This window comes from Dendropsophus ebraccatus, chromosome 4 (genome assembly GCF_027789765.1).
Source record: "Dendropsophus ebraccatus isolate aDenEbr1 chromosome 4, aDenEbr1.pat, whole genome shotgun sequence".
In the NCBI taxonomy this organism is placed as follows: Eukaryota; Metazoa; Chordata; class Amphibia; order Anura; family Hylidae; genus Dendropsophus; species Dendropsophus ebraccatus.
The window spans coordinates 78036162-78108250 of NC_091457.1; the positions used below are offsets into that span (position 1 = coordinate 78036162).

At 43.8% G+C, this 72089-nt stretch overlaps 1 protein-coding gene across 1 annotated transcript; it reads left to right on the forward strand.

The window, feature by feature from the left end:
* Positions 1-8300: 8300 nt before the first annotated feature.
* On the forward strand, positions 8301-46414 carry LOC138788326 (EP-cadherin-like). The gene is made up of 16 exons (XM_069966085.1): positions 8301-8447; positions 9303-9408; positions 30358-30566; positions 30876-31019; positions 31555-31704; positions 32459-32603; positions 32684-32856; positions 32928-33056; positions 33780-33962; positions 36759-37003; positions 40320-40462; positions 40624-40848; positions 41430-41645; positions 44442-44572; positions 44851-44994; positions 45340-46414. Exons 1-16 carry the CDS (start codon positions 8385-8387, stop codon positions 45544-45546), a joined length of 2613 nt encoding a protein of 870 aa, XP_069822186.1. The 5' UTR covers positions 8301-8384; the 3' UTR covers positions 45547-46414.
* Positions 46415-72089: the final 25675 nt, after the last annotated feature.

A 72089-nucleotide genomic window follows, 5' to 3' on the forward strand; every position in this document is an offset into this window, starting at 1 on the left:
TGAACGGTGTAAACAAAACAAAAAGCAAAAAAAACACCAGAATTGATGGGTTTTTTTTATTACATTTTATATAAACTTTATAATTCAGACTGACCTATAGAATAATGTTATCATGCCGGTTTTACCGTAAAGTGCATTACGTAAACGCGGACACCCCCAAAAAAATTGGCTGAATTTTATTTTTTTCCCAATTTCATCCCAGAAATGATATTTTGGAGGTTTTAGTCACGCAATAATAGCGACAATCTAAGCGACATCAGGTGGCTTTTGGGGGAGACCTTGGGACATGGTTTCACAGTATTCAGATCGCATTCTGAACACATATATGGAAACACCTTATCCATATTTTCCAACTCCGAGCTGTATAAACTTGAATGCTTATTGGATTAAAGCTTATCAAGTAATACTAGCCAGCCATTGACCCACGAGACTGAGAAGCAGGTAGGAGTGCGGGCAGGTAAGTATGATCTGTTCAAGGCTAGGCAGCTAACTAGTTAAATAAGCCAGTGACGGGCAACCTTTTGAGCTTGGTGTGTCAACATTCGGTGAAAAAAAGTATAACTCGAATGGTGTGTCACTTCGAGAAAAAAACACCATAATTTTGCGTTATTTGTAGTTTAAATAACAAAAATACTTAGATGTAATATATAACTGTACTTAATATACAAAAAAAAAATTATTGTGTGAAGTAAGCTAAAAACCACATATACACACTACCCCACCTGACCCCCATCCCTCCCCATACACTACCCCACCTTACCCCCTCCCTCCCCATACACTACCCTACCTGACACTTCCACACACACACTACCCCAACTGACCCCCATCCCTCCCCATACACTACCCTACCTGACACTTCCACACACACACTACCCCACCTGACCCCCATCCCTCCCCATACACTACCCTACCTGACACTTCCACACACACACTACGCCACCTGACCCCCATCCCTCCCCATACACTACCCTACCTGACCCTTCCACACACACACTACCCCACCTGACCCCCATCCCTCCCCATACATTACCACACCTGATCCCCATCCCTCCCCATAAACTACCCTACCTGACCTTCATCCCTCCCCATACACATAATACCCCACCTGGCCCCATCCCTCCCCACTCATTTACACAATACCCCACCTGACCCATCCCCCGACCCCCATCCCTCTCCACACACACTTACAATCCTGCTGCGGTCCAGGAAGCGGGCTGTGGCACCAGGAGACGATGCTGGAGACAAGAGCAAGGCAGGGCTGGAACCAGGAAGAAGACGGGGCAGGAGCGTGGCAGTGCTCTGGACGGTCGTACGCAGCTATTGTGCCAGGTGACGTCACAGTAGCTGCGTCCGGGCGGTACGTGGGGCGGGGAATACTTGGGGTTCGGGCCGCACTGTAAGGACGCTGGACTGCCTTGGAGCTTGCATGTGGCCGCATACTCTTCTGTATGCGGCTGCATGGCGACTGTGGCTACGGGTGTCAGTGCTGACACGTGTGTCATAGGTTCGCCATCAGGGGAATAGGCAGTGGCTACATTCTCGCAGTGGAATGAAAATCTGCTGTGAGAATGCAGAGCCATAGGCCAAAACATTAGAGTGTTTTATGTTTGAATCTACCCTAAGGCAATGTTTATAATGGATCGCATCCTTGGGGGTACTCGGCTGGAGCAGCTCGTCGCATGGGGGTACTTGGTTTGAAAAGGTTGAAAAACACTGCTTTAGACTATTCTAGCCCTTAGTCATGACTAAAGTCAGTTGGTAACATTAAAGGGGTACTCCACTTAAGAAAGATTTAACTCTGTCCAATCTCCACCCATAATCATAAGCATCTTTGTAATAGGTTTCCATTACTTGAATTGGGACGTTTGTCTGTAGCACATCTTGACTTACATCCTGAAGTTGCTGAAAATCCTCACTTCCCTGTCCACTCTGTCTCCACTCCTCTTTCTTCCTCCTCCCTTCTGAGGCCAAAGTCACATGTTTTTTTGTCTCTTCTGTTACCAGGCAAGCTGTAACACCTCATCTGTAATCCCAACAACCACTGACATCCCACCAATCAGTGAGCACCAGGCCAAGAAGCGGGAAACAACAAAACAGTGACAGCCTCCAGAGCACTATAGGCAAAAGAATACATTTGTTTCATTTGTCTCAGCCAATCCCTGGCCGTAGTGCTGCCCTGTCTCAGTCAGTGATTGGCTGAGCAAGCTGTCACTCCCAAGATGAGTTCATCCTGGAAGTGGAGGCCCTGCAGTCAGCGTGGGAGTGCGGAACGGTAAGGATAAGCTCTTTATTGTTTTCTATATACCAGCAGCAATATATTAAAAGTTACCTAACGCCAGACAAATAGATGAATAAACATTTAATTTACCAGGGCAAACACTTTAACACATCCCATTAGGGAGGAAATGGGAGTGTGGTTTAGACCGTGTTCAGAATGCGTTCTGAATGTGAATGTGGAAGATAGAGATTCAGTAAATGTATATAAACCTCAGAAGGGCAACACAGAAAATTCTCGCTTCTAACATGTTAAATTATCATTTTAAACATGCTTCTTGCAACATTTTCTAACCTATTACATTATATACCTCACTTCCTTCTCTGGTCATATGTATTCATGTTTTCATTTGATTAGTTCTGGATGTGAAACTGTTGACTCACAAGTGTGTCATAAGTTATCTGAAAAAAAGAATATTTCTTGTTTAAGAGGACCTGTAGTTAATCCCCTATTAATGATATGTCACTACCATTAAAGTGTAATTTAACCAGTCCAGGTCTGAATGTTCAGACCTATACCAAACAGGAGAACTAGCGGGGAGAAGACCACACTGCATCGCAGTACGCTCAAGGCTCTGTCAATGAAAACAGTTGGGCTCCAAACTTACATTAGGAGCCTCAATCATCACGCGACGCAGAGACGGTAGAGGACTGTCTTAGCGAGGTCTTCTCCCAGCTTGTTCTCATGATCAGTACAGGTCTGAACACTCAAACCTGGACCGGTCAAAACTTTTGACATGTCTCTATGACATGGCAATTTTTTTTATGATGACAGGTACACTTTAAAGGGAATTTGTCTGCTGTAATTCACCTTCCAAACTGCTGACATCTATCTGTGTAAATAAAAGGCTTTTATTCTCCAGAAAAAAGCTGCAAGATGGAATGTCTCCTCTCTCCACCTCTCTGCTTGATTGACACCTGTAAGCTGAGTCACAACAGGTTCAGGTATGGGGGAGGATGTTACAGCTTGCTGCACTTTAGGAGCTCAGGAAAGCCTCTTTGACTATTTGTACTGTAGAATAAAATCATATATGAAAGACATATATGAAAGGTACTGTGTTTCTTGGCCTAACAGCTATCTAAGGCCGGGTTTACATATATCCTGCAGTGGCGTTTCCCTCCGGTGCAGAAGAAAACCACCGGAGGGAAACGCATCTTTAAACTGATCCCATTGTTTTCAATGGGACAGTTCGAAACATGCAGCGTGCAATTAGTGCCCGCCGCATCGCCGGTGCGGAAGAACTGATCTAGCAGCGTCCTGATACACTGCCGGTCCGGTGATGCGGCAGCCGCATTCATTGAAGTCTATGGAGCGCCGGAGGCCCTGTTGTGTACTGTCCGGCTTTTGCCTCCGGTGCTCCAAGTAAAGGTGTCCTCAGCCCCCCCCATTAACCCCTGTGACCCCAACCCTGAAGCACAGTGGCCCCTGACAGGAGGGGCACACTCTATAGGAGATGTTCCCCATGTCCTGTTGCCCTCATTAGAGGGCTCGGATCCGAGTTGTCACTCCCTACCCCACTATAGTAGTTCACCTGCTCTGATGCTGCCTGTAGCAGCTGACCCTAGAGTAGATGGCCCCCTGTCAGGTGTACCCCTAAAGTAGACCATCTACTTTAGGGGTACACCTCAAAGGGGGCCATCTACTCCTCTACTGCTGTCCCCTAAAAAATAGATAACCCCTGTATGTAGAGAAAAAACGGATCACAACTGATGTAATAAACTTATGGCAACTGATTGCATCTGATACCAACTGATGGTTTTTATCGAAAAAAAGGATAGAAAACCTGGTGACAACTGATGCCTTTTTGGAATCAGTTGTGGTCAGTTTTTTCCCAAAAATGGAAACGCATGTATCTGACATATGTCAGCAGTTTGGAACCTGAATTTGGAAGCTGACAGATCACCCAATCACCACAAAATCATGCCTGCAGCTATGAGTACAGTGCAATATAACCTTGGCACTGTTTCCAGCCATATAAGTAAACTCTATCAGCGTTACTGCTAACCCTGAAAACGCACTTTGTAAATCTTCTGCGCCATATGTAAATAATACCTATACAAATAGAAGAGATGCTTCATCAGCAGTAGTCCTTATTAGCAACTTGATTTTCTTTTTCAGGCCAATATCGTAGGTGACCGGTGTGGTGCTCTGCATCAACAGGATAGCCGTCCAAATATAGCAAGCAGAAAAAAATTTATATGCGGCACTCACCATATATCTTCACGGTCTTTATTCATATCAGACCCAGGTGCTTAGTAGGTTACATGGCAGGTGCGAGTGTGCTCCACTGCCATGACTTGTCTCTGAAGAATCTGCCAAACATTTTAGGTTCCTTGCTCCGGCATCATCCTTATCTGTATAGAAACTACTTCCCATGTGTGTTGCTTGACACAGTAACAATGCCCCCTCTGTGCACCCATATAAGCAGTTATGCCCAGTATGAGCCCCCCATATAGTAGACAAGCCCCTCTGTGTCCACATATATTATAGGAGGTCTTCTTTGTGCCTCCATATAGTATAGGAAACCTCTGTACATCTGGGGGAGAAAGTGGCCTGCTTCTCACTGTCAATGCACTGTATTTAAGTATAAGGGCTCCTTATGAATCCTTACAGTTAAATGTATAGGTGCAGCGCCCAGCAGCTGAGTAGGGGGGGGGGGGACCTTGCCTGCCCCTGGTAGTGTCCTGTTCTTTAACCCTTTCTGTGCTGCAGTGTGACTGTGCTTTTTCATACAGCAAAGATAACATAATGAGATAGAAATAGCAAAATGTAAACTATGGATCATTAGACCTATGGTTAGAGTATAAAATGGGTATTAAAATGCACCCACATTTCAATCATGCGGATCAAGACTTTTTCGGGGAATGTATAATTTGCAATGTATGTAATGCGAACCTTATCTATGTTTTGTTGTAGCGTGTGCATAATTAAAAAAAAAAAAATCACATGCGGCATAATAAAAAATTTGTGTGAACATAAAGGGGAGATTGATGAAGCCTGTGTCCCCGGCATACGCTAGGGAGAAGACATAGATTTGCCCCTTCTCTCTGGTGTCTGACGGGCGGGTAGGGGGGTGCAGCTAGGTGGGGACAGGGGCGTGGCCTCTTCCTGTGGCCTGATTTTTTAAAGGGGAAGACCAGTGTAAATTTTTACTAAAGTATTGTATTGCCCGCCAAAAAATTTACAAATCACCAATATACACTTATTATGGGAAATGCACATAAAGGGTTTTTTTTCCCTGCACTTACTACTGCATCAAGGCTTCACTTCCTGGATAAAATTGTGACATCACGACTCCCAGAGCTGTGCGGGCTGTGGCTGCTGGAGAGGATGACGGCAGGGGGACACTGAGGGACACAGGGCACTGGAGGGTCGTGATGTCACCATTTTATCCAGGAAGTAAAGTCTTGATGCAATAGTAATTGCAGGGAAAAAAGCACTTTCTGTGCATTTACCATAATAAGTGTATATTGGTAATTTGTATAACTTTTGGGAGCCAATGCAATACTTTAATAAACATTTTCGCGGGACTTCTCCTTTAACCCGTACCTCCTGGCGTAGCTAGGGGAGTTTAGAGGGCAGTCGTGCGGCGGCCCAGCTCTGAACCACCGCGATCCTGGGTGCTTTATGCAGCCCGCATTTGACAGCTGCATTTAAAAAGCAGCTTTTGCCCATCCCTGGTGTCTAGTGGGGGGCACCGCCCCCCCTTCGACGTGGTCGTGGAGGAGTGATCCCCGCATCTTATAACGGCCGGGGTCTGTGCCGTAATGGCGCTGATCCCGACTCGCCATTCTATCGTTTTCAGCTGCAGCAGCCGAAAATGAGTGCCTATCTCATCGATCTATGCAGTATTACTATACTGCATAGATCTCTATGACAGATCAATGCAGTTATACTAGAAGTCCCCCAAGGGGGCTTCTAGTATATGTGTAAAAAAAAATAAATAAATGTTTTATTATTAATAAACAACCCCCTCCCCTAATAAAAGTTTGAATCACCCCCCTTTTCCCATTTTATAAATAAAAATAAATAAACATGTTTTGTATCGCTACGTGCGTAATCGCCCAAACTATTAATTCCTAACCTCGCACGGTAAACGGCGTAAGTGCAAAACAATTCCAAAGTGCAAAATTGCTCATTTTTGCGCAAAATTGTAATAAAAAGCGATCAATAAATCGCATATGTGCAATCATGGTACCGATAGAAAGTACAGATCATGGTGCAAAAACTGACACCTCGCACAGCCCCTTAGACCAAAGGAAAAGCGCTATAAGCATGGGAATAGAGCAATTTTAAGGAACATATATTTCTTAAAAATGGTGTAAACTTTTTAAAAGTCATCAAATAAAATAAAAGTTATACAAGTTACATATTGTTGTAATCATACCGACTTGAGGAACATATATAACAAGACAGTTTTACCCCAGGGCGAACGGCATAAAAACAAAACCCCCCCAAATGAAAAAAAATGTGTATGTTTTTTTTTTCAATTTCACCACACATTTAATTTTTTTCTGGTTTCGAAGTGTACTTCATGAAATAATTCAGCCTGTCATTGCAAAGTACAATTAGTGGCGCAAAAAATAAGGGCTCATGTGGGTTTCTAGGTGAAAAAAATGCAAGTGCTATGGCCTTTTAAGCACAAGGAGGAAAAATTGAAAACGCAAAAAATTAAATTGGCCCCGTCCTCTAAGGGTTAAGGTTTACACCTGGAAATAGGCATAAATCAGGCAAAAATCTACATCTGTTCTCTGCAGGTGTACGTTATTTCACAATGCTTGCACAGGCTGCAGGGCCAGCCGGCTGTATGAAGTCATACGCATCTTAGTAAATCTGGCTAGGGAAGAGGGTGGGGCCTTAAAGGGAACCTGTCACCCCCCGTGTCGGGGTGAAGGCCGCCCAACCCACCACTAGAGCCCCAGATACTTACCCCATCTCACCAAGTCCCACTCCTGGAGCCGGTCCCAGGACGGAGATATCCTTGTCGGAAGCCCGGGGCGTGCGCTGCATAGATGAGTCCGATGCCCATAGAGAATGAATGGAGCCGACATTCTCTATGGGCGTCAGACTCATCTCTGCAGTGCGCGTCGGGCTTCTGACAAGGATATTTCCGTCCAGGGACCGGCTCCAGGAGCGGGACTTGGAGAGATGGGGTAAGTATCCGGGGCTCTAGTGGTGGGTTGGGCGGCCTTCACCCAGGCACGGGGGGTGACAGGTTCCCTTTAGGACTGCCAGTCTTGATAAATGCCCCCCAATGTCTTTACTTAGATATAGATGCTCACGGCTTGTGAAGATTTGTGCAAAAAGTTGCACATAATAACTGAACCTTACCTATACGACTAGCCATAAATGTAAGATATTCTGCTCCTGCAAACCTTTTTATTTGGAACATTTTGGAATCAATAATGAGCAAACTGAGCAAAATGTGTAAAAACCCAGGACTCCACCACCGAGAAATTCCCCTAATAATGTTCTTTTCCATAATGTGCCCTGATGTCACAGTCTGGCCAGCTTATCACCCACCCAGCTTTCCCAGACTCCTGAATACATTAATGCCCAGGATACACAGCCAGGTCTTACTGTACAGCCACAACCCACCTGGCTGCCTTATCTGTATCCACCCAATTTTCCTAAGAAACCAGGAAACCCCTCTAGCCAATGTTATCACGGTATCATATTTCTTCGCAGTAAAAATGATTAATGGTGCGTTCACACCTACAGGATCTGCAGCTGATTTTCTGCAGCAGATTTCATTTAAATAACTGAACACAGCATCAAATCTGCTGCAGATCCTGTAGGTGTGAACGCACCCTCAAGAAAGAAATGACTGAGGTTCGGGAGACAAGAAGTAACACATCTCCCCACAGGACTCCGGCACAGCCGCGCCATTCCAGCTCTCAGTAACATCCCCAGGTCACGTGGTCCTCACACCCAGGGGCGGGCTGAAGTTCCAGGGAGGTGACTGACGTGCATTCTACCCAATGGGACCTCTCACCTGCCTACGTCACCCTCGTCCGGGCTCACCTGGACTTGATTCAGAGTTAAAGCGAGCAAAAGCGGGGCGGGTGTGTTACACGCTGAGAGGGGCTGCGTGCGGGCTCGGACACACATGGGGGGCCACAAGTTACTCTTCCCGGCTTTTTGCCTATGGACTTTACTGTGCACTTTGCAGGTAGGTTCTCGCTTTTCTGTTTTTCATATGTGTTCGGGCGTGTGTGTGTTGAGCTGGGAGCCGGCAGATGTCTCACACGCGTTGTTGGGGGTTATTGTTCCTGTACAGTTTATGTTCTGTCCCGGCACACGGGCGGAGGGGCTTGCGGCTGTCCCGGCACACGGGCGGAGGGGCTTGCGGCTGTCCCGGCACACGGGCGGAGGGGCTTGCGGCTGTCCCGGCACACGGGCGGAGGGGCTTGCGGCTGTCCCGGCACACGGGCGGAGGGGCTTGCGGCTGTCCCGGCACACGGGCGGAGGGGCTTGCGGCTGTCCCGGCACACGGGCGGAGGGGCTTGCGGCTGTCCCGGCACACGGGCGGAGGGGCTTGCGGCTGTCCCGGCACACGGGCGGAGGGGCTTGCGGCTGTCCCGGCGGGTCTGACCTGTGTGTTTTCCCCATCCATGTCACCTTCTTGGTATATATTGTATGTAGCATGTTCTTATACTAATGTGTGAATGATGCCTTAATAAAGAAGGAATGGGATTGCTTTATTACTGCAGATGGGGGAATGCACACTGGGCAGATCTTGGGTGGACATTCAGAGTGGATCTGCTGCAGATAACAGGACCATCAAAGTGGATGGGATTTCTCTTCTCTCAACTGAAATGGACCTGCAGCTTGTCAATGTTATGGCTTTTCCCCATTGGAAAAATCTGTGGTTGTTATAGCTCCTGAGTTTTAGCGAGAATCTATCTAGTGTACATTAACTCCAAATGCCATCTAAAACTATAGGTCCTATTTATATTATGTCATAAACCAGTGGGTTTTTTTCTTCTGTTATATAATCTCAATCTTTCTTCCTGCCACTTTCTAGGTGCTGAGTGCCAGCTCTTCAGCATGTCAGTCTGGCTTTTCTTCACCCAAGTATACATTTTCTGTGGACCGCAGGGAAGTAAAGAAGGACAAGAAGCTCGGAACAGGTAAGCTACAGTGGCCTATGGCCAAGTTCTATTCTAGTGTAGCATCCCTGTTCTGTATAAGGGACACCCCACACTCTCACTGACCTTGCTCTGTCTGCTTGGTGCCCCCTCCCCCATTCTACTCCCTCCTTTGATTCTTTACTAAGTGTTAATTTTTAGCCAAGCCCTGGAAGCTAATACTACAAAGTACTGGGCCATGAAGCAGTTAATAATGGTTTTATGTTGGGGCTGGTTCTCTGATGTTGCAACATGTTAACTCCTTTCTTACCTTACAAGTTGTTTTGTACTCCCCTTTGAAATGCTGTCTTTTCCTTGTGATGTGCTACTATTAGTAGCATGGGCTCAAGTCTCCTTTGTAGCCTTTAATAATTCAGAGGTAAACCTTCAAGGTTTAGTACTTATTGCACTTCTGCTATTCAGTTGGATGGGTTTGGCTTATGTGCAGATCTTTGTGGCATTTTTTTTTATACTGGAAACCCTTCTAGCGATTTTTAGTGTGCCATACAAAGTATTTACTAATCTTCCTACTATGAGCCTTGGACGTAATTAGACATTGACCCGTGTCCAGCCTGTTGGAGTTTATGGCCTCCAACATGCAGATCCATGTGTTTTGTTTTCTCTATAGGTTTTTAGTAATTTCCTTCCATATTTCAAGTACAAGATATATTACTTGAGCGACTTAAGATTCAGCCCAAGGGGGTTATTGATGGTCTACTTGTAGTGTGCAAATTTCTTGTAGTACAGTACTGTTCTATAGTATGTGTTTGATATGGTCAATGCAGAATATTGTACCTTGACTTGTGTGAAATAAACGTTGAGAATGTTTGTTTGAAACATTGAACTGAAGCATTCTGGGTTGTCCCCCCCCCCCCCACCTCACCGGTGCCTGTAAGGCATCACAACCTGCATGGATCACACCCATCCCCCTCCGCATCTCCTTGCATACCAAGGCTCGGGTTACCTGTGAGGCCTTTCTTATGCTCTCCTTCCTTTATAAACAGATGTTTTGTCACCTAGTTTCTGTTGTGTCTTATTTCCCTGCCTGATACTCTATCCTCCTGCAGCTTACAGGTTGTGACATCCGGTATTGGCTTCTGGTGTGTTTAATATAAATAAAATGGAATTCCAAAGAGTCTTGGCTACATTCCTTTATTATGTGCTGAGGGGTCTCTGGCCTTGTGAGCTGTCTGCACAGGCCTTATCTTATCATTCTGTGAGAATGTAATATGTTTTATTATGGGTGGTGACCTTCTGTACATAGCACAGAATTGCCAATTGTATGCAAAAGCTAGTACTATGTTAGGTATTGCTGCAAATAATCAATGTTATCATATAGCAAATATAGTAATCGCACAAAGTATATTCAGCTGGTTTTATAGTAGTGCTGACTAAACTGTTTAGTTTTTAGATCTTTAATAGCTGCCTCCTATAAATCTGCCTACCCAGACTGTAAAGGCCCTATTCCACCAACAGATCTGACGACAGAATATCTGCCAAAGATTTGAAGCCAAACCCAGGAACAGACTATAATCAGAGAACCAATCATAAAGAAATGACTGGATTTCTCCTCTTTTCAAATCCACTCCTGGTTTTGGCTTTAAATCTTTGGCAGATAATCTGTCGTCAGATCTGTTGGTGGAATAGGGCCTTAACTGTCCACTTTAAAGGTGTTTACCAATTACTGGCCCTTTTGAGAGCCACCATGGAGTATGGCAACCTAGTGGTGTGGTACATAACTACTCGATACTCCAACCTGTGGCTCTGCATGTTTTGGCCAAATGCATCGGTTCAGTAAAATGCCTAGCTTGTCAATATTGATCTCGAAGATAATGTGTGCATGGTTACTTTAACAATAACGGGTGCTCTTTACTAGCTTATCCTATTGGGAAGACCATTTTAAGGCTATGTTCCCATACAGTATTTTGCTACCAAAACCAGAAATGGTGGCCATCCCCTCAATTTCAACAGTGTGTAAACATAGCCTTTCTGTGTTTTCTATCCACTCCTGGTTTTTGTTGCAAAATACTGTGTGGGAACATAGCCTTAGCGTGGCTTCACATGGCGAAGTCCGCTTTGGATCCCTTGTCAGATATTTTGAATGAGAAGACATGCTTACAGCGGGATGTAATTCCCGCTGCGAGTATGTATTCTCATAGAAAAGGGACAAGGGATCTGCAGTGTAAAATCTGATGCGGTACCTGTGAAGCCACCCTTAAGCTGCAAGAAGTGATTGTCTATAGAAAAATCCAAAAAAACTGCATTCCAGTTTAACACTTTAGGTTAGGACAGTGTTTATGCACTTCACAATCTATGAACTAAAGTAATGCAAATTTCACAAAAAACTATTGCTTGGAATTTTTACTTTTTTTTACTCTATGCTTTAGTATGCTCACACTTCAAAGGCTGCCATTTATCCGCCAACCTGAAAAAATCTTTGTAATTTTGTGTTTTAGTTCTGATAGTTGCGGGCCTTCACCAGGATGCTATTCTGTTAATTAATCCCAACCCCCCCAGACCGTCATCCTGTTGGTGTAAATAGCTCATGGTGGTGGTCATTAGCCTGGCCTGTAAGCTGTCTGTTTGTACAGGACTTGTTAATGCATCTGACTGTATCTGAAACTCAAGTGAAACTCCATTTATTTTTTTTTCTAGTCTTTAATCTTCTTGTGCTTTAACAAAAGGGTTATTGTTCATCTTGGCCAGGTGCATGAGCAGTTCAGTGTAACAAACACCTCCTGAACCCGTAGGCTGCACATCTTAAATTATATTGTTTGTCATATCACTTGGGGAGCAAGGCGAAAGCAGTCTTATTCTTAGTACTGGCTTCAAAGCCCAGAGGGTAACTTCCCACCGAAAATATGCGTGTTTAGCTATTTAATAACTCCTATGTAATCTCAGTAAGTTTAAAGAACTGAAATATTGTATGCAAAGTAAGAGCCTCATTCAAAATTGTTTTTTGCCTGTTCCTGTTTTCAAGGTCATTTATCAAGACATGTACACAGGAAAATCAGGTTGGATAGCTCCTATTTATGCCCTGTGGTGTCTGTGCTCACTGGCCAAATAAAGGTGATGAGAGTAAAACTTTCTTCCCCAAGCTGTATCAAATGGTCTGTATCAAGGTCAATTTGACTCTTGCAAGACTGACGGCCTTTCCTTTAGAAATCATTAAATTATAAGATGATTAATCTCTTGACCGTGCCTTGCATCCCTTTTTCTTTGCTCTAGATCTATGATAGCTGTTTTCACACTTTAACATGGTCTGAAATACTTCTATAGGTTGGTCATTCTCAGTGACAAATTTTAGCCCCGTACAGGGATGGTACCTGTAATTTCACAGTTCAAAGTTGCAGTTGTGACACACAAGCTTGTAGTGTTAATTTTTTTTGACTGTCCTATAGCTGACACATTACCCTCCTTTTGTCACAAAACCAGATAGTCAATTTCATTAAAGAGGTTATCCAGTGTCTTGATTTATTTTTTTTCCCCTATATGAAATCCTCTTAGGCCTCATTACCATGAACAGTAGTTTTTCAGGATAGAGAGATCTTTTTTTTTTTCTTTTACAAAACACTTGTGCATCCTTGATCTGTTAGTGTTTTTTTTTTTTTTTTCTCGTCTCATGGTGTCCCATTTGCAGTCAGTCACTTCTGAGACTAACGGCCATATTACACCAACAGATTATCTGATAGATTTTTTAAGCCAAAACTAGGAATGGATTTGAAAAGGAGAAATCTGTCTTTCCTTTATTACATGTTCTGTTTATAGTCTGTTCCTGGCTTTGGCTCAAAAAAATAAATAAAAATCTGTTGGTGTAATAGGGTCCTAACTCGTCTGCAATCATTGTCACTTACCAAAACATGAGAATGCAGTGACTGGCTGAGTGGGCTGTCACTCACAAGATGAGCTAGGGTCCTATTAGACTAAGCTATATTTAGTAATACTCTCTAGTTTGAGATTATTTATCATTAGCCTGAAATCGTTCACCATATTACACAGAACCATAATTACCATCAGTACTATGGTCATTTGCGCCATCTACTACCAGCAAATAAAGGGACGATGTGGAATTAGGGCCCATTTACACAGATTATCTGCCAAAGATTTGAAGCCAAAGCCAGAAATGGATTTGAAAAGAGGAAGAATCTCTGGCTTTCCTTTATGACCTGTTGCCTGTTTAGGGTACTATTACACCAACAGATCTGACGACAGATTATCTGCCAAAGATTTGAAGCCAAACCCCGGAACAGACTATAAACAGAGAACAGGTCATAAAGGAAAGGCTGAGATTTCTCCTCTTTTTAAATCCACTCCGGGGTTTGGCTTCAAATCTTTGGCAGATAATCTGTCAGATAATCTTACTGTGTAAATGGACTCTTAGGGTGGTATTACACGAAGCGATTATCGTTCGAATAATCGTTCAATCGGTCGTATTTGAACGATTATCTTTAAGTGTAATAGTAGACAACGATTAAACGACGAACGATTGGTCGCTGGTCGTTTAATAGGTTTTGAATCTATTTTTATCGTTTGTCTTTTACACATCGTTCGCACATCGTTCGTTTGAATAAGATGTCGTTAGCCGTTCCCTGTTCATTCGCAAATTGAAAGGGGAGTGTTCTTGAATTTTGTTGCTCCAATATAACCGATAATCTTTCCGTGTAGTAAAACGAACGATTATTAGGCAACCGCTATTGCGATCGTTGGAGATCGTTTATCGTTAATCGTTAATTGAAAAAAATCGCTTCGTGTAATACCACCCTTACACTGAACGATTAGTGAACTATTAGCGAATGAATGTGGAATCGCAGCAAATTAACTATGATTTTTAAATAAAAGATTAACTTTTTTTTTTTTTTTTTGCTGGTCGTTTTGCTTGTTGGCTACATTTTTATGAAAGAATTGTTTAAATTCCAACAGTGTAACAATAATAGGGCTCTTAGTCTCAATAGTGACAGCGGCTGCAGTCAAGGGGAACACCCGGGGAGCGCAGAGGTAATCATAAGATGTTTTTTTTATTCTAATAGAGCAGCATTATATTAAATATTTTCTATAAAATACAACCCCTTTAACTTCTATGATAGTGTTCTCGGCATGCTTTGTGACCTGTGCAGGACAGTGGAGGAGGTGGCTTGCTGTGACTATTGCCTATTGTTAGGCTATGTTCTCCAATTCATTTATTTATTAGCTGTAATTTACTTGGACCCCTAATCTGCACTCAGAATTGTAGTGGATCTCAGCAGTGAAGGCTGACTGTTAATTAACATATATCAAATGACAGTAACCATTTAAGGTTCAGAAAATGGTCCAAAGCCTGAATGGGCTTCCAGCTTTATAATAGCTGTTGCCTTTTCTACTGTTCATGGTAATTTGTGCTTTTTAAATGTAATTTTGTGATGCATTATACAGGTGAAACACTTTTGTTTAATTGAGAGAACTTGTTAAACAAGTTTGTTTAACCTGTAGATCATTTTTCTGCTGACACATTCCCTTTTAATGATCTCGTGAAAAAAGATGAGTTGACTTTTTACATTATTGGTGACCCGTTCCCCAGGACTTATCGAAACATCTCCCCTCTAGGTTATGTTCTGTATCTAAGGAGCTTTCTCCTTTTGCCTACTAGTATTTTATGTCTTTTAGATGTAGCTGGAGAGTTCTGCATCAGCTTTTTGTGCTATTTTTCTTGCTGCTGTCCTAAAGAGGCCAATTGATTATCTGCAGTTCTGATGCGTGGTTAATGTTATGTTGTGGTTGTGTGCTTGTTTGTCTGGCATCTAAGTGCTCTGCACAGGTCCGGAGGTATTGTAATGGACTGTAAACCCGGCTCCTAATCGAATTCAAACATATTTTTCCTTCATATGTTGATTTAAATGGCTTATTGCTGCTGTGTAAGTTGTTCTGAGGAATACCCTGTCTCTTTAATGTGCGTGCTTGTTAAAAATTGAGTGCATCACTTGCTTTGTCTTCTGTCCAGGCTTTTTTTTTTTTAAATTCCCTCTTCCCTGCTTGTTTTATGTTGCGTGCAATGTCTTTGTTGGCAGAGCATTGAAAACTGCACCCCGCCCCCATCCCTACGGCTTCACCTGTTCAAATACGCTCCTCCTCCTCCCCTCAAGGAAGCACTGTCAGGTATCAGCGTTGTTACTACTCCTACAACAGTCTCTTCTCCATGTCTGTCTTGTGTGCATCAATGGTGATGGTCTACACTTTACAACCATCTGTATTCATTTAGATCACAAATGATGGGGGAGTTTTTGATGGGTGTCCGTAATGGTCAGCTTGGCATAGTCAATAAGACCAGCCTCCTAAGATGACTTCATAAAGCTTAGAGGGTAAAGACAGTGGGTATACCTTTCTTGTGGCAGTATTTTAATTCCCACCTCCTAATATATCCTCTACAGAACAGGCTTGGACCCATCAGTCTTGCTGCTCAGTCCTCCTGCATTGATCAGTCATTGCATGTCCAATTGGTAATGGTAGAATACACTTTGGGGTGGTACACCTTTCTAAAGTTTGGTTTTATTTTGCATTGAACATCTGAAAGGTATCACTGCCTCTATGAGCTAATGTAGCATTGCAGTTGCTGGCAGATTCCCCATAACTTATAGTAACCGGTCACTGTATTGTATTGTCGTGGCTTGGGTGTCTTTAGGTAATCTCTTAGTTGTATAGGTAGGTTTACTCTTTGGGTCTCTTGGATAAAGTGGAGACTATATTGGGTACACCACAGCCTGTATTGTGTGTGTGTGTGTGTGTGTGGTGTTTTTTTTTTTTTTTTTTTTTTTTTTTTTTTTTTTTTTAGGGAAGGGTTTTACCATGTTTGTAGAAAGCTGGTGCAGGTAACCAGTGCTGGTCAGATGGCTCCAAGCTGTTGGATGTGCAGCTCATCAGGCCATAAATCTGATACGTCACTCTTCTTTTGGCCATTATTTTCTTTTGCACTGACTAATGTTGCTGTGTTAGGTCTAATTTGTTTTGACAGTTGGTATTTGTTCTCCATAAACAGTCATTTGGGTCTCATTACAGCTGGTAACCCTGTTCTGCCTCACCTAAGTGACGCTTGGGCCTGACAGCATCATTACTGCAGGCAAGATGATCTACACTTGGTCTTGGGAAGGTTTTACAGGATTACCATAGACTGCATTAGTGTCGCTGCCCCACCAAGGCATAAATAATGCAGCTCTATGTATTTCCATGTAACTGTGTCGATATACATAATAATTCTCTCTATGTATGTACACGTCAATGCAGATGTCAATAAGGCTGTTATTAATGGGCAGAATCCATTAAGTTATGTATAGCTCCAAGGACCACTTCACATACAGCATATTATAAAAAGATGTTTGTATGTTTAGGGTATAAACCCACACACCGTATACACAGCGTATTTACTGCTGCGATACGCAGCGAATACGCAGCAAAAACGCAACAAATACGCAGCAAAAACGCAGCAGATTAGATCTAAATAACTGAACTCAGCATTAAATCTTCACCATCAAACTGCTGCGTATTTGCTGCGTATTTGTTGCGTATTTGTTGCGTATTTGCTGCGTATACGGTGTGTGGGTTTGTACCCTGAAAAAGATAGTGTTTTTGGAGCTTCTTGGCCCAGAGTTCATGGAAAGGTTGGGGGGTGACTTCCTGTTCAGACTCCAACTAACCGAGGTTAGACAAATCCTTCAGCCTTTCATGACTAGTACCAGCAGTAGATTGTTTACTTTAAAACAGAGTGTTTTGGTATGTTGGCATTTTCTGCATTTATTTTTGCCAAAGCCTGTAGCTTGAGACATAACTCCCAGTGTGTACGCAGCCTAAGGGATCTGCATCATGTGCTAAAATGCAGTTTGCCATGAGTGGGCCTGTGGTAAGGAGTTTTTTTATTTATTTTTTAATCTGTGCAGTCATATGATGAGATGGAGTTTACAAACATATAATGGTCATGAGACTAATTTCAGAATAAATCATGTACTAAAAGAGAGGAACTACTAGTCATGTGAAATCTATACTCTCCCTGAAAATTGTTTTCCTGTTTTTTAGCATATAGAGAAGTATAGCAGCTGCATTCTGTCTAGAAGCTTTGAGTGCAATTATTGGGTTGTAGGATGAAACCTTCATATTCATTGTGTGACTTATTGCCATGGTGCATCACCCATAGTCCAGCCGCACCTTTCCACTGATCTGTGCTTGGATCGTCAGTGATCTAAGTTTGGTTTAATAAATCCCAGCTTGTGCGAGGTGTTGCTACCATAAATGCAACTGTAATATCCTCATGTCAAACCAGTAAGTTTGTCATGGATTGTAGCGATCTGTTTTATCGGCCTTGGGATGCCATCCTAACACCTGAAAGACTAACAGACTGAAAGAGGTCAGTCAGGCTTTTGGAAGTGCTTAAACTTGCTATGGTAGGCTACCATGCATCTTGCCGACTCACAGCCTCCATTGGTAGCCATATGGCCACACTGTTCAGCTATAAAATTGCACTTTCTTTTGAAATAATGGTTAGGCATTGGAGTAGTTTGCTGAAGGCTCCAGTGTTTTATTGATGGACCAAAAGACTAATTGCCAGAGGCTATGAGGTTCAAATGGTTGAGAAAAGCTTCCTGTGGAGACCTTCTGATCTGTAACCTGGGGAATGGTTGCACAGTTACCAGCAGTGTTTTAACCTTGACGTGCCCATTGAGTGTTACAGGAATTATCTACAGACCATGTCTAATTTTGGTTGCAGAAAGCACGATAATGTAATGAAATTGCACAATTCTAGACTACTGTTCTACTGTGGACTTCTATAGTTGATTCTGGAGAAGAAAACCACAAGGATCTGTTTGATCCGTGTAGGTTAATTTTTTCAGCCATTTATTGGTATTAAAGGAAACTCCAGCTTAAGTGTTAGCCTGGGTTATGCAAAGTGCACAGGTGGAGTATGACAAGAGATTCTCTCTGGTTCCTTAATCTTTGAATTGGGTGTCTTCCAGTTTCTGCATTTGTGCATGTACCCTCTCCCCCCTTTCTCTTCTGCTTTGGAATAGCTAACGGATGACCTGCAAGATGCGGCATTTTATAACCCTAACACATTCCGTTCCATGCAGGCAGAGCTTCATTGTTCTGTGTCTTGTGTTCTTATTCTACCATGCTCAAGTTCAGCTAAATGAGCTTCTTGCCACCTACTGAAGCGTGCAAGTTATGTCATCGGCTGACAATATGGAATTTTTCTGCCATCACTGGTTGTGTTAATTCAATCATTTTCTGAATGCTGGATTAATGGATAATCCAGGATCCATAACGTAAGGGTGGGAGGGGTTAAAGCTTAGTTTCTGTGATGTGTGATTCTCCTCTCTGAAGTTGGTCTCCTAACCACAGACTGTTATTTGTCAGACCAAAAGCTTATTTTAGTAGAAAATAAGCATCTGGTATGAACCTTTTTAAGATCTCTTATATTAAGACTTGATTGGGACAGAAATGTTGGTTTGCGTTATCTTTCCCGTAATTCTATTGCTGCAGAGACGCGACAGCTCTGCATAACCCCTCTTCTTTTCCATAGAACTAATTGAAAAGTTAAAAAGCTCTAGAGCCTGCATAGAAGCAGGTTTATGAATATTTAACACCATTTCTTTTCACCTTATCTGTAAGGTTTAAGTGGATGGAAAAAAAACCCCAGACCCCCAGGGCTGGTATCTAGAGACTACCTGTATGTTCATTTTGTAAGTAAGCCGCTCACGTCACCTTCTGCCACTGCCAAATATTATAATATTTATTTATTTTTACACGTTACTAACATAGGGTTATGTGATGGCAGATAAGGTTATTAATGTATAAGGGATTATTACTAAAGGGGAAATTGTTTACGTCTCAATAGGTTTGTTTGTTTGTTTGTTTGTTTGGGTTTTTTTTGTTTTTTTTTGTTTTGTTTTTTTGTTTCGTTCAATCAAGCAATCTTCCCTCTGTCTTGGGCCTGGGCCTGCAATGTAGGAATCTCAAAAGAAAAAAAGTTTAACTCCCATATATTGAGGGTTCACTCTTTTTAATGTTTATAGTAGTGGTGTATCTTTAGTATTTGTTCTTGCACTAAGCGGGCAATACACACATGGTCAGCTAATCCCAACTTTCAGTTCTGTTGGCCAGCCATCTAATTCGTATAGGACCTTCCCACTTGTGGCTGACTTAAAAATGATCATGGGGAGACAGCTCGCGATCTTAAGGACTCTGACCTGACTCTTCCCACTAAATGGAGCAGTAGTTCAGGAGCAGGTCCCCACTCATTCACTGTGGGGGCCAGTAGAAATGGCAGTGTTTTACTTCACACTTTGGCGGCTCCTATAGAGAATGAAGTGTGCATGTTTGATGACCGCTCTGTTCATGGAGAGAATTGTTTTTGATCAGTTATGCCCTATCCAGTTGATGGGTCATAACTTGATTTTGTGGGTTGAGTAATTGACATATCCTTATGGAAGTTCTACTAGATAAGGAACATAGCAGCTTCCAAGAACAGAACCCTGCCTGTCCACAGGTTGTTGTATTGCAGCTCAACTCTATCTATGTGAATGAGCCTGAGTTGCAATATAATGCCCAATTTGTGGTGGGGTGTTTTTTATTTAATTTTTTAGAGGCATGATCACAGTTTTTCTTTACTATACCCAGGGAGTAAAGAGCCAATAGTTTGGAGACAATGAATCATGTCCAGCAGAGGAAAGACCTCCCGCACCTTAATTAGGTGTCCTTTCCAGTTCTTGGTAGGGGTACATTGTTCGGACAACCTGCTCAGTTATTTACTCGGCTTACCTTTTTATGTTTCCTGGCGGCCATTTTTATCTGTGTGCTTAATCTAATGAAACAAGTCTGTCAGCAGGATGTGATCTTTTCACAATGATGTGTGATGTCAGTGGCTGTCTGCCCTGCTGATCTGCCCAGGACAGTGTGTAATTTGTTTTAACTGTTTGTAGGGCCTTGGTTCCCCCCCCCCCTCTTTCCTGGAAACAGTGGGGGAGGATCTCATTGATACCTGGCTTTTATTGACACCTAAAGCCTCTTGTGGTTGTAGTTTTAGGGGGAGATTTATCAAAGGGTGTAAAATTTAGACTGGTGCAAACTGCCCACAGCAACCAATCACAGCTCAGCTTTCCTTTCAGCACTGCCTAAATCTGAGCTGTGATTGGTTGCTGTGGCCAGTTTGCACCAGTTTAAATTTTACACCCTTGATAAATCTCCCCCTTAGTGTTTTTAGTGTAATCTCCCCCTTAGTGTTTTTAGTGTATCAGTCTACAAATATGCTGTGATTGCAGAGCACGGCTTTATTTTAAGCAGTGACCAAAATGTATAACAAGATTGTGCTGTGAACACATGTCCTATTTATTTGGTAGCTCCTGTTGACATTCTGGTACCATGAAGACAGGTTTAGTAGCCTTGGTGCTGTGAGAATGTTCATGGTGGTTTTTTTTTTTTGTGTGCTGTGATGCTGATGTGAACAGAGCCTTAATCTGCATTGTTTGTAATATACTGATAGGTTTTAACTGGAATTGTATCCTTAAAGGTGTAGTGCAGCGCTAAGAAATTATTATTCACAGAATAACACACATTACAAAGTTATAAAACTTTTGTAATGTATGTTGTCTGTTAATCACCCCTTCCCGTGTCATTACCTGATCAGTGTCGCGCATGTCTGCCATCTTGTGCCAATCTTCATCTTCGGACGGACGGACCACTTCGACAGTCCCTAGTGCCGGCCGCCTTCTGCAGAGTCATCAGATGCTCAGCCGCGATTGGCTGAGCAGATCTGTGCTCAGCCAATCGTGGCTGAGCAGCTATGACGCGTCAATCGCGGCTGAGCATCTGATGACTGCAGAAGGCGGCTGGCACTAGGGACGGTCGGAGCAGTTCGGCCGTCCATCCGATGACGTTTGGCACAAGATGGCGGACATGCGCGACACGGTTCAGGTAATGTATAATGCACCAACACTTGGGGTACACGGGGGGGGGGGGGTGGACACAGGGAAGGGGGCGTTTCACAGACATAACACATTACAAAGTTGTATAACTTTGTAATGTGTGTTATTCTGTGAATAATTTCTTAGCGCCGCACTGCCCCTTTATTAGAGTAGTATAATGGTCCTATAAATGGCAACTCCTGATTTGTTACGTAAACCTGACCTTGACTCTGTACTGGCTGTCTGCCTCTAAAACAGTGGTTCCGTTCATTGACTGCATGCAGTAAACTTTGGAAAAAGCTGAGATTTAAAAAAAAACAAGGGCCCAGATTTATCAAAGGGTGTCAAATATACACTGGTATAAACTGCCCACAGCAACCAATCAAAGCCCCACTTTCATTTTACAAGAGCTAAAAGCTAAGCTGTGGTTGGTTGCTGTGGCCAGTTTACACCAGTCTGTATTACACCATTTGATCTCCCCCCAAGGTATACTGCAACATTACATATTGTGCAATAGAAATTCTGCAAGACTAAACAGTGTAAGATTTCAAAGCAAAAAATATGTATAAATCAAAGCAATTTTCAGTATTTTTTTCCTGCTACTTATGGTGATAGGTTCTGTAACACTGGGCACTGGTGTTCCACCCACTCCCAGGGCTTCAGAGGGAAACTGTGGATAAAACCCTTCATTGTTGCCCTGTTTGTTCTGTACTTGGCCTCTGTCACATGTCTACCCTCCGGGAAGTGGTCAGCAGATCTTAGCTGGAAATCTGGATACACATCAAACATCTTACATTTGGTAGAGTGCAGCAGCATAAAAGGAAAAAAAACACCCATTCACACAGGGTAGTCTTGTGTGGCAGTAAATGACAGTCTAATGCATGGGTCTCCAAACTGCGGCCCTCCAGCTGTTGCGAACTACAACTCCCATCATGCCTGGACAGCTAAAGCTTTGGATTTGGCTGTCCAGGCATGATGGGAAATGTAGTTTAGCAACAGCTGGAGGGCCGCAGTTTGGAGACCCATGGGCTAATGTACTGAAAATTCAGAAGACTCCCTGCCATCTATGATCACCTTTTTATAAACTGTTTCATTACAAGCTCCAGACATATTCAAGGTTAGCGTGACTCTTCAGAGTCAGTGCTGCAGTCATTGATTTTATTTATTTTTTTCCCCCCTTCATGGGACAATATGGCTGCAAATGCTCAGACCAGATTTCTTCAGACTTCTCCAAATTAAATTTGTCAGGAGCATGTGGCCAGAGCATGGTAAGTTTCTGTGGTCAAATAAAACTAAAAGCACAGCGCTGCTTCACCACTTCTTCTAAAACTAAATTTCTCACTTGCAATTTAACCAAAAATACCACATCCCCCTTCCATCCATCTATATATATATATATATATATATATATATATATATATATATAATTTTTTTTTTTTTATTTATTTATTTATTTTTTTTTAATGTGGCCTTACTAGTTGTCCATGTGTGCCTGTGGCGGAATTCACTGGTACCCTGCCCCATTCTCCCCATGTCAGTCGACTATAGCAGCTCTTCAGTGTGAAGATCTTTGTGTGTAAGTGTATGCTTTTGCCCATAGCAGCCAATCATAGCTCAACTAAGTAGTTTCCCCCCCTCCTTTTTCTCTTCTGGTTTCAGTTTTTATCAGAGCTAGTGAAAAAATGAAAGGGGGAAAAAAAAAACTTTCAAGCAGGCAGGGGCAAGAAAACAATAAACAAGCCCTACTTCTCCCTGTACCTCCATAACACTGCTTTACACTGGAACCCCACTGGGCTCGCATCTCCTGCTGTAGCAATGTCATGATTCTGATTGCCTGCCCGCTCAGTCAATCGGTGACATGGGTGGGACGCCACTCAAGTCATTGACTTACTGAGCATGCAATCCACCAGCTAGGTCGGGCATTTTCCTGATTCATGACTACATCGGAACTTGGGGGGGGGGGGGGGGGGGGGGGGTGACGTGGACTGATGTGAAGTGAACAAGGAGGGCCTCTGTGCTGAGCCCACACTAATGGCCTTATGGTATGGACTTTCCCCTCCAGCAGATTCTGGTTATATATGTAGTACTTTAAATGTTGTAGGTGTAATGTATTAATACACTAATGGTCTGTTTACACAGAGACCAGGAACAGACTACAGAGAACAGATATAAAGGAAAGACTGATATTTCTTCTCTTCTCAAATCCATTCCTGGCTTTAGCTTCCAAAATCTGTCAGAAATCTGTGTAAATGCACCATTACACATACATAGTGTTACAGCTGATTCATTGTTGCGTAGAAAGGGATTGAACTTGCTCCTAATGGTTTATAAGAAAAAATATGCCCGCTTACTTACAGAAGAGGAACTCTTGGCCACAGGTGGTCTAAGGCTGCATTCACACGTCCCGTAAACTTGTCCATGATGCGCTCCTGTCATCTCTGCTGCTGGGGGGGATCCTTGCCGGGCAGTGCGCGGGGGGGGGGGGTAGGAGGGTTTTACTCTTGTCGCGACACAGATCCTCTGAGTAAGGCCTAATGGTGTTCTGCTGATCTGCGCTTCCATGCTTAACCAGGAAAGCATAGCAACTCCTTAGCTTGTGCCGGCACAAGCTAAGGAGTCGTGTGTGTGTGTGTGTGTGTGTTGGTTGTGAGGGATTGCTTTGGCTGGAACTGCTGAGTTTAGTCGCCTTGGAGGGAGTTGTGATCCCTGCTATTAAGATTCTTTTTCTTCTGATTCATTGGTGGTACTTAACCATATATATGGATGGTGGGAGTGGTCCGGCCTGGCCTAGGCAGGGGTGCAGGCCCTGCGTGGGTGGGGGAGGCGGTGCCCCTGCGTGCCTGGAGGTGGTAGATATTGAATAGTGAGAGGGGGGAGGAGGAGGGGATAGCAGAGACCTCTCAAGTATTGTATGAAGGAGGGGTTGGGTGCCCCGTGGAGTCAACTCCATGGGAGTAATAGGTCTTGTGTATTTCTATAGGGTTTTGGGGATGTTGGTTTTGTGGGGATTTTTCTATCAAGATTCATTGTTAGTGTTGGTTTGGAATTGTCTGACTCTTTATAAAATACAATAAATAAAAGTAAAAAAAAAAAACAGTGCAAGGGACCCAAAAACCTTTGACCTGTTCATTGTTTGTAGTGGTGGTACTGGGCTCCTGCAGATCAACTACACTTTAATGGAAACTGTAAGCCAGCAGCACCACTAAGTGTACAGAGCCAAGGCTCCCATGCACTGAGGGTAGACCAATAGATTTCAGCCATTTTACCCTTACCAGACTAAAGCCAGGAACGTGTAAACTCTTCATTGGCGTGTCCCTTTTTTATGTCTCTTCAAACACAGTCCTTATAGGGTGGAGACCAGTGTAACCAGAGTCTTACCTGCGTGTCCTCTGTCTGATCATCTTCAGTTATGATCTCCACCTTTTGTTTCTGCTGCTAAACTTTTGTGCTGCTTTTACTGTTGTAATTTATGCTGTTACTATGGAGCATTGTGAAGTGTTATAGCCTCCCCTAAGGGAATGCTCTGTAGGCCTGCTGCATGTTTAATATGCTTGGTGCGAATTCATGTCTATACTGGTCGAGAACATGTTCTTTGTACATCAGTTATTCTAGGAGTTTCTTCAGATCTGATGCTTCAGCAGAATTTTTCATTATTCCTTAAAATGGGACAGGCTTGTGCTACACCATGCTGGACAAAGTTCTTACCCAGCTCTGAATGCTTAGGAGACTCTGTTAAAAAAAATAATAAAATCTGACATTTGGGGTTCAACAAAAAGTTTCTCAACCATTGGTTATAGAACCTGTGCATTCCCAGTGGAATATACATTCATAGTATACAAACCTTTCAGTGTGCAGAGCTCTAGCTGTGAACAGCTTCCTCTTGCTTCATGACTTCTTAAACTGCAGAATGCTAGAAGCTGTAGGCTCAACGTAGTCTGTAACCTGTAGCATTGTTTTGATTATTAGTCTAAGCTGGACCAACATAGCTGCCCACTGTTGCACCATTTTAGTCAGATGTGAAAATTGTATTAAAGGGGTTATCCAGTGCTACAAATACATGGCCACTTTCTTTCAGAGACAACACGACTCTTCAGTTCAGGTGCGGTTTGAAATTAAACTCCATTCGCTTCAATGGAACTGAGCAGCAAAACCATGCCCAAACTGGAGACAAGAGTGGGGCTGTCTCTGGAAGAAAGTGGCCATGTTTTTGTAGCTCTGGATAACCCCTTTAACCCTTTGAGGACCAGGCCCAAAATGACCCAATGGGAACGCACAAATTTTGATCTTTGTGCTTTGGTTTTTTCCTCCTCCCCTTCTAAGAGCTCTAGCACTTTCAGTTTTCTATCTACAGGGCGATGTAATGGCTTGCTTGTTACTGGAATAGTTGTACTTTGTAATGGCTTCTTTCATTTTACCATAACATGTATGACGGAATCCCAAATATATTATTTATGAAGATATAAATAGGTGAAATCGTAAAGAATGCAATATGGTAACGTTTGGGGGGTTCCTGTGTCTACGTAATGCACTATATGGTAAAAGCGACATGATACCATTATTCTATAGGTCAGTCCGAACACAACCATATGCAGGTTTACACAGATACTCCTTTTTTGTTTTTTTGGCAATTATTAATAAAGTGGTCCTAATGTGACGCTTATAAGTTTTATTTTTTCACCTACAGGGCTGTATGGGGTGTCATTTTTTCCCGCCATGATCTCTAGTTTTTATTAATGCCGTATTTGTGAAGATCGGACGTTTTGATCACTTTTATTTTTATATATAATGTAACAATCGGTAATCCGTGCACTTTTTTTTTTTTTTTTTTTTTTTTTTTTTTTTTTTTCTCCCTCTTTTCGTCTATGCCATTCATCGTTCGCAATGATGCTTGTTATATTTTAATCGGACAATTAGGCACGCTACGGTATAATTTGTTTTATTTATATAATGGGAAAGGGGGGTGATTTAAACTTTTATTGGGGAGGGGCTTTGGGGTAGTGCGTTAGTGATTTTTTTTTTGGGGGGGGGACTTGTACGTAGTTTCATTTTCTACACTGATCATTGCTTTGCCATAGGCATAGCATTGATCAGTGTTATCGGCGCTCTGCTCATTGAGCCTGCCTCTGCAGGCTCAATGCACAGATCGCCGATTGGACCGCACGGAGGCAGGTGCGAGACCTCCAGTCTGTTTTCCCCGCAGTCACACTGCGGGGGTCCTGATCGGTAAGAGACAGTGGACTCCCCCTGTCACTTACACTTAAACACCGCGCCGTTTAAGGAGTTAATGTCACGCTGCAGCGTGTCATTAACGGCGAAGTGCCGCCTGCCAATTGCAGCCGGCCCCTACCTGCTATGAAGCACGCTCTGCTCTGGAGCACTCTTCTAGCTCAGGATGTACCGGTACGTCCAGGGTCGTCTGGGCACAGACTTCCAGGACGTAACTGTACATTCTAGGTCGTCTAGGGGTTAAACACGCCCCCCTCTATTAAAGGAGAAGTCCGTCCAACACTTATTATTGTATTGCTCCCCAAAAGTTATACAAATCACCAATGTACACTTATTACGGGAAATGCTTATAAAGTGCTGTTTTTGTTTTGTTTTTTTTTCTTCTCCTCCCCCCCCCCCCCCCCCCCCCCCCCCCCCCCCCCTGCACTTACTACTGCATCAAGGCTTCACTTCCTGGATAATGTGATGGCATGACCCGACTCCCAGAGCTGTGCTGGCTGTGGCTGCTGGAGAGGATGATGGCAGAGGGATGCTCAGTGTCCCTCTAGTGCCCTGTGTCCCCCTGCCATCATCCTCTCCAGTAGCCACAGCCCGCACAGCTGAGTCGGGTCGTGACATCAATTTTTTATCCAGGAAGTGAAGCCTTGATGCAGTAGTAAGTGTAGGGGAAAAAGCACTTTAAGCATTTCCTGTAATAAGTGTATATTGATGATTAGTATAACTTTTGGATTGCAATACAATACTTTTAATAAAAAATTTTGCCAGACTTCTCCTTCTCCTAAGCCTCAGGCCATTGTACCCCTTTTATAGATTTTAAAGGGGTTATCCAGCCTGGGGGCACTTTTTTGGGGGGACCGGGGAGGAGGTGGCTGAAATAAAACGTCCACTTACCTCCCCGGTTCCAGCGGCGGGTCCCGCATCATGGTGCTCCGGTTCCCGGCCGCTTCTTGGTGTCTGACGCCGCCCGAGACGCTACGTCTCAGGGCCGCTCAGCCACTCGGTGAAGGAGGCCGGATCAGAGCGGACTTCACACGGATCCTGCCTCCTTCACTGAGTGGCTGAGTGGCCCTGAGACGTAGCGTCTCGGGCGGCGTCAACACCAGGAAGCGCCAAAAAACCCTAAACTTATTCACTTAACAGTGTGTAAGAGAAGCAGTCTGTAAAAGAACCCACAGGGCCTTGTATGTTACCATCTTTTTTTTTTTTTTTTTTTTTTTTTTTAAATATCCTTTTGGTGGGGCTTGGCCCTAAGGGATTATGTTTAGCAGGGTGTTAAAATTCCATTCTTGAATATGTATTTACATGTAGCGTTATAGTAAGCAGCTGCTACATTGGAGTGAGGTCTAGAGTGCTGGGGGTCTTGGGTCACTTGTGGCCCAGCTTTATTCCCTATCCTTCCAGTCATGTGTAAGTGGGTCCTGGATCTTGCATTACATCTGTACAATATGAGGATATGGTGGTGAATTGGAAGATTTATTAAAGCAAACTATCAGCAGGTTTGTGTAAATGAAACTTGCTGATAACCTTCTAGTAGCTCTTTACTTCATGTTGGCAGTGTTTTTCCATGCATCCTGGCATTCTTGGGCATTTTGTTCAAAGATATGCAAATTTCCACATTAGGAGCACCACCACCCCCAGCCCGCCCTGCCCAATAAGCATATTCATAGTATTGGCAGTCGTAACCACCCATGTTCAAGGAAGAGCTCCCCTACAGGACGTGCTGCTTCCGGTGCATACATGGTTACGAGAGCAATTACTATGCATATATGAATAGGGGGTGCTCTGGGTGCCTGAGCAACGGCCACAGTGCTCCTAAAGCTGTAATTTGCATGTCTCTGATCAAAATGCTCTGGTACATAAAAAAAAAACAAAAAAAAACACTGCCAACATGAGGTAAAGAGCAGCCGGGGATATCGGCAAGTTCATTTACACCTGCCTGCTACGGGTCCCCTTTTTAAAGCTTTTAAAATCTTTCACTAGTTTATGCTTCCTTAAATGAAGCCAGCATAAGCTAGTGACATGCTGAAGAGAAGGGTTTATTCATTTTGTTCAGTTCTCCTTACGTGTAGTAGAATGGACACTGTCTGGCTGCTACCTATACACAGAGATTGGCAGTTGTCTACTAGTGTGCAAAAGGGAATGGTGCTCATAAATATGAAGGACTACTAAGCACGCTTGCATAATGGAGAGTATTAGTGTGCAGTGCTCAGTCCTTGTTCTGGAGATCTCTAAATCTGTGGCACAGAATAATGTAAGTTATCATGCTGTTTTAGCTTCTTTCATTAGCTTATGCTACCCTTAGAGCAGCATAAAGCTACTGACAGTCTCTTTTTAAATCAGCTAATTTTGAAAAGATTATACAGATTTACAGAGCATTCTGTGTATGACAGTTTATTTTACTGTATCCTCTGTTCTATAACCTTACCCCCCCCCCCCAGGTCATATCTGTCATAGTGAGGCTCTGTTTAAAATTAAATTAAAAAATAAAATTAAATAAAGAATTGTAAAGGTCTGACAGACTCTGGTGAGGCCAGACTTTTATAAAACTAGGCATACCTTTTTATCTTAAAGGGGTTGTCCGGCGATAAAAAATTATTCACAGAATAACACACATTACAAAGTTATACAACTTTGTAATGTATGTTATGTCTGTGAATGGCCCCCTTCCCCGTGTCCCACCACCCCCACCCGTGTACCCGGAAGTGTGGTGCGCTATACATTACCTGTCGCGTGCCGACCACGGTCTCCGATCGTCAGCAGTGACGTCTTCTTCGGGAGCTTGGCGGATCTTCCCAGAGTGCCGGCCGCCCTCTGCAGCGTCATCCGAAGCTCAGCCGCGATTGGCTGAGCATAACTGTGCTCAGCCAATCGCGGCTGAGCAGCTGATGACGTGGCCGGGTCATCAGCCGCTCAGCCGCGATTGGCTGAGCACAGTTATACTCAGCCAATCGCGGCTGAGCTTCGGATGACGCTGCAGAGGGTGGCCGGCACTCGGGAAGATCCGCCAAGCTCCCGAAGAAGACGTCACTGCTGACGATCGGAGACCGTGGACGACACGACATGCGGTGAGTATAATGCACCACACTACCGGGTCTAGCGTGGGTGGGGGGAAACACGGGGAAGGGGGCCATTCACAGACATAACATACATTACAAAGTTGTATAACTTTGTAATGTGTGTTCTGTGAATAATTTTTTTTCGCCGGACAACCCCTTTAAGGGTAGTTCTGTAAAGTTATAAGATGGCATTTTTACTTTGCTATTCAAGTGCCATAGATGACACTGAATAACAGCAGGCATACCACCTACTGTTTGTACTGGGCTGCGTGAAGGAAATGAAGCCCAGTACAACAATCATGCAGGGCACCGTGGGAGGTGTTCTGTTCTGATGCCCAGGCACACTGCACACCTGTACCTAGTAAAACATGTACAGCATAAAGGGGCGCCTGCCCCTGTGTGACATAACACGCCTACAGGGGCGTGATTGCAGTGCTAGAACGCCCAAGGGACCATGACTACTGGAAAATGAAAAGGCGCCCAGATGACTACCTCTGGTTGATTTATATACAGCGCAGGACTTAATGGATTTATTCTCAAAACACCGGGCAGGGACGGGGGCTTTGGAAATGTTGAAGTGTGCTGGGTCGTGTACCAGCATGTTTCCCTAGCGTTATAGTGAATTTTCATGTGATGGCAAAAAAGCCAGCTCTTGCTGCAAGTTAAGAATGGTCCACACTTATCAAAACCAACCTATTTCCTGACGTTTAATCCAAATCTGTGACCATTATTCTCCACCTTCTGTTTTTCAGTAACGTTTGTTGACTGCACTGCTCGAAAACATGGTAAATTTGATGTTGGAGACTCGCGGTTCTTGGTGCTCACAGATGGGAGCTTAATTACAAAACGACATGTTAAGCTTCAGGGCCCAGATGTCAACTTTCATGTCAATACATGGGATGCTCTGGGGGTGAAATATTCCACAGTGGTCACTCTAAAAAGGCTGCAGCAGCCTAAACGGGTAAGAATGTAGAATGACTTTATGGAGCATAATACTGGTGGTCTTCTCTTGCTAAAGTGTACCTATCACGAGGGCTGCTGCTAAGTCAGCAATGAAGTCCACTCTCTGGGAAGAAGTTTGTGTTCTCTTGGCTACAAACATGCATGAGACTGTAATGGACGTGCTGACCCGACCCCCCCCCCCCAATCCTATATTGCATAGGTGTTTGTACCTATGGAGACATGAACTTCTGCATAGATAGTAGACTTCAGTAGTGGCTCTTATGTCATGTACACATTTAATCTTTCTAATCTTTATTTTTTTTTGTAGAAGGCTTATGGCAAACACAAACCACCCTTGGTGGTGTTTCCTGTGGAACAGAGTGGCCTAAAAAGAAGGAAAAGAGACTGGGTCATCCCACCCATCAATGTGCCAGAGAATGCACGGGGCCCTTTCCCAAAGAAACTCGTACAGGTAAGGACTGTGTGCGGTGTCCCTCTCCCTAAATTCCAAACCGGTTACATCCTTGAGCTGGGCCCACCTCTATTTTAAAGTGTTATCTGCATTTGAGTAATGTCCTGGACTAAATCCTACATGTTAAATCAGTGCTGCAATACGGCCCACCAGTTTATCAGTGGAATCAGTCAGCAATTATCGGTTAGCAGTTCTACAAGCTTGAGCTACTCCTAAGACAAGAGGATCACTGCTAATGTATTAGGCCAGTTAGGTTTTCCTAGGAATGACTTTAGTGACCCTGATGTAACAGCAGTATACAGATCACTGATCTACCCAGAAAAAGTACTGGGGGATTTCAGCTCTGAACACTGTATATTGAACCTTGTATGCCATAAATAAGACTATATTCTAAATCTAATCTAGAATGATTTGTAAAGACATTAGTTATGAGGGTCTATTCTGTATGCAAACTGTGAAATGTTAATGTGACACATCAGTGCAATGCTACTAATTTGCTGTTGTATGTAACTTTATGATCTCTCTCCACTTCAAGATTAAATCAAACAAGGGAGGAAAGATTTATTACAGTATTACTGGACAGGGTGCAGATAGCCCTCCAGAGGGAGTGTTCAGTTGTGAGAAGGAGACTGGCTGGATGTTGGTGACTATGCCGCTGGACCGTGAATTATATGCATCTTATACTGTAAGTATCTGGTCTTGGTCTGTTTTCTATGTGGTGGATTTGTGTGTTTTGGTGCCAATACACTTTGCAATAAAATGGGCATTCAGCAGGTGGTGTATTATGGGGGACACTCTGACAGATCATGTTGGTGGAAATTATCTTTTTTAGAACTGTCCAAAGGTTGTTCAGCCATCAGTTATTGAAAATGTATGGCAGCCTTTTAAAATCTTATTTTGTGCAGCGAAAGAACTGTGACCTGCATGAGAACTTTTGATCCTACTGAACCTTATACACACAGCTGACTGTTCATAATTAGCAGACTGACTTCTAAGGTGCCCATACACTTTTTTTTTTTTTTTTTTCTAGTCTACCAAACCCGCCAGTGGCAGGTTCAGCTGACTGTATAAAGTCATGGGGGCCTCTCTACTTTTCCTCAGACATCTGTCAAGGCAGAGTTTGGGCGTGATGGATTTTCACTGGCCAACCCTCTTATTCTTAGAGCGATAGGCTGTGTCTGTCCTTTCCCCATAGGGCACATACAACACATTGAGAACTGTTGTACAGACAATTGCTCAGCCAACTATTGATGATGTATAGGCACATTTATTTAATGTTGTGAAGGGGGAGAGAAGGCATGTAAATCTTAAGCAACTACTGTACTTATCTGGCAGCTGCCAGGGTATAAGGTACATTATTTCCCCCTCATTAAAATAAGCATGCATGTTCCGGTGTCACTACTTCTAACAATTTTTAACTAATTTGAATTCCAACACAGCTACTGTCTCATGCGGTAACAGCGAATGGCCAGCCTGCAGAGGAACCTATGGAAATAATTGTCCAAGTTCTTGATCAGAATGATAACAGGCCCAAGTTCACAGAAGAGGTCTTCAAAGGTTCGGTGAGAGAGGGCGTTCCACCAGGTGAGCCAAACTTCTGTCTGCTCATGGTGTTTTATCTACTACCATATTTGTTTCTTAGCTTTAAATGTACCCTACCTTAGGAACCCCTGTAATGAACGTAACTGCAACAGATGATGATGATCCGGAAACGGCAAATGCCATTATTGGTTATTCGATTTTAAAGCAGGAGCCTGAAGACCCAGCCGCTGGGCTGTTTACCATCAATAGTGCGACTGGTGTCATCAGTGTGATTGGTACTGGACTGGACAGAGAGGTGGGTCCTTTCTTCATTGTGTATAATTGAAAATATTGGTCAGCTGGCTTACCTTGGTTTTGTATCTTCAGAAAGTACCAGAGTATATACTGACTATACAGGCTGCTGACATGGAGGGTAAAGGACTGGAAACCATTGGAAAAGCCATTATCCAGATTTCTGACACCAATGATAATGCCCCGATTTTCGATCCTGTGAAGGTAAGTTTTTAATTGATATATCTCAGTACCTAAGGGTTGACTACTCTTAACTCATCCTTATAAATTGTTTGCATAAAATGACTTGAAATCACTTCAAATCTGCCTGTTTAACTTTAAAGACTTGCTTTGGTGTTATGTCCACCCCCCCATGGCATAACATGGTGTGAATTTTTAAAGCAGATCTTTCTGCAAGAGAATTCTTGTTTTGGAGTCTGAACAATGGGTTGTTGGGGAAATTATGGTGACTTCTACCTGCCTTGCAAGCCTTGATTGATCCCAGTTTGGCTATTGGGAAAAGAGACATCAATCAAGGCTGAAGGGGTTTGGGAGAAGCCACTGGGTACATCCTGATGACTCCTGGTCCAGGCAGCATGGAAGTGATGACTGTTACACTTTTTTTTTTTTTTTTTTTTTGAGTTGTCCAGGATTAGATAGCTATTTTTCCAAAAACATCACTACTGTTGTCTTGGCTTGTGTCGTATTATTGAGCATAAATCACTTTAATGGAGGTGAGCTGCAATACCACACACAACCTGTGGACAAGTATGGTGTTTAGCTTTTTCTAGTTCTAAATTACCCCTTAAGTTTTACGCCATTTGTGAGTTTGTTTTAAAGGCTGTCTCCAGGCTGTTTGGTGTCACAACCTGACCCCATCCAGTAGTGGTTTTTTTTTTTGTTTTGTTTTGTTTTTTTTCCCTTTGTAATTTTATATAATCTTTACAGTACACAGCGCTTGTGCCAGAAAATGAAGTTGGATTTGAAGTTCAGAGGTTGTCTGTAACTGATGAAGACCTGGAGAATTCTCCTGCATGGCGTGCAGTTTACAAGATAAGGGGAAACGAAGGAGGATATTTCAGCATTACCACAGACAAAGAGACAAATGAAGGCATTCTGACTACAGTCAAGGTTGGTGCCTGTACTCCTATACGTGAGAGCTAGAAGGCTTTCATGATAAGACTCATTGTTTGAGGGATTTAATCCAAAACGGGGGAGTTTGGTGTGGTGAAGAAGAAAAATAAAGTGGTAATGTAGTCTGTATCTTCTGACTCCCACCTGACTTTCTAGCGCCTGTGACCTTGCTGAATGCTTCCTGTTAAAACAAAGTGGTACGTTTCAATGGAACTTTTACAACTGCGTACTTTAACTCACTGCCTCTAGCGGATAAAGTGTAACTCCTCCCCCTGTACAGGACAAAAGCTGGCCTTTCATAGAATCCTTGTGTATTCTCGTGGTTAGATGATTGCATTAGGTTATAAGCTATTTATGGCAGGATAAACAGCTGACTTGTCAGTCATTTCTTCTGTTCTGCGTTACAGAATTTCTTCACTTTATGCAAAGTTGTGTGCCCTTTAAATATAGAAGCATTCATTAGGGTATTACAGTCACAATTAAAGATTATTTGTAGGGATATATGATCTTACAGTTGAAAGGGCAAAATGTTGTCAGGATGATAATGTTAAAGGATTATTCCAGAAAGAGCTGGCACTAGGCATAACTATTACTGATTCCTATAGTTGCTTTAAAGGGGAACTCCAGGTAGAGGTTAAAGAATGAAACTTCTGCAGAAGCATATAGCATTACTTACCTATCTATCCCAGTTTTGAAACGACCAAAAATTTGTCTTGGGTTTTTTTCTTTTGTATTGCTTTTGTGTGTTCCCACCCACACAGCACGCTGTATTCTATACCTGTAACGCTGATATTGGAATAAAGTAAAGAACTTCTTAAATTTGAATTTTTATTTTCCTTTCCACGTACACCTTATGATCAAGCATCTTTTATCTTTTGAAGTTGAGCCCCACAATAAGGAATTTATCCCGTACTATCTTACATTGGATATACTGTTTATGCCTTGATTTTTGTGCAGGTGGTATTGGTAGTGCCGGCTCTGATCCTCTGCCATTTAGCATCATTTACTTGTGTTACTGCATCATTTTTGTGAATACACTGCAGTATTGCAATGAAACTCCATGTGTGTGCTCCAATACAGCCCTAATTTCACTGCACACTTCTGCACAATCAGTGAAGCTGCAGCAGCTGCTTCTGTCACTCCTTGCCTGCTCAGGTGTAGGCTAGAGGGGCTGGTCAGAGATGGTGAATCACTCAGGGGATTGGGGGATCCAACCAAGCCTCCTGTGACATCATGCCCTGCCCCCTGTCTGCATCATCAGCCTGTGCTCAGCAAACAAACTCAATGTGAAACACAGGCATGGAGTTTGTCTCCTAAGGTGGGAGAGCAGAAGGAGCAGAAGACATTTTTTTTTTCAATTTCTGGATTTCTATCAGCTACCAGTGTGGCAGAACCGCACAGATATGGTTATACATTATATACACATCTATGTAACGTGTAATAGAAAACAAGTTTTCCTTATGTGGTGTTCCCCTTTAATGAACAATTTGAACTTTTCTACCTCTAATATAACTGTATTCCTTAGTTTCTCATGAGTCTTGGGCTACACATCTGTATTTGTTTTGCTGTCTGCATAACCATGGATCTGTGATACATTGATGGCCCAAATATGTAATCTGTGGGCTACCTGCAGTCACTAAGTCTGTGGGAATCCGACCTTTGTAAGGATATGTCTAGATTACTTGTCCAGTGTTGTGCATTAACTCATAGAATATTGGGTCCTATACTGCATTAATTTGCAAGCTCAGCTAGTATTGGACTGAATTATGTACTGTTCATCAAAGGTAGACGTCATAATTCCCTTACATCTCTGGATAGCACTTGTTGTTATGTGGCATTTCACCTTTATCTTAGGCGTTAAGATTAATATATCCAAAAGGAATTAGTCTTGTCTGATATCTTTTAATGGAATATAAATAAGAAGGTTAAAGGGGTAGTGCGGCGCTAAACATTTACTGACAAAACACAAAGTTATACAACTTTGTAATGTGTGTTATGTATGTGAATGGCCCCCTTCCCACTGTACCCACCCTAGACCCGGAAGTGTGGTGCAATATACTTACCGCATTCGTGTCGATCCCCGGCTGCCATCTTGTGACAATAACGTCTTCGGGAGGCTGGCCAGACCGCTCCAGCCGTCTCTCATGCCGGCCCCCCCTCTGCCCCGTCATCAGCTGCTCAGCCGCGATTGGCTGAGCACAGTTATGCTCAGCCAATCGTGGCTGAGCAGCTGACGACACGGCAGAGGGGGGCCGGCATGAGGGACAGCTGGAGCGGTCCGGCTGGCCTCACGAAGACTACTTCATTGTCACAAGATGGTGGCCGGGGTCGTCACGAATGCGGTAAGTATAATGCACCAACACTTCCGGGTCTAGCGTGTGTGGGGGGGAACACGGTGGAGGGGGCCATTCACATACATAACACACATTATAAAGTTGTATAACTTTGTAATGTGTTTTGTGAGTAAATGTTTAGCGCCGCACTACCCCTTTTAAGTCGCAATGCTGCAGTATGTGTTTTGTTTGCCTGGTTTCTATGCACCACTCATAGCTGGCCATTCCTACTTGTGTATATTATATACTGTATACTCAAACCTAGAAAGGCCAGAATGACCTTTTGAATTCCTTCAGACAATAAGGTCTATGCATACATTTTCTGTCAGACTTCCTGACTCTACTGCAAATGTGTATGAACATAGCCATAGAAGTTGGTTGTATCGTAGCTTTTATGAAGCTTAAAATGTATGTGAGGAAATATACCTTCTGATGCCTTGTCGTTTTTCCTTTTTGACAGGGTTTGGATTTTGAGACCAGGAAGCAGTTTGTGCTGCAGATCACAGTGGAGAATGAAGAACGTTTTGCTGTCCCTTTGCAAACTTCAACTGCTACAGTAACTGTGAACGTGGAGGATGTGAATGAGGCTCCATTCTTCGTCCCGCAGGTCAGCCTAGTGGAGGTTTCAGAGGACTTGCAACGTGGGCAGAAGATCACAGCACTAGTGGCCCAGGATCCTGACAAACAGCTGAACCAAAAACTAAGGTAGATCAGAACAAACTTTGCTTCACTGCTCTTTAGCCAGCTCTGAAATGAATTTGTCCACTGTAATAAAACAGACATCTGTAGTCTTTTAAATCAGTAGGATTACAACAATACACAATTTATGTAATTTTATTTCACTTTCACTAAAAGTCACAGGAGTCAGAGGTTTTATCCGTGATAAGAAGAAATATGTTCATCCGCAGCTTCATAAAATTCAGTAGCTTTTATTAAACGTCACAAAACATAAAATAACAAATGATTTAAAAGACACGCCGACGCGTTGCAGGGTGAGAACCCCTTAATCATGGCAATCATAATGAAGTTACAGCTAGTTTAAATGTGGATCGGATGTGACGTTAGACTAGAAAGGAACGCCCAACGGGGCAAAATACACCTGTGCGTCCGTCTCAGGTAAGTCACATGACTGATTTACAGCTCAAATTGAAAAACAAATAAAAATAAAACAGTGACACAAAAAAGAAATAACATAAGGGTGTACACAGACAAATACATTCAGTAAATATAGTATAAATCGGTTCTATAGTTTAACCCTTTCGGGAACCTGGTGTTTTTTAGTAACATAGCGGCATATACCGCATCGCGGTACCGCACATGGAAAAAAGCCCGTAGTTTTAAGCTTTAGTTTTAACCCTCCTTGAAAGATTATGCATTTGGTTGGATAATCTCCTCCAACCCCTTGCAGTGAGAACGATGGGTTATGTCAGAGACAGTAAGAGCCTACTTGCCAGTATGGATAAGCTACCTATCATGGAAAATGCATCATGGCTCTCGTGCGATGTAGTAGCTCTTTATTCTAATATCCCACATGATATGGCCATTCAGGCTTTAGCTTTCCATATTGGCAAGTACAGCAATTACAGCAAGGAGTTATCAGAATTTATCCTGATTGTTACACGTTTCCTACTGACCAATAATTTTTTCCAATTTCTTGATGATTTTTATTTGCAGACACTTGGTTGCCCGATGGGCGCTAGTTTCTCACCATCTCTAGCCAATTTGTACATGGCCTACTGGGAGGAGGTCGTTCTGTATAGCGCACATAACTCTTATTTAGGTGTCATCACCTGGTATGGGCGCTATATCGACGACCTCCTCCTAGTTTGGCAAGGGTCAGAGAGCCAAGCAATAGATCTGGTACGTTATCTAAATGCTAACACCCTAAATTTAAAATTTACGGCACAATTTGAGCCAAAGTCCATTTCTTTTTTGGATGTTAAATTGCACCTGATTGACGGAAAAATTGCCACTGATCTGTACCGCAAGCCTACTGCGGGCAATGGTTTGCTGCATGCCCGCAGCAGTCACCCTCCCCATGTAACTAAGAATCTCCCCATTGGAGAATTTATCAGACTTATCCGCACATGTTCAGACCGTGCGGGTTACGTAACGGGTGCTCAACAACTGGAATTAAGACTTTTGGCTAGAGGATATAATAATCATGTCATAAAAAGGGCCCGTCGTATAGCAGAGCAGAGGAATAGGGAGTACCATTTAAGAGATAGAGGTGTTGATCCATATATGGGCGAGACGGTTAACTTTAAAAATGATAAGTCTAAATGTGACATCACCTTCTCCACAAATTACAGCCCACAGTATAATGACATACGTAACATTATAAAAAAATATTTACCTTTGCTGTTTTGTGATCCCAAGTGTGAACAGATCCTAAACAATAAAAGCAAGGAGAGGTCAAACTTTGGGCAATCTTTTGTCCCCAAGTGACATTGGAAATAGTCCACAGCCACACACACAAAATTGGCTTAAAACTACGGGCTTTTTTCCATGTGCGGTACCGCGATGCGGTATGTGCCGCTATGTTACTAAAAAACAGTCAGTGGTGTCGTCCAGTACGGGTCGCGATTTCAGGATCCGATCCTTCATTAACTGCAATTCATCCCACATCGTGTATGTTGCACACTGCACGCAGTGTGATTTGCAGTACGTGGGGTCCAGTATCAGGAAACTCAAAACCCGTATTGGAGAACACCTATCTGATATCAGAATGTCCATTTCATCCGTCAATACTCGTTCACTTTCGGGTCTTGCTAGACACTTTGTTGAGTGTCATGCAGGAGATACGAGTAGCCTAAAGGTTGCCGCGATTGAAAGGGTCAATAGACCCAAACGCGGGGGTGATTGGACACGCATGGTTAGGAAAAGGGAGGCGCTGTGGATCCTTAACCTTAATACCAGGTTCCCGAAAGGGTTAAACTATAGAACCGATTTATACTATATTTACTGAATGTATTTGTCTGTGTACACCCTTATGTTATTTCTTTTTTGTGTCACTGTTTTATTTTTATTTGTTTTTCAATTTGAGCTGTAAATCAGTCATGTGACTTACCTGAGACGGACGCACAGGTGCATTTTGCCCGTTGGGCGTTCCTTTCTAGTCTAACGTCACATCCGATCCACATTTAAACTAGCTGTAACTTCATTATGATTGCCATGATTAAGGGGTTCTCACCCTGCAACGCGTCGGCGTGTCTTTTAAATCATTTGTTGTTTTATGTTTTGTGACGTTTAATAAAAGCTACTGAATTTTATGAAGCTGCGGATGAACATATTTCTTCTTATCACGGATGATTCGGGCTGCGGTCCCCAACGTTAGTACCCGCGAGCTTCTACATCACGGAGATCCATATGTCTGGTGAAGCAAGGCTGCGTGGGTGAGCTGACAACCCTTTACCTGTTCCATCAGAGGTTTTATGTACTTTTTTATTTTTTTTTTTAAATATAATCTTGCTTTCACATTTTGCACCATAACCCATAGATTTTGTTGATACAAATTTTTGCATAAATGTGACTTATTTTTGTGATCAGCAAATTTTGCGTGTGTGATTTTAGTTGTGCAGGTAATTCCACAGTTGACAATATTTTTTCTTTACTGCATTAATTCCTTATGTACGTAATTTACAGGATATTATGAGATTGTGGGAGTCCAAACTCCATGCCCCCCGGATCTCTAGATCCTCAACCTTTTCATTTTGCTGTTCCCAAGAGACTTTTTGCTGTGAAAAAGTGTATTATACGATTGCTTAAATACAATAAGGAGAAGTGTCAACATGTCTTACAGCTACTATGGCTATATATTCCCCCCCCCCCCCCCCATCCATGGTATTGGGCTATATTCTGCCTGATATTGCACTGCATGACCATTTAATTGAATGAGGCAAACCAGCACAACCAATTGAGTGGTGTGACTCCCACATTGAAAGTGTCAGATTATATTTACATGTATACTTGGTGACGTGGTCCTATTGAGATCTGAATTTATTTATTTTTTTTCATTCAGGTTTAAAATTGCCAATGACCCTGCTAAGTGGGTCACTATAAACGAGGACACTGGCATTGTCACTGGAAATGGCAACCTGGATAGAGAGTCTGAATTTGTCAAGAACAACAATTACACAATCATTGTGATGGTGGTTGATGATGGTAAATGTGATTTTGTTTTTGTTCTGTCTCTTAACTTTAGTCTGTATATAATACTGCAAGTGTGTATATATACAATATTTGGGAGGCAATAGATAGTAACTTGTGCTTTTTTTTTTTTTTTTTTTTTTTTTTTTTTTTTTTTTTTTTTAATGACTATACAGGGATTCCATTCGCTACTGGCACGGGTACCCTTGTCCTGCAAGTGCTTGACATAAACGATAACGGTCCTGTCCCCAGCCCTCGTGCTTTCACTATATGCAGCAGGAAACCTGAGCCATATGAGTTCACGGTCTCTGATGCTGATATTCCTCCAAACACTTACCCTTATGCGGTAGAGCTCACACATGGCTCTGACATTACCTGGACAGCTGAGATCAAAGGACAAAGTAAGTGGATAAGGGATGTAATCTATTTTACAACTGCATTAATGTAGCCTAAATAGATGAACAAAATCCTAAACTAAGGTTCTGAGTGGTGCCCCAGCACATATGTGAACATGGCCTTATGCTCGATGGCTGGACTTTTCTGAAGTGGTTTGCCTTTGACATTGCATGTTACTGCTAATTGGCGTTTTTGTATAGACTTTAGGACACAGGTGTCATACATGTGACCCTCTGGCTGTCCAAGCATGATTTGAAATTGTACTTTTGCAACAACTAAAGTCAAAGCTATGGATGTCTGAGCGTGATGTGAATTTTAGTTTTGCAACAGCTGGAGGGCTGCTAATTTGACACCCATGCTTTAGGCTGTGTTCACACATGGTGGTTGTTTTACAATGAGTTTGACTGTTTTGTCACCAATTGCAGTATAATTACAACTTTTGTTAAAATTACAATTTTTTTTTTTATTTTTTTTTTTTTAAAGAATCGCACACAAATTGCTCTATTTCTGCAAAATTGCAACAGACACAACATAAACTCCTTAGGAGATTCCTGTTAAAAAAAATTTCCCCCTCCCTTCTTTTCAGATTCCTTGTTTCTTCAACCTAAAGAAGAACTTAAGACTGGAGACTACAATATATACATTCGCTTATTTGATGCTCAGAAGCGGGCACAAGTTACTGTTGTCAATGCTACAGTGTGCAACTGTGAAGGCAGTAGTGTCTCTTGCCAAGATAAGGTTGTTGCTGGATTTGATCTGCCCATTATCCTGGTCATCCTGGGATCTGTTTTGGCACTGCTAAGTAAGTGGTTTGGTTTGTTTTTCAGCCTCCTTGGCTGAAATTTTAGGGAAGAATCCATGCATTCATTTGAAACCTACATTTTAAAAGGATTTGTGATTTTTCACAAGGATTCTGTGGCAATTGTTTGTCTCCCCACCCAAATAGCTTGGTGTTCTATGCAGTTGAGATCAAAGCAAATAATGGTTATTTTTCTTTTACACTTACCCCTCCCCCCCCCCCCAGCCTTCCCCCAAAATAGTGTTTACAGTGCAGTTACATTCATTGAACAGAGAAGACGTAATCTGTGAGTCACTGGATCAGATTAGACTTCTCTTTTCTTCATGCTGTCCAGGCACCCGTTAAAGACCTTTTTATGTTAAAATAATCTAAAGGCTCCTTACTTTGTCAGCACTGTCCCTGCCTTTTCCACATCCATAGTACTTCATTTTGTGATGCCTCCCTTGGTCCCTACACAGTAGTAGGAAAAATGTAACTGTCCCTTCACTGATAGTTAGTATACAAATAGTTAGGTAGACTTCCCTCCCCCTTGCATATAATGGATAGATTCCCTTTTGGTATATTGCTAAACCCTGTATTTAATGAGTAGGAAGGCCTCCACTAGGCAGGTAGATGGGAGTTCCTAATTTTAGGTACATTCCTTCTGTATTAAGGTACGTAGCCTCCCCATATAACAACCCCAACCCCTTCCCAGCTCCTATTCCTATGTCTGTGGTCTGGTGTAGGCAGGGTGATACAACATGGCTGCGCCCCATACATCCTGAGCAGGACCCGGCACTGTAAAGGCAGAGTGGTTACTGTATATCACTGTATATCACCCCAACACAAGGGAGGAGCATACATACATCTAGGTTCTACCTAAAATCAGCATGTTCTGTGTGCGTATGTGATGGTCATATCTATACAAAAATTATACTAGTGCTGCCTTGATGGCTGGGCTGTTGCATTATTTAAAAAGGTGGGGTGGACATAATATAGAACATAGGTTTTGATTAATGCCCGCCCAGTGCTGCATGCTGCTCCTGGACCCCCACTGACACTCTTTATATCTCCCCTCCTGTTACGTCACAACCCGGCTGACTGATGCGCGCTAAGCCAGTTGGTGACTGGGACATCGCTGCGGTCTCTGATTGGCTAAGCAAACTAAATCCAATCCTTTTTATGATGTACCAGACAAATTTTGACATACCAAAGCCGCACCACAGGCATTAGGTCCGGTAAGCATACTTTGTTTCCCCCACCCGCTGCTGGCGCTGTAATTTTGATTTTAGCCAGACTTCTCCTTTCATGCTATGTTATAGGATGCAACAATCTTCACCGAACTCATCCCAGCCCCTTATAATACATGTCTACCCTAAAATGCTAACATGACTTTAACTGGGTTATCAAGGATTAAAAAAAACATGGCTGCTTTCTTCCAGAGACTGCCACACTCGCCAGTTTGTTCACTTTCATGCAACAGAATTGTAATACCAGACACAACCTTAAGACAGGTGTGACGCTGTTCTTTAACCCCTTAAGGTCAAAGCCTATTTTCGTTTTTGCTTAAAAGTCCATAGCGCTTGCATTTTTTCACCTAGAGTCGTATATGAGCGCTTATTTTTTGCGAAACTAATTGTACTTTGCAATGACAGGCATTATTTTTCCATAACATATGCTGCGAAACCGTAAAAAAATCATTTGCGCTGTCAAATTAAAAAAAACGAATTTGTTTTGATTTCGGGGAGTTTTGCATTTACGCCGTCCGTCCTATGGTAAAACTGACTTGTTATGCATGTTCCTCAAGTCATTACGATTACTATGATATACAACATGTATAACTTATATTGTATCAGATGGCCTGTAAAAAATTCAAACCATTGTTAACAAATATGCGTTCCTTAAAATCGCTCCATTCCCAGACTTATAGCGCTTTTATCCTTTGGTCTATGGGGCTGTGTGAGGTGTCAGTTTTTGCGCCATGATGTGTTCTTTCTATCGGTACCTTGATTGCGCATATGACTTTTTGATCGTTTTTATTACATTTTTTCTGGATTTGATGCGACCAAAAATGCGCAATTTTGCACTTTGGAATTTTTTTGCGCTGACGCCGTTTACCGTGCGAGATCAGGAATGGGATTAATTAATAGTTCGGGCGATTACGCGCGTGGCGATACTAAATATGTTTATTTATTTATATTTATAAAATGGGAAAAGGGGGGTGATTTGGACTTTTATTAGGGGAGGGGATTTTTTATTACTAAAAACACTTTTTTACTGTAACTAGAAGCCCCCCTGGGGGACTTGTATATAGACAGCACTGATCTCTCATAGAGATCAATGCTGTGTATATACACAGCAAAGATCGATTAGATCGGTCATAGATTACTATGGCCTGCTGCAGGCCATAGCAATCTATTGCCGAGCCGGGATCAGCGTCATTCCGACGCTGAGGCCTGGCACGGGCAGAAGAACGGATCTCTCCCCCGCGATCGCATTGCAGGGGGGAGATCCGTCCCACTAGACACCAGGGACACGGAGAGCACAGCATCTAAGTGCAGCGGTCAGGTTTGACCGCTGCACTTAGAGGCTTAATTAGCCGGCGCGGCAACGGGACCCGCGCCGGCTAATAGAGGCACTGCCCGGCTGCACGTGTCAGCCGGGATCAGCGCCGTTCAGAGCGGGGTCCCGGCGGGACCCCGCTCTGAACACCCCGAGCGGCACCATGACGTATCTGATATGTCATGGGTCGCTAAGGGGTTAAAGAAAGCGGCAGCTTTTCTAATACTGGACTTTTGACATCTAATCTCTCATCTACAGTCCTCATCCTGCTACTGTTGCTGTTTTTGAAGAGGAAGAAGGTGGTAAAGGAACCTTTGCTACTTCCAGAGGATGACACAAGGGACAATATTTTCTATTATGGCGAGGAGGGAGGAGGAGAGGAAGATCAGGTAAGTTGTATTTTGAACAGAATACATGAAGTATGTTTTATGACCATGTGTTAGGGTCCATTTACAAAGCGATTATCTGCCAAAGATTTAAAGCCAAAGCCAGGAACAGACTATAAGCAGAGATCAGGTCAAAGGAAAGTCTCAGATTTCTCATTTTCAAATCCATTCCTGGCTTTGGCTTCAAATCTTTGGCAGGTAATCTGTCAGAGAATCTTTGTGTAAATAGACCCTTAAACATCCTTCAGAGTAATGTCAAATTATTCCCATTTATATTTTAGGATTATGACCTGAGTCAACTTCACCGTGGACTAGATGCTCGACCTGATGTTATGAGGAACGATGTGGTCCCCACCCTAATACCTGCTCCACAGTACAGACCCCGTCCCTCAAACCCTGATGAAATTGGAAACTTCATTGAAGAGGTAAGTTATAAATGAGGGGGAAATTTAAATGGATATCAAATGAGCGGTTGTGCTAAACACCTTATGAAAATGCAGGTTCCAGAGATGAGATGTTGCTTGCTAGGGTTAAACTGCTTAGTCGTCAATTTCCTGTGAGTGGACATTAGTGAGCTTCCATGGCTGCTTATATCGGGAAACTGCCTAATGGATTCTCAAGCTCATTAAAAGCAGAAATTACCTCTAAACAAGCTGACAGAACATTACTGGCATAATCTTCTGGAGGCTATGCTCTTCTATTTTTACAATTTTGCTACTAAATGTTGGAATGATACATGCTTTCTCTCTTCTTTTCCCTCTTATTTAAAGAACCTCCATGCAGCTGATAATGATCCCACTGCTCCACCGTATGACTCCCTCCTTGTGTTTGACTATGAAGGTAGTGGATCAGAAGCAGCTTCTCTTAGTTCCATAAACTCTTCAAGCTCAGATGCTGACCAGAATTATGACGGTCTTAGCGAATGGGGTCCCCGCTTCCGGAAATTGGCAGACATGTATGGTGGAGATGAAGACTAGTTTGAGAGGAGGGGACAGTCCAGTAATGTATCAATAGTAGAACTTCTGCCACATCGCCTTAATGAAAACACTGGTCCTTCAATTTTTATTTTTTTAGACTACTAAAGACTATACACTGTATTGTACCTTGAACCACTACTTGCATGTGTTTTTGTTTGTCTTTTTTTTTTTTTTTTTTTTTTTACCCCCTGGCTTTTTTTGCTTGACTGTCTATGTGCATTATGAAGCCAAAGTGTGTCCAGGATCGTTCGGTCAGTCTGTAGTGCTTGGAATCTGGAAAAAAAATAAATCCAGTGTCTGCAGTGGTGCTCAAACTAGAATCAATTTTTTTTCTACCTTCCTGTAGAGGCTTTGGAAGAAACAGTACGGTCATGTTTGCCTTATTTTTACAGTCAGACCTACCGCCCTTAAAGGTAGCACCAATAAGAGCCCCCCCAAACTATTACCCATTGACTTTTGAAAGTATTTGTAGTCCAAGCATCATTCCAGTGTAATGCACTCTCCATTCGTGTGGACAAATTTCCAGCCACTGTACATGTTTAGTGCTGGCCATACTCTCGCAGACCTAAACCACCTTTATGGCGCTGAATCATTGGATAATCATACCAAAGCCTTGCGGCATCAGACCTTCTTTTGTTTTTTTTCATGAACATTCTCATGCCATCCCTGGTAGATCTTATTCCTTTTTATTTTTTTCCCCTTGTTTCTTTAATTTTGGGTTTTCACAGCAGGTTTTATATTGTGATTATCTTTCAACTTTGTATATTTATAGAAGTAAATTGTTTTTCTAACTTGTGTTAAACTTGCAAGAAAAGATTTGATGTAAAATACCCAAATACATTTTATTAAAGTTTTCTCTGTGTCTTCATTAACCTGCTGTGAGTCAAAGAATTACACTTTTGGCTCTGTGGTCAGACAAAAGTTTTATGCAGGAACAACGTCTTGCGAAGGTCTGAACTGCTGTGCTTGGTGGTCTCTTTGGCCACCTGAGGCCAAAAGAACCATAGTTTGGCATTTTTGCCCAAATTGAGCTCCCCTACCATTGTGTTTTTTTTTAAATATATATACTGAGTGTGATCTGCCAGTTTAGGCTGGTATTGAGTCTTTACCTTTTTCTTCATTTTCTAAAGTGGATATCTGTCAGATTAATTCCACAGGAGGCTTTCTGTAGGTTCTTTATAGCACATAAGTTTCTGATATAAGGAAGCAATTCTGTTTTTGCATTTAAAGGGAAACTATCAGCAGGTTTAAAAAAAAAAAAAAATGTAACCGGCTGATTTATTCCTTATTCCACAGGAGACGCCAAGGAGGAAGGTAAGAATCTCTACCTTTTTTATTCTCTGTGCCGTTCTGGTGCATTTAGTCTTAGGGCTCATAATGGGTGCCCCAGTGCTCCTGTCTGTCTGCCCCCATAGCACTTATCTGGCCTGCCCCTTTCTAATGATGAGTGGAGCAGGCCGAATTGGTGCTATGGGGACGGGCAGTGCTCCTAACAGTCTCACTGGACCGTGGAGCACATGACTGACGGCACTGCAACGGCACAGGGGAGGAAAGTGAGTATGTGCGCACTATGGAATCCCCAACGGAACACCCATCGCGGATTCCGCAGCTTGCGGACACTGGCAGCCGCCATACACTCCATTCTATGGTTTGCCTGAGTCCGTCGTCTACCCAAAGAATTAACCCGCTTGTTCTTTAGGCGGACGGCGGAATCTGGCAAATAGAATGAAGCCTATGGTAGCAGAGGAAGCACGTGTGCGCGAGCTGCAGAATCCACAATGGGTGTTCCATTGGGATTCCGTACTGTACACATACCCTAAGGGTGCCTTTACACAGACATTTATCTGACATTTGAAGCCAAAGCCAGGAACAGACTATAAATAGAACAGGTCATAAAGGAAAGACTAAGATTTCTCCGATTTCCAAATCCATTCCTTGCTTTGGCTTAAAGAGAATGTACCATCAGGTACACTCTTTAAAATCACACATGAATCGAACGGCGCCGGCACGGGGAAGCTGTGGCCCAGTTCCCACGTACGGCGCTGTTCTATTCATGGTTGCCGGCCTACCCCCAGTGGGAGAAAACCCCTGCCCCTCAATGACGAGGCTCAGGGAGGGGCAGGGGTTTCCTCCCACTCGGGGTGGGCTGGCCTACCTTCCAGGCACCCAAGGGTACTATTACACGGAACAAGAATCGGCCAGATTTGGCCGTTTATCGCTTCATGTAATAAATACAACAATCAGCCGATGACAACCATCATCGGCTGATCGTTAATATAGGTTTGGACCTATTTTTGTCGGGCGCCGACCGCGCACCGCTATGTGTAATAGCGGTGCACAGCCAGCGACTGATGATACAGTACATTACCTATCCATGTTCCAGGGCTGCTGCGGTCTTCTCCCCGGGTCCTGCGCGCTCTAGCTTCAGAGTGGCCTTTCAGCTGACAGGCCACTCTGAAGTTAGAGCGTGCAGGACCCGTGGAGAAGACTGCAGCAGCAGTCCTGGAACAAGGATAGGTATTGTATATAGTTAAGCAAGGGTTGCAAGGACATCGGTAACAATGTCCCTGCAGCCCTTGTTCAACAATTATTGGGCCGTGTAATAGGTCCAGTAAACGAGCGACAATCTAGCAGATAGCTGCTCGTGTACAGGTATTATCGTGCCCCCATCGGCCTGTGTAATACCACCCTAAGAGTCATACCTTCCTCCTTGGAGTCTCCTGAACAATAGGGACATATCGGCAGGTTACATTTGTCTTAACATGCTGTTCCTCTCTAAGCCTAATGGCAATGTGGGAAGTCTGTTTGTGTTCTTGTTTGCTTAGGAATGAATTGGATTAGGGTTATAATTAGTGGTGAAACAATATGTACTTCCCCCACCCTGCCACATGGCTGTGCTATGTGCTATTCTGAGCCATGTGCAACTTCTACACAAGATTATTTCTAGATACTGATAAAGCTATTATAGATCACAAACCATCACCCAGGTTTTAAATATAATTTACTCATGGCCTATTACTAATTATCCTTGCCATATTTACTCAAGAGCATACACTGTACCTCCTGAATGAACGGTGCGTTTCTGTTTCTAGTTATATTTAGTAATTAACAATGGGTAAGATATACTTTAAGTTGTTTTGTTTTTTTAGATGGAGCTTTTTCTTGGGTTCACATAGATTCCTAAAATCTGCATGGATTCTTCAAAATTAAACTCTGGTTGGATGTAAGCTGTGTCAGTCCTGGGAGAGGTTGCCCAGGACTAAATTCAGCTTTTTCCAGGCACCAAGATTAAAGCCTGAATAGTCACACATGCCTAACCCCCTTCAGAGTTGGTACCAACTGTACTTTGTAGAGTTGATGCAACGTGAGCTTGCTCAAGTTGATCATCTATTTGACTACTGGTGGCTGAAAAAGCTGAATGTAGCCCTAAGGATTCCTGCAAAACATGGGTACAACCTATGGCTGCATATGTTTTCAGGCAGCTTTAGGGCTGCATCCAGCTTCATCCACCTTTATTCAAATGGCGAATGATTGGCTTAACTTTAGTACTTTGTAATGACTCCTTTTTATTCAGGTTTATCTGATATGACCAAGATGTCTGACAAAGAATGAAATTCTGGAATTAGTGTTCACATTTACTGTGCAAGATTAATAACACTGTATATTAGTTTAGATGTGTGCACAGGGCCATACCAAATTAATTTTTTTTTATAGTTATATAGTTACATAGTTAATACAGTTGAAGACACATGTCCATCAAGTTCAACCAAGGAGGGGATGGATACAGGGAAGGGGTAGGGGTGATAGGTTCTATACATATAGGTTCTAATATATTACTTTGCTCTAAGAACTTGTCTAGGCCGGTTTTGAAGCTCTCTACAGTTTTTGCTGTGACCAGATCCTGTGGTAGACTGTTCCACAGATTCACAGTTCTCATGGTAAAGAAGGCTTGTCGCCTTCGGAGATTGAACCTTTTTTTTTTCTCCAGGCGGAGGCAATGCCCTCTTGTCCTTTGAGGGGATTTTACCTGGAACATCTTTTCCCCATATTTCTTGTAGGGGCCATTTATATATTAAATAAGTTAATCAATCATAATCTCCCCTTAAATGTCTCTTTGCCAGACTAAATAAATGTAATTCTTTTAATTTCTCCTCATAACTAAGATGCTTAATTCCCCTTATTAGTTTAGTTGCCTGTCTTTGTACCCTCTCCAGCTCTAGAACATCTTTTAATGAATCTGGTTCCAAAACTGGACCGCATACTCCAGATGAGGTTGCACCAAAGCTTTAAAGCGGTAATAGTCTATCCCTGTCCTGTGAGTCCATGCCTGTTTTAATGCATGACAATATCCTACTGGCTTTAGAAGCAGCTGACTGACATTGTGTACTGTTCTGTAGTCTATTATCTACAAGTACACCCAGATCCTTCTCCATCAGCGACTCTCTCAGAGTAACTCCCCCCAGGACATATGATGTATGTGGCTTATTAGTACCCAGGTGCATAACTTTACATTTATCCACATTGGACCTCATTTGCCAAGTGGATGCCCAAATACTCAGTGTGTCTAAGTCATCCTGTAACATCTGCACATCCTCCATAGACTGTACTACAAACAAAGCTTGGTGTCATCTGCAAAGATAGAAACATTAACTTGTTTATTATTGATATTGAGAATGGAATTAACAGCAAACAGAAGAGGGCCCAGTACTGATCCTTGGGGTACACCACTTATTACCGGGAACCATTCGGAGTAGGAAACATTGACCACCACTCTCTGGGTACGATTATTAAGCCAGTTTTCAATCCAGTTACACATGAAATTTTCCAAACCGATAGACTTTAACTTACCCATCTGACGGCCATGAGGAACTGTGTCAAACTCTTTTGCAAAATCCAGGTACACGATAATCCACAGCCGCGCCGCCATCCAGGCTGCTTCTTCATAGAAACATATTAGGTTGGTTTGACAGCTTCTGTCCTTAGTAAAACCATGCTGGTTATCACCTATAATACTATTAGCCACTACATATTCCTGGATGTAGTCCCTTATAAGCCCCTCAAATAGTTTCCCCACAATGGACATTAAGCTTACAGGTCTATAGTTACGTGGGGAAGTTTGAGAGCCCTTTTTGAAGATCGGCACTACATTTGCCTTATGCCAGTCCCTTGGCACAATACCAGTAAGCAAAGAATCACGGAATATTTCATACAAGGGTGGAGAAATTACAGAACTGAGTTCCCTGAGAACTCTGGGGTGTAATCCATCAGGCCCTAGTGCTTTGGTTACATTGAGTTTGTTTAATTGATCTTGGACCATATCTATAGTAAACCAGTTCAGTACATTACATGTGTTAGCAGCACTGGCCCCAACCACAACAGCTCCATCCTCTTCTTTTGTATATATAGAGCTGAAGAACCCATTAAGTAACTCAGCTTTCTCCTGATCCCCAGTTATTTCCCTTTCGCCATTATTTAGGGGTCCTACATGCTCTGACCTTGTTTTTTTTTTTTTGCATTAATATATTTGAAGAATTTTTGGGGGGTTTCTTTTGCTATCTATAGCTACCTGCCTTTCATTGTGAATTTTTGCTGCTTTTATTAAATTTTTACAGGTTCTGCTGACTTCTTTGTAATGTTTAAATGCTACAGCTGACCCCTCTGATTTATATTTTTTGAATGCCCCTTTTTTTCTCATTTATAGCCCTTCTAACCTTGGTTGAAAGCCATGTGGGATTTGATTTTAACCGTTTATATTTGTTACCCATAGGAATATATTTGGCAGTACAGTTATTTAATGTGGATTTGAAGATTTCCCATTTATTAGCTGTATCTGTATGTGACAGCAGCCGCTCCCAGTCTATGCCCTGAAGTTCTGCCCTTAACCCAGGAAAATTGGCCCTTTTAAAATTTAGAGTTTTTGCCCTCCCAACATGTTTCTCTCCTCACCTTCACGACGGCACCACAGGAGTTAACTCATGCCCTAGGGACAGGAAAAGCACAAACACGAGAGGTTAAAAGCCTCTCCCCTTCCTGCTAGCACCAGTGCTTTTCCTGTCCCTGTAGGGCAGGCACGAGAGGTGGGGGATCCATGGTGAAGATGAGAAGATCCCCCTGTTTGAAGATTTATTTCCCCTTACCAGCAGGGATCGATCGGGGTTTAACCTCCTTCCTTCCCATGGAGGCGGCTGGCTGATCTTCGGATCTGGGGTAAGGGATGGCCCGCTGGTTCTCCTCGTGCCATCCCTGACGTGGCGGGGGCGCGCAGAGAGTTTCCGTTGCTGCAACCTCCGGACCTCTCCTTTGTATACGCGCGTCCCGGGACTAGTCGTGCTGTGGCAGACGCTGTGGCCTAGTGGTCCGTGTTTGCGGCCTACTTCCGGCCGCAATGTACGGGCGTTCGGCGGAGGTCAGGCCTGAGGCCTAGTCTTTCAGCAGTGCCTTCAGTGGGGGGAGCACGCTGACGCCATGTGCCGGAAGAGACAGAACTCCTGGTCTTCCGAGGACGCCGGGCGGCAAGTTTGGAAAATCTGCAGAGTTGTGTGTCATCAGTCTTCTGAGGTCTGATCCACTGCATCACCTATGAGGAATCCTGCTGCAGACTAGCCTCCTCTGCCGCTGCCGGTGGTAAGTGTGCCAACTAAAGTCTGCTACACTTGGGGGAGAGTGCTAGCGGTCAGCTTGTATAGTTCTGACTCTCAGTTTTCTATCTCCCTCTCTTCTTCCCTATACCTTTCAGGGTGATATATAATTACTCTGTGTGGGCACCAGCGTGCTGTATTCACCTTGGTGCTTAGGACTGTGATATATATACGTATGTATGGATAAGGTTTTGCTCCTAGCTTTATTTTGCGAGAAGGAGCTTTTCCTCTTAGGAGATTTGCCTGTTACTATGCGGGCCTCTCTCCTTTATTAACAAGAACATAAAACATCCTGTGTTTAATGTCATCATTATAGAGGATGTTTAAATGGATGGAAGATCTGGCCAATCAGATGTTGCATTTCACCTGTTAAACACTTGCATAACTTAATGTAACACTCATCCTCTGCGCTGTTTTCTCTCCTCATCTTCCTTCCTATCTGTTTGGTCAGATAATGAAGGATGATATGGCAGCTGCTACACCTATTGCTATACCTTCTTATGGCTTTAGCAGCTTTCAGCGTACCAGAGGTACCTGTTAAAATCTAGGAGTCACAGGGCCTGTCCTTTTGCTTCTAGGCTTGAGTCTTGTACATTATCTGATTCAACTATTTGAATCCAGTAATTTATCTCTAGGCTTCTCTGCTCTATCACATTGATACACAGAGTCTAGGGAACATATTTTGCCATTTGATCTTACCTTCTCTCTGTCAGACTTCCACTGGGATGGAGGATACACAAGAGATGTGATCTATTGGAGATGAGTTGTTTGCTGGGGTTAGCATGTGGAAGCTAGTTCCTATTCAGCAGACCTTTCAGGCCTCATCACTGATGATTAACAAAACCTGGGAAGAATGGGATTTAGACACCCAGGTGGTTAGAGTTACTAGCAATCACCTTGCCATTTGTAGACTCTTCAACTGAAGCCAGGAGGATTTGTACAAGTCTTATAGACTGTTACTTTTCTCTTGTGAGAGATGTTGCTGCTACATGTGTTCTTGTGCAGTACATATGGGAATCAATCAGAGACGACCATCAAAATAAATAAATATTTATAAAGGTTCCCTCGGGAACACATTATTGATGTGTCTTTTCTTTGTAGCAATTCCTTAGCCTTCTTGGCTGATTCCTCAGCAGTGACGGTCCATATGGTTGCCAGGAATTGGGTTCTACCTTTTCTGCCATTAGTCACACAAAAAAAAAAAAAAAAAAAAATCTGACAATCCCATTCTATGCAAGGTCTTCAGTTTGCCCTTTATAGTATCTGGGAAATTCTTCTGTTCTAATAGACCTTCAGTAGTTAAGAAGTATGGGTTCAATGTAGCACCATAGAATTCAGGAGCATTATAGGAGGGATGTCTATTGACCTCTCCCAAGGCCTCCCAGGACTACACCAGGTCACTATCCTGGAGGTGGGGGGAGATTCTGGAGTTCAGGAGGCTTGGATGTGTGTCACCCAAGTCATCTGGATCCTGGACATTATTCTCCAGGACTTCAATATAGTCATCTTCTCCCCCCAAATGTTTCCTAGTCCACCTACCTTCTCAGCTCCTTTAATCAGGACTCTTCTACAGTGTCTAGAAGCTGATAAAGCCCTGTGTTGTGACCTCTGTCCTAGTGCCAGAGTTAGAGAAGGGGCACTTTTCAGCTATTCCTTATTTAGTAACTGAACGGAACATACAGGCTTAGTATAAACCTGGAACCCATCAAAATTTATCTGATACAGAGGATTCAAGATGGAATCCATGTAGTCTACTACTCAACTTAATCTATAGGATGCTATGAGGGCGTTAATCGACTTAAAGATGTTTCTACTATGTTTCAACTCTTGTCTTTAGTAGAAGTTTGCATGGGCACTTGTGTCCAGCATTATCAATGCAGTGCTCTCTCCTTCGGGATTCATCAGCCCTTTTGCATCTTCTTTAGTTTATGGGGAAGTTGATTCCCTACCTTCATCGGTTTGGGATAAATATTCCGCCTGTCTGGTTGAGTTTTCTTCTTTTGACAGATTCCACATAGAAGCTGTTCAGAAAATAACGACAGCCAGTGGTGATCTTTATTCCTGGGGGTGTCCGATAAACAATCAGTAATCGGATCTCAACCCAGACACCCAAAATATATTTGGGGATCCTCCGGATTACTAGGTAATAATGTCCTCTCTCCCCTCAGATTGGGTATCTCTGGTGGAGAAGACTAGACTGTTCCCAATGTAGGAGGCCTGGTTACACTTGAGGACTATGTCCATTTGGAATCCATGACTACTTATTCTCCAGTGACACCTTAGAATCAGACTCATTCTAGATTCTTACTGTAATAAACCAATAGACTTGTCATTCTGTCATTCAGGCACAGGTATCCTTTTCTCCACAGGTCTGGTGGTCTCTATATGTTGGCCTACATGGCTTACTTGAAGATGGGGTTATCTTTGTATCCCTCTTCCTAAGATAAGATTAGTCACAGACGTTGGCCAGTTTCTGCTATCTCCAAGGACAGCAGCAAGGTCTTCAGGCCTTAAAGAGCTGCAGGCAGTCGGGTGCCTTACAGCAGGCGAATAATATCTGGAATCTAACAATTCACATCTTATTGGACAACAGTACCACTGTGGCACATCTGAGACACCAGGATAGTGCAAAGCAGAATCCACTTCAATCCATTCAGATTGGATCTTCACCTAGGGGAGCGACATATTTATCCCCAACAGCCACATATCTTACAATTCACATGGTTTATCTTAGCAGTCAATCCATTTTCATGAGTGAAGGGTGTCTCAAGGAGGAAGGTCCAGATTTTATCCCTCAATTGGGTCTACCTCTGATTTGTTCGCAGATTTATCAGAACAAGGAGGTATAGAAGTTCTTTCCAAGGGATGTTCCAGTGGCGGTGGATGTACTTGAACAGCCTTGATTTTCAGTCTTGTATACAATCCTTTATCTTTTGGCTCTTTCCTGGGACACTACAGGAAATCCTAACAGTCGAAATGGCTGTAAGAAGGTAGTCAGGCCTTGTACGAAGACTGGTCCTGGAGCCTCTGGGCTCTTCAACTTTTGGATTTGAGCCTTCGCCTTCTACTTCTTCAGGGACCAGTTCCGTCCGGATCTGTCAAGACTCAAGATGTCGACCTGAATCCTGAGTCTGTTTAGGAGCAGAGGCCTCTCTGAGGCTGTAATTCCTACAGTCTAGGAAAATAAGGCCATTCTCTTCTAGGATATATCAGAAGGTCTCAAGTCGGCCACTTAGGTGCATGTTGCAACCTTATCCGCTATTTATTGTTATATGATATATCATCTGCTATTTATCATATATCTTCTGCTATTACTCATTATATCATATATCATCTGTTATTTATCATTATATCATATATCTGCTATTAATCATTATATGATACATCATCTGCTATGTATCATTATCATATATCATTTGCAATTAATCATTGTATCCATATATCTGCTATTTATCATTTTATATTTATCATGAATCATAGATGTCTTTAGAACTTATGATGAACGCTTTTAAACAGGAATCCTACTTTTAATCGACATTTCCCTTGGGATTTTAACTTTGTACTTGAGGACCTTAGTCGTCTTCCTTCCAAACCTATTTGGAGTACAGTCTCAAGTTCCTGTTCTACAAGACAGCCATCCTGTGACCATAATCTTAGATAAGACGAATCAGAGACCCGCACACTGATTATCCGTGACTCTTACTGTCTTTTCCAGAGGGACAGAATAGTGTCACACTGATCCCGATTTGTTTCCGTGGTAGTGTCATCTTTCTTGGTCTTATGATCATTCTGTATCAACTCCAAAGATGATTAAGGATGGAAGTTTTATTCCTGGACCGTAGAGAAACTGTAATATAGTTCCTGGAATCCTGTAACACCTGGATTGATCTTCATTCAATTCCAGAGGAAGAATATACTGAAGAGATTTCCAGCAATTTGTAGCTGGTGGAATCCGGAATGCTGTATGGAAGCGTAGGTATAGGACTTACCTTTACCTTTATTGATCAAGGCCCTTTCATTCAGGGCTGCGTTCACTTCTTGGGCGGAGAAGGCTTACACATCTTTAGATCAGATTGCAGAGCTATCACCTGGTCTACTACTATTGCCATGCATTGTGGTTGGCAGTTTCAGCTCAGTGAAGACCTGGTTGGTAAGAAAGGTCTCCAGGCTGTGGCCCCGCCCTAGGGGAAATTGTTGGTATTTCTCCTGTGGTGCCGTCGTGAAGGTGAGGAGAGAAAATAGTATTAGTCTTACCGGTAAGACGTTTTCTACGAAACCTTCACGACGGCACCAACATCCCTCCCTATATTGTATTGTTGAATATAATACTCACGTGGTGCTCAGAAATTGTTATAATGCACTGGTGCTAGCAGGAAGGGGAGGGGCTTTTAACCTCTCGTGTTTGTGCTTTTCCTGTCCCTAGGGCATGAGTTAACTCCTGTGGTGCCGTCGTGAAGGTTTCGTAGAAAACGTCTTACCGGTAAGACTAATACTATTTTTTCTTTTCTACACTTTAAGCTAAAAGTCACTATATGGTGGTCACTATTCCACAGGTGTTCATGGACAGAGACATCCCCAACCAGCTCAGCGTTGTTAGAAATAACCAGATCCAACAAGGCATCACTCCTAGTATTGAAAAGGGAAGTGATTTGAGTCTTGTATTTTTAAATATATAAATTTTTTTTGTGCACTTAAGCCCCCCTCTTGTAAGCAATTATTAGATTGTTAATACTGTTATGTAGAGATGTGAATTTACTTACATGCAGGGCCGATTCTAGCTCTTCTGCTGCCTGAGGCGAGAACTGAAATAGCGCCCCCCCCCCCCCCCAAACTGAGATCAACATCGTATAAACACCAAATAATCCCACCACATAATGACTGCATATCACCACTCCATAGTGACTAAATACTATCACCAATATTACCACTACAAGGGAAAAATTCAGCCACATCCTGAACTCATTACCCCTGCTTAATGACTGATCGATACCACCAGTACTGCTACTGAATAAAAAACACTGTATAGAGTCCAGCATTACCCCCACACAGTGATAGTGTAGTGATCAGGGTACAGTTACATCCAGTGACTCACAGGTGACCTCTTCTCTCATCAGAGTTGTTCACTTTCTCTTTTCTTCTCCATTCGGATCCGACTCCATCATGAAGACTTCTGATAGCCATGACGTCCCCGCAACATCTATTGGACAGACATTTTAGGCTTCACAATTTAGAAGATCCCTTCTGCATCTCCACACTTTTATAATTCCCATTCTCCTCATGTAGTCATAATCCCCCCAGGCAGTTATAATTCCCCCATCTCCTCCTAAAGTCATAATCCCCCGTGTACCCCATCTCCTCATAATCCTCCAATCTCATCATAATCCCCCCCACCTGTGTCTCACCATCTCCTCATATTCCTCCTGTGCGTCCCCCATACTCCTCCCATCTCCTCATATTCCTCCTGTGCCCCCCATAATCCTCCCATCTCCTCATATTCCTCCTGTGTCTCCCCATAATCACCCCCTGTATCATCCATCTCCTGATATTCCTCCTGTGGCTCCCCACAATCATCCCCTGTATCATCCATCTCCTGTGTCCCCCCATCACCCCCTGTATCATTCATCTCCTGTGTCCCCCCATCTCCCCACAATCACCCCCTGTATCATCCATCTCCTGTGTCCCCCCATCTCCCCACAATCACCCCCTGTATCATCCATCTCCTGTGTCCCCCCATCTCCCCACAATCTCCCCCGTATCCTCCATCTCCTGTGTCCCCCCATCTCCCCACAATCTCCCCCTGTATCATCCATCTCCTGTGTCCCCCCATCTCCCCACAATCACCCCCTGTATCATCCATCTCCTCTGTCCCCCCATCTCCCCACAATCACCCCCTGTATCATCCATCTCCTCTGTCCCCCCATCTCCCCACAATCTCCCCCTGTATCCTCCATCTCCTGTGTCCCCCCATCTCCCCACAATCACCCCCTGTATCCTCCATCTCCTGTGTCCCCCCATCTCCCCACAATCACCCCCTGTATCCTCCATCTCCTGTGTCCCCCCATCTCCCCACAATCACCCCCTGTATCATCCATCTCCTGTGTCCCCCCATCTCCCCACAATCACCCCCTGTATCATCCATCTCCTGTGTCCCCCCATCTCCCCACAATCTCCCCCTGTATCATCCATCTCCTGTGTCCCCCCCATCTCCCCACAATCACCCCCTGTATCATCCATCTCCTGTGTCCCCCCATCTCCCCACAATCACCCCCTGTATCATCCATCTCCTGTGTCCCCCCATCTCCCCACAATCACCCCCTGTATCATCCATCTCCTGTGTCCCCCCATCTCCCCACAATCACCCCCTGTATCATCCATCTCCTGTGTCCCCCCATCTCCCCACAATCACCCCCTGTATCATCCATCTCCTGTGTCCCCCCATCTCCCCACAATCACCCCCTGTATCATCCATCTCCTGTGTCCCCCCATCTCCCCCCAATCACCCCCTGTATCATCCATCTCCTGTGTCCCCCCATCTCCCCACAATCACCCCCTGTATCATCCATCTCCTGTGTCCCCCCATCTCCCCACAATCACCCCCTGTATCATCCATCTCCTGTGTCCCCCCATCTCCCCACAATCACCCCCTGTATCATCCATCTCCTGTGTCCCCCCATCTCCCCACAATCACCCCCTGTATCATCCATCTCCTGTGTCCCCCCATCTCCCCACAATCACCCCCTGTATCATCCATCTCCTGTGTCCCACCATCTCCCCACAATCACCCCCTGTATCATCCATCTCCTGTGTCCCCCCATCTCCCCACAATCACCCCCTGTATCATCCATCTCCTGTGTCCCCCCATCTCCCCACAATCACCCCCTGTATCATCCATCTCCTGTGTCCCCCCATCTCCCCACAATCACCCCCTGTATCATCCATCTCCTGTGTCCCCCCATCTCCCCACAATCACCCCCTGTATCATCCATCTCCTGTGTCCCCCCATCTCCCCACAATCACCCCCTGTATCATCCATCTCCTGTGTCCCCCCATCTCCCCACAATCACCCCCTGTATCATCCATCTCCTGTGTCCCCCCATCTCCCCACAATCACCCCCTGTATCATCCATCTCCTGTGTCCCCCCAGCGCCCCACAATCACCCCCTGTATCATCCATCTCCTGTGTCCCCCCATCTCCCCACAATCACCCCCTGTATCATCCATCTCCTGTGTCCCCCCATCTCCCCACAATCACCCCCTGTATCATCCATCTCCTGTGTCCCCCCATCTCCCCACAATCACCCCCTGTATCATCCATCTCCTGTGTCCCCCCATCTCCCCACAATCACCCCCTGTATCATCCATCTCCTGTGTCCCCCCATCCCCCCACAATCACCCCCTGTATCATCCATCTCCTGTGTCACCCCATCTCCCCACAATCACCCCCTGTATCATCCATCTCCTGTGTCCCCCCATCTCCCCACAATCACCCCCTGTATCATCCATCTCCTGTGTCCCCCCATCTCCCCACAATCACCCCCTGTATCATCCATCTCCTGTGTCCCCCCATCTCCCCACAATCACCCCCTGTATCATCCATCTCCTGTGTCCCCCCATCTCCCCACAATCACCCCCTGTATCATCCATCTCCTGTGTCCCCCCATCTCCCCACAATCACCCCCTGTATCATCCATCTCCTGTGTCCCCCCATCTCCCCACAATCACCCCCTGTATCATCCATCTCCTGTGTCCCCCCATCTCCCCACAATCACCCCCTGTATCATCCATCTCCTGTGTCCCCCCATCTCCCCACAATCACCCCCTGTATCATCCATCTCCTGTGTCCCCCCATCTCCCCACAATCACCCCCTGTATCATCCATCTCCTGTGTCCCCCCATCTCCCCACAATCACCCCCTGTATCATCCATCTCCTGTGTCCCCCCATCTCCCCACAATCACCCCCTGTATCATCCATCTCCTGTGTCCCCCCATCTCCCCACAATCACCCCCTGTATCATCCATCTCCTGTGTCCCCCCATCTCCCCACAATCACCCCCTGTATCATCCATCTCCTGTGTCTCCCCACAATCACCCCCTGTATCATCCATCTCCTGTGTCTCCCCACAATCACCCCCTGTATCATCCATCTCCTGTGTCTCCCCACAATCACCCCCTGTATCATCCATCTCCTGTGTCTCCCCACAATCACCCCCTGTATCATCCATCTCCTGTGTCCCCCCATCTCCCCACAATCACCCCCTGTATCATCCATCTCCTGTGTCCCCCCATCTCCCCACAATCACCCCCTGTATCATCCATCTCCTGTGTCCCCCCATCTCCCCACAATCACCCCCTGTATCATCCATCTCCTGTGTCCCCCCATCTCCCCACAATCACCCCCTGTATCATCCATCTCCTGTGTCCCCCCATCTCCCCACAATCACCCCCTGTATCATCCATCTCCTGTGTCCCCCCATCTCCCCACAATCACCCCCTGTATCATCCATCTCCTGTGTCTCCCCACAATCACCCCCTGTATCATCCATCTCCTGTGTCTCCCCACAATCACCCCCTGTATCATCCATCTCCTGTGTCTCCCCACAATCACCCCCTGTATCATCCATCTCCTGTGTCTCCCCACAATCACCCCCTGTATCATCCATCTCCTGTGTCTCCCCACAATCACCCCCTGTATCATCCATCTCCTGTGTCCCCCCACAATCACCCCCTGTATCATCCATCTCCTGTGTCCCCCCCATCTCCCCACAATCACCCCCTGTATCATCCATCTCCTGTGTCCCCCCCATCTCAGCAAAGTAAAACAAAAAACAGGTAAGCAGCTACTTACCTCACCACTCGTTCCCACGCTGTCCCTGTGGTCTCCTGGTCGCTTCCTGGTCAGGCTGATCACAGATCTCATGGAGCAGCCTGACCAGTTAGCTATCACTGGCTACTCCAGATCACTTCTAGATCGCAGCACTAACACAGCCTGCGATCTAGAAGTGAAGGGCACAGAGCAGAGAACTGATAGTTCCCTGCTCTGAGCCTCCTGTCAGCTGTGTGTGCCACCTAATGAGGACACAGACACAGCTGACAGCAGGGGGCGCTCCTATAGTGCAGAAGCAGGGAGTCCGGCATCACACTGGAGTCCCTGCTTCTGCACGTATATTCCGTGGGCGGTACGCTGTTAGCGTAGCACGCCCCGGAATATGCATACAGGAGCAGAGACATCAGTCTATGGCTGATCTCTCTGCTCCTGTAGTCAGTGAGCGGTCATGCATATAATATATGCATGAAAGCTCACTGTGCAGGGGCGGCCAATGCCGCCCCCTGCAGGGTCCTAAGAGCTGCCGCCTGAGGCGAAGACTTCACTTCGCCTTATGGCAGATGCGGGCCTGCTTACATGTATAGGGCTTAGTTTGCTTGGCAGTTAGCTTATATGCCAGCTGCCTATGGTAGTACAATAAGAGATGTATGGGAAGAGAGGAAAATTTGAGCTATCCAATAACACTTCATGTATAGAGTGTTAAAGGGGTTATCCAGCGCTACAAAAACATGGCCACTTTCCTCCAGAAACAGCTCCACTCTTGTCTCCAGCTTGGGCGGGGTTTTGCTGTTCAGTTTCATTGAAGTGAATGGAGTTTAATTGCAAACCGCACCTGAATTGGAGACAAGACTCATGTTGTCTCTGAAAGACAGTGTCCATGTTTTAGTAGCACTGGATAACCCCTTTACGGTCACCACCCAGGATAATTCTTGAACAATGGATTGTGTCCAAAAGTTTGGAGATGTAGATGGGGTTTAGAGCAGTAAAGCGACTCTATCTGTCCTGGGGTAAGTTTGGCAGGTGATGCAGTTATTGTCCTAAAAAAAACGTTTAAACTTGCAGCCCAGTGCCTAACGACCGTGGCTTAGATTGTATATGCATTAGGCTGGCACAACCTCTCTGTCCCTCCTCCCTGTAATTAGGAATCCAGGCAGATTGTCTCCTAATTATCAGCTGTGTGAATACTGAACATGGGCCGGATCGTTAGGGCACCTGTGCAATGTTCAGACAGGAGAAAATGTTTCAGTGGCATTCCTAATGATGAAGAGGGTGGGAAGGAGGGACTGAGGGGTGGTGCAAAGTTAGGGCACAGGGATGCAAGTTTACAAGTAGTTTTTTTAGAACAATACCTGCATCACCTGCCAAACGGACTCGAGGACAGATCTTGGATTAAAAGCAGCTATCTGAAGGTACAAGCGGTTTGGGGGGGTCAGATTGTGGGCACAGATTCACTTTGCATAGAAGTGCATAGCCAATAACAATTCAATTGTTACAACCTTCAATTCAATAATAACCTAGACTTAGGTTTTTTTTTTCCTCTTTCCACACAGTACAACATGCGGGTATCTACAGCTGGGAATGGAGTTGGGAGATGTCATCTAGAATCTTCTTATTTAGCTATAGAATTTAAAGGGACTGTACCACCAGGCCCAGGCTGAAGCACTGGAGGTGGGCTGACCCACCCTTAGTGGGAAGAAACTCCAGCCCCTCCATTACGTGACTCTATTAGAATCAATGGAACCCTATCATAGAGGGGCTAGGGCAGTGTTGGACTGGGGTATCTTGGGCCCACCAGAGGAAATTATCCTTGGGGCCCACCAATATAGAACCAGTGAGACACGACGTGCTGAGCTCCTTTCCTAGATTCATCTGTATCTGTAACAAATCTCAGAACACCCTCCATTTATACAGCTCTCAGGGTATGCTGGGAATTGTAGTCTCTGAGAGAACAACCCTTTAATAAATCACTGTGTGCAGTCTCCTGGTGGCTGCAATCTGTGGGTGACAACCATCAGCCCTGAAGGTCCAGCAATACATCTGTCTACAGCCGCAGTTATCAGTGGATTGTACTACTGTACTACAACTCCCAGCATATCCTGAGGGCTGCAGACTGTTAACTTGGGCCTCGACCAAGATTATTTATATATATATATATATATATATATATATGTTATATATATGCCAAAACCAACATTAATGACTAAATCCTGTATACTGAAACCAATATTACAAGGGGGAAATATTAACGCCACAACCAATACAATTACCACCATATTGTTACTGACCAAATCTAGTATACTAAGACCAATAAAATATAGTACCAAATAAGTTACAAATAACACCACCGCTGCTACTAACACCCCCGCATACTGAGTAATACCACCACTGATACTGGCTTATACCACCACATACTGACTAACACCACTGCTGCTACTGAATAAGATCCACTATACACAGATCACTATCACCTCATCCAGTCATAAAGAGATGGATGCAGCGCTACACAGGTTCTGTACTACATATACATTACAGTGCAGTTATATCAGGTGACTCACAGGGGACGTCTTCTCTTATCAGAGTTCTTCCCTTTTCATCATCTTCTCCATCTGTCCTGGGCCATTATGAGAACTTCTCTGAGCCACGAATCCACAAAATCTGCCAGACAGACATATAAGGCTCCTCACTCTGTCATCATCCTCATCTCTCTACACACTGCACATCTGTATTGGCCCATTTACACCCTCATTTAGTGGGTAGGCTGACTCTATATGACCCCCTAGTAGTATATGCGCCTCTCTGTGTAGCCACCTTATAGATGGCCCCTTGTTCAGTCTTCCATAAAGATGGCCCCACGTACATCTCCTAGAGAGCCCCCCTCTGTGCATCCCCTTTATTATATGGCCCTCCTCTCTGTAGCTCCCCCTCATAGATGACCCCTCTTTGTGTAGTCCACTGTAGTAGATGACCCCCTCTGTACATGCCCTATTGTATAACCCCCCCCCGTGTAGTCCTCCTTATAGATGCCCCCTTTATGTGGTCCCCTTATGTTGTCTCCCTTATAGATGCCCCCCATGTTGCCTCCTTATAGTTGGCCCCCTTATGTTGTCCCCCCCCTTAGAGATAGCCCCCATATGTTGTCCCCCCCCTTATAGATGCTCCTTCTGTGTTGCCCTCCTTATAGATGCTCCTTCTGTGTTGCCCTCCTTATAGATGCTCCTTCTGTGTTGCCCTCCTTATAGATGCTCCTTCTGTGTTGCCCTCCTTATAGATGCTCCTTCTGTGTTGCCCTCCTTATAGATGCTCCTTCTGTGTTGTCCTCCTTATAGATGCCCCTGTGTGTTATCCCCCTTATAGATGCCCCCTGTATTGTCCCCTTATAGATGCTCCCCCCTGTGTTATCCCCCTTATAGATGGCCCCCTGTGTTGTCCCCTTATAGATGGCTCACTTATAGATGCCCTGTGTTCTCTCCCTATAGATAGCCCCCTGTGTTGTCCCCCTATAGATGGCCCCCTTATAGATGCCCCCTGTATTGTCTCCCTATAGATAGCCCCCTTAAAGATGCCCCCTGTGTTGTCTCCCTATAGATAGCCCCTATGTGCCACCTGCATGGGGGGCCAGGGCCTACTGGAGGATCCTCCGGTCCTCCGGTGGCCCAGTCTGACACTGGGCTAGGGTTTCCTCCCACTAAGAGTGGGTCAGCCCGCCTCCAGTGCTTCAGCCTGGGCCTGGTGATACAGTCACTTTAAAGTGACTCTTTACCCACAATCTGTCCCCCCCAAAACCACTTGTACCTTCTGATAGCTGCTTTTACTCCAAGAGTTGTCCTGTGGTCCGTTCGGCAGGAGATGCAGTTATTGTAATAAAAAAACAACTTTTAGGGTGCCTTCACACGTACCGACTCACAGCGTTAATAATGTTGCGAGTCGGCTAGGTCCTGGCAGATCACTGTCAGTACATACAGTACATCTGAATGACCGCTCTCGCACCCGGCCAATCAGTGTGTTGCCCTGCCGCAGCCACTGATTGGCCGGGCGGGAGAGCAGGACGCCGGGATCCCGTGGAGCGAGGATTTATGTATACAGAGCGGAGCGGGAGACGGGCGGCATCAGAAGGGGTTAAGCGGCCGGCAGAATTCCATACACGCAGCGGTCGTTCAGACCGCTGCATGTATGTACCGACAGTGATCTGCCAGGACCTAGCCGACTCGCAGCGTTAATATGCAGTGTATGCATTAGGCCAGTACAACCTCTCCATCCCTCCTCCCCACTTTTCCTATTCCTCTGCAGTGAAAACTACACAGGTGCCTTAAGGATTCAGCCCATGTGCCTGGCTGACACAGCTGACGAATAGGAGGCAATCTGCCTGGAGCATTCCTATTGATGAGGAGGGTGGGTAGGAGGCCAGCCTAATGCATACACAATGTAAGCCACGGCCAAAGGGCACGGGGCTTCCAGTTTAAAAGTTGTTTGTTAGGACAATAACTGCATCAGCTGCCGAACGGACCCCAGGACAGATCTTGGATTAAAAGCAGCTATCTGAAGATACAAGTGGATCGTTATGCGATCGTTTTGCGAGGCCCTGCCCACTTAACACAATCTGCAGTTGATAAAAGATGACTTTTTACTTGAACAAGCACCATGACGTATGATATAAAATAAGTTATGAAAAACGCTAAAATTACCCTTTACACCTGTGTAGAGAAGTCAGAATGCAAAAAGGAGGTGACAGTGTCACACATAGGTGAAATCGTTGAAAGAATGTTTACACGGAACGATCTGCAAATTTTTTGCGAACGATCAACGACAATTTGAGTACATGTTGAAAGATCAAAATGAACGATTTCTCACTCGTTGCTTGATCGTTCGCTGCGTTTACACGTACGATTATCGTTCGAATTCGATCGTTATTGTGCAAATTCGAACAATAAATCGTTCCATGTAAAACCACCATGAACTAGGTTTAGATCCCACAACCAGCATTTGGAGTCTGAACACACAGGTGGTGAATAGTGGTTATCTTTTTATGTGACTTTGTAAAAAGGAGTATGCCTGAAGGAGGAGATGACCTCCCAAGAAATAGTACTCACAATCAATGCAAAGAGCAATACACTAGTGATGATCGAATAGTAAGGTATTCGATCTATCGAATATTATCGAATAGTTCGCAGAATATTCGATAAATATTCGATAAGCGTTCAAATCCCCCAGTTTACGTTTTTTACCTCCAAGTGGTTGAATAGATGTTTTTCAATAATCGAATACTTGTTCCCATAGACTTTAATGGGATTGAATATGCTATCAAATATTCGGGAGATATTCGTACGAATATTCGAGTATTTCACTATTTGCTCATCACTACAATACACCTAAAAATGTGTGCTAGGGGCAGTGGCATCCCACAACTCATTTCAACCATAAAGATACAATACCAAAGTGGCATTAACAACAGTAGCATTAAAAAAAAAATTAAAATAAAAAAAAATAACCCCCAAACTGGAACCTATTACGTGGATGATAATATGGGCAGAGAAGTCTTAGAAATGCAGTAAAATGGAAAGGGATTTGTATGCATTTGGGAGCTGTAACTTGTACTAATAATTTAGGAGTTTGCTGTCCCTCTCATAGGTCAGCTCATCAGAAGCAACTTGTATAGGGAGGCTGTATCCAGCTGAGCCTCATGATCTGAATCAGAAAGGGAGAGGGAAGCAGGGAATCTAAGCTGCTGGAGACAATACCCAAGGGGAAAAGAGCAGTACACAACCTCCTTGGGGGAGAATGGGTATACTAGGCTCACCGAAACTGCCATTTTCAAAAGCTTTGAAGCTTATTAGATATACAACCTACAAAGTCCTGCCTACATCAATCTATAGTGCAACAAAATCATAAACAAAAACCAAAGAACTTGCACAATTAAGTAAAGGTATACAAAAGTCTTTATTATAGTCAAACAATTCATAAAAACAGATAAAATGACATATGGGATAGAACACAGAGGTCAAAACCAGAGGGGGAGGAAGACATCAGTGTGGTATAACAAAAATAAATTGGATACCTAAATAAATAAATAAAGAATGGAAAGTATAGGGGAAACTGTGTGTGACCCCAGAGGTTTACAGTGCTGCAGGTAGGTAAGTATAGTAATCAACCTAGCATGCACAAAGAGGAAAGTAACGTGACCATACACAAATAAACTATACCACATAACCAACACTGAAGCCTTACCCCCGTTGTGCCAGACGGGGGGTAAGGCTTCAGTGTTGGTTATGTGGTATAGTTTATCTGTGTATGGTCACGTTACTTTCCTCTTTGTGCATGCTAGGTTGATTACTATACTTACCTACCTGCAGCACTGTAAACCTCTGGGGTCACACACAGTTTCCCCTATACTTTCCATTGTTATTTATTTATTTAGGTATCCAATTTATTTTTGTTATACCACACTAATGTCTTCCTCCCCCTCTGGTTTTGACCTCTGTGTTCTATCCCATATGTCATTTTATCTGTTTTTATGAATTGTTTTACTATAATAAAGACTTTTGTATACCTTTACTTAATTGTGCAAGTTCTTTGGTTTTTGTTTAGCTTATTAGATATGTAAATTAGGTGGTTTGGTGCACTGGGGTAGCCCCCCTTCTAATGAATATTCATCTAGTGCTCTGCTGTGATGAGCATTAAAGTGACGTCACTGCAGAGCGACGATCCAATAATAATTTGGAGGTATGGGGTGGATGTGGAGGGTGGAAGTCTCTTTAAACACTTAGAAGTAACTGGCTCTCGTGATACTTCTAACAGCTTTCAATAGCTGTCAAAAAAAGTATCACCGGGTTGTCTTTTGCATCTGTATGCAATCGCTCTTTATAAACAATACTGATATCAGCAAACAACATCTTATGTGAGCTTCTGTAATAAATAATCCGCTCACGTTTAGTTGTCTTCTCCAATGACTTTTATTTCTTGACGTTTTTTTACTTTCACATAAAGTCTTCTATTAACCACAGTGTGTTCAGACACTGGAGTAGCTGGCGCTCCTTCCCCTGCCGCGATGTTTTGGGAGGCGGGGCTCCCTTAATCATGGGCATGATTAAGACTTTATGTGAAAGAAAAAAACGTCAAGAAATAAAAGTCATTGGAGAAGAGGATTAAACGTGAGTGGATTATTTATTACAGAAGCTCACATAAGATGTTTGCTGATATCAGTACTGTTTATGAAGAGGGTGGAAGTCTTGTCCCCAGTGCAACAAACAGCCTAATTTACATATCCTATAAACTACAAAGTTCCCAAAAATGGCGCCAGGGATCAAGGTAAGGAGGTTATCTTCACCCTTAGCACCACTTACATTATAGGGACATATTGGCAGGTTAAAGACTTGTAAGCTGCTTACGCACCATTAGGAAATATAATTGTCATGCTGGGACTATGACTGTAAAATTGTTGCATTTTAAAGACCTACTGTTACAGACATGTACAAAACTATTCAACCAACATGTTCTATTCAGTAACAAAGTATGCAAAGTAGTACTCCTCCAGCGGAAACGAAGCGTGCTTTCTGGTGCCCCCCAAACAGCTTTGAAACACATCTAGGGAATATTGGCCAAGGCAGAATCTCTCCCAGAATTAAAAGTTACCTGTTTAGAGACAGCATATCTGTCGATGTCTGCCCTCATTAGTATTATTGTTTATTTATAAAGCGCCCTTAATTGCAGAGCGCTAATTAGTACAGAGAAAGATGCTAGGTGGCTAGCAGAGAAGCCTTTGTCATGGGACTGAAGAAGAGCATTGTGTAGAGACTTATAGGAAATGCAATGCTCCACTGGGAAAAACAAATATACATGTAGCCCGAAGCTTGTCTGTTGCCACCTATTGAAGGTAGCATCCCTGCAGGTCTGTGCTGGTGACATCACTATCATTGTGTGAGTAACAAAGCATTGCCTTGGCCACTAGGTGGCTCTGTTCTATAACCGTCTAAGAATCTGTTGTGGAGTGGTTACACCTTCTAAAAACCATGTCCACTACCTAGATTTTTTTAGTTTTTTCAGATTAGCGAAACACAATTGAAAATGAGCGATTTTGTAAACAACCTGAACTCATTCCCCATAATACATGGAACTTAAGTCAGTAGTTGTGATCGTAATTATGATTGTTCATATACTCTAGTATACAAACAATCGTAAAAACTAACAAATGATGTGTACATACACTGACAATCAGCAGCTTATTATGATCTGCAGATCTCTTCTCCCACTGTATTTTATGGGTTGGTGAACCTACAAATGACAAGCCTCCCATATTAGTCCATCTGTAATTTTACCCAGGGTGGTGTAAACTGAGGAGGAGGATTGCCAGGAATTCAGGTGTGAGAAGGAAGTGCGCGGGGGTTGCTCTTCCTTTGCTTGATTGTGTATTTTGAGGAGGACTAACTGGTTTAGTGTCAGTTTTCTACTAAAGAAACTGGAAAAAATGGAATACAAATGGAGATTCAGTATTACAGAGGCCAGATTGGGAGCAGAGAAATATACATTTTTATGCTCGATCTCTATTCACACAGTTTATATAACAAGATTTTGTACTTGGTTCTGAAGCTATTCCACATTAAGATAAAACAAGCAGCAAGAACATTTTACATAGGTGATTCTGAATATCTAAGTTTGATATGACAGTCAGGACATATAACATAGTAGGCAATGGGAATATCTCAATCACACATTGCAGATAATAGCTGCAGATATTTCAAGGCATTGTGCATTTTTTTGTCTTAGTTTAAAATAAAAAACGAGTTCTTGTATTATTTTACAGAGAACCAATCAGCACGACTGTGCTGATATGGATACCAGCTGCACAGTATAGATCAGTCATGTCAAACTCTGGCCCGCTGGCCAAATCTGGCCCGTTGTACCATTATTTTTGGCCCCCAGGCAATTCAAAAATATGGGAGGGGGGGGGGGTCTTGTTTTTTTTTTTTGGGGGGGGGGGGGGGGGTTATGGTTTTGTGGGTTTCTCGGGCCTTCGTTTTTTCCCCTTGTTTGGTGGCCAGGTACTGTTCTCTTGGATATATCCGCTTCCTGATTACAATGGGAGGTAATGGATACTAACCTTGTGGTTTGGAATGTAAGGGGATTGGGGGACTGCACCAAGAGAGTGGCAGTAATGGACTTGGTAAGAAAATGCTCTGCTGGAATATTCTCTGCCTTTTGGAGACTTATCTGTTGGATGAGAGGGTTGACTGTTTACATCGTCCATGGTGGAGTCATCAATACCATTCCTGTCACTCGGCATACTCTAGGGGGGGTGTCAGTTTTAATTACTGCTAAGACCAAATGGGTTGAGAAGGAGGTTTAGTCTGATTCGGAGGGCCGATTTTATTTTTCTTTATGGGTCTCTAGAGGGGAGCGAATGTGTCCTAGCAGTGATATATAATCCCTCCCCCCCCCCCCCCCCCCCCCTTTTTCGTCTCAAGTACTTGAGATTTTGTGTGATTACTGCAAGAAATGGGGGGGTTGCCCTGTTCTGATCGTTGGGGACTTGAATTTAGTATTTGATGAATCGCTAGATAGGCTTAGGGCTGATGGAAGTTCTGGGTGTCAGGGACCTACACAGTTAGCTGAATTTTGTAACGGAGCTGGGGTGGTCTGACATATGGAGGGTTAGGAACTCCGGTAAGAGAGTCTACTCCTGTCTGAATAGGTCTTATAATTCTTTGTCTAGGATTGATCTGGTTGTGGGTTGTGATAGAATGATGCACAGGGTTGCTTCTGTTAAGTATTTAGCACGTAGTTTATCAGACCATTCTCCTGTTTTAGTTTCGATTAAGGGGCAGGTTGGAATACGGAACATAGTAGGGCATATTAATGCACATTGGTTTGAGTTGATAAAGTGTTATGAGCAACTGATAGGGGTGTATAACAAATTTTTTTATTTCAATTGGGGCAAAGCCACTGATTTAATTGTGTGGGATACGGCGAAAGCATTTTTGAGGGGCACTTTAATGCACCATATTAATGGGATTAAGAAGGAATTTAGGAAGGAGGAGGGTCACTTGAGTGAGCAGGTTAAACAGACGGAGGAACACTAAATTGAGGCCCTGAATGACACAAACAAGGAGAAATGGGAATTAGCACAGGGGGAGTATAAGGGATATTTAATGACAAAGGCAAGGAGTAGACTCTCTTTTCTGGATTATAATATAATAAAATATAGGGTTGGAGGTACACCGAATAAGTTTCTAATGTCTATCATCAATAGTCAGAAGGGTAGCAAGGTTATCCCGGCAATCAGAACTAGGGATGGTGGGTGGAGTAGTTGCCCAAATATTATTGCACAGGAATTTTGTGAGTATTACACTAACTTATACACGTCAGAGGCCCATTATTCACAGGCAGAGCTGGGGTCCTTTTTGGACCAGGTTGAGTTCCCCTGAATTTCAGAACAGAGGGAGTTATTGGACTCCCCATTGGAGTTTTTTTTTTTTAATTAAAGGAGGCCCTTAAGCCTTGTAGGGGGAATTCGGCCCCGGGTAAGGACGGATTTCCTTTTGAGTTGTACAGGAGGTTTGGGGATGCCGTGCTCTCTCCCTTGTTCAGAACCCTGCAATCCGCATTAGAAGAGGGTCAGCTCCCTGAGTCAATGAAGGAGGCGCTTGCTAATAGATTAAAGAAGGTTATTATTGATATAGTACACCCAGACCAGAAATGGATTTTTGGTAACATCCAGATTGGGCATGCGGGGGGGGGGTCCCACTCCATCCTGTCTTTGGACGTGGTTAAGGCCTTTTACAGGGTGGAGTGGGAATTTTTGTGGGCGGTACTGGATAGGTTTGGGATAGGAGCTGGATTCATAGGGATGGTTAGGCTCCTCTATCAGGGAGCGAGGGCATCGGTTTTGGTCAATGGGGAGAGCACGGCAGGGTTTGAGCTTAGAAGAGGGACGCACCAGGGATGTCCCCTGTCTCCCCTTTTGTTTGCTTTGGTGGTGGAACCACTGGCTATTGCTATTAGATCACATCCCTTGACTGAGGGTTTTGGTGCCAGGGGAGCAGGGGATGTCATTTCCCTGTATGCGGACGATATCCTGTTGTACCTTGCA

Excerpts from the sequence above, each read along its gene's own strand:
- LOC138788326 (XM_069966085.1), top strand. The coding sequence starts at position 8,385 with ATGGGGGGCCACAAGTTACTCTTCCCGGCTTTTTGCCTATGGACTTTA. Across the intron at positions 8,448-9,302 it reads CTTTACTGTGCACTTTGCAG|GTGCTGAGTGCCAGCTCTTC; the intron begins GTAGGTTCTCGC and ends GCCACTTTCTAG. Across the intron at positions 33,057-33,779 it reads CGATTTTCGATCCTGTGAAG|TACACAGCGCTTGTGCCAGA; the intron begins GTAAGTTTTTAA and ends TAATCTTTACAG.